Source organism: Pinus tabuliformis, chromosome 7 (genome assembly GCF_031772625.1).
Source record: "Pinus tabuliformis cultivar Carrire ecotype Pingquan chromosome 7, CPIR1, whole genome shotgun sequence".
Lineage (NCBI taxonomy): Eukaryota > Viridiplantae > Streptophyta > Pinopsida > Pinales > Pinaceae > Pinus > Pinus tabuliformis.
Window position 1 is genome coordinate 1,471,402,099 of NC_142293.1, and position 72,089 is coordinate 1,471,474,187.

The window sequence follows — 72,089 nt, forward strand, 5'->3', positions numbered from 1 at the left end:
CAACATAAAGGACTTTTAGTTTTGGACTGAATTGGTGCATACGTTTGAGAGTTGATAGACCTTTAGTGAATGCAAGAGGTGATTTTGTACTTCCACTTATGGATGTCATGGAATTTTCATGTGATAATGTTATGAGTATTTCAACTTTTGATGCTCCTTGAGCCTAATTGTACAAGCCTTTCATGTGTTATCAATTATTGTAGCATTTCTCTTGCGATAATTGTATGGTACATGTTGAGCTTATTTTATGCTTATGTTAGTGAACTGTTTCATTGATTTGAGCATATGTTATGTGTGGGATTGTGCACCTTTACATGCTTTTATGAGGTTGTTGGTTATGAACTTATTTATGATCAATGAACTAATCTCTATTGGATACATGGGTTTTTAATTTAAAGTTTTGCTAACATCACTTCCCTTAATATTCATGTTAATGTTACCTAGTTTTTGTTGTATGCATAACATTCCACATGTTTAATTTCCATAATTTTCTCATTTTCATTTTTTGAGGGTTTTATTTTATTCTTTGATGATTGTTGTGTGTTTCTTCCAAACCAAACTATAGGCAATATGATGGTTGTCGGGCCTACATACCGGATGGGACTCCTAACCCTACCGGTGTAGAGTTTAGTTGTGATCCTACACCAAGGAGATCCCATTTCTATTGGTGGTATATTCCGGCTCGTTGATGAGCACCAGTATTGCAGCAAGGATGCTGCAACTCCTGGGCTACCAACTTTACTTATCTACCCAGGGTTCATACAAACTTGGAGGTGACGGTTCTATATGCACAAGTAGAAGTGAAAGTCCTGCTTGTTGTCACTGTTCATCTGGTGAGAGACCCCAGGGGTTCCAAGGCAGAATTCTATAGAGTAAAAAGAAGCTTGATTCTTTGATGGAAGAAGAGAAAATCTACTCTAAGAAAGCTACTCTACTGCAGTAATGAAGACAACAACATGTAATGCTAAATCACACCATATCCTAATTAACCATTTAAACAGCTATGCTAAGCAAAATTGTTAAATCAACACTAACCTAATGTGGCTATCTAAGCTACAGAAGTAAAGAGCATCAAACCATACTAATGTGTAAGCAAGAAAACTTAAACTAAATCTGTTTTCACTTTTTTTGGTTTTTTGGCAAAATCAAGCATGCAAATTAATTGTTCTTGTGGATGTGACAGGTGGATGGAAGGTGATTGAGGATGGCTAAAAGGCTTATGGAGTGGTTGGATGGCGTGGAAGGGTCCTAGGAGGCTTTTTGTGACTTCCTAGAGGTTACCCACCAATTCGGCCTCAAAACAGGCCGTTTCAGGAAAACCTACAGGATGTACTAGAAACCTATATGATGGTCCTGTAGGAATTATAGGAAACCTACAGGATACAACCGAGAGTTGATTGTGAGGTATTGGAGGTGTTGGGAAGCTTGGAAAAGGTGTGTTTTGAGTGGGATGGGGTGTTATAAGGTCCAGGAACACTCAGGATTTAATATCCAAGAGAAGAGATGGCTAGATTCACTCAATGTATCTAGGGGAATTTCAATGAAAAATGACAAAAAAAACTAGTGAGGGTGATGATGGAACAAGAGATGGCTAAGGTGGATGAGGTGGAAGGTGGATGCTGGTGATGAAGTTTGGGTTGCCTCCTGAAGTACCTGTTGTGCTTGAAACATGTGTGTCTTCCAAGGACTATGCAACAAGATACATATTCATAAAATAGAAAATCATGAATCAATTGCCTATATTATGCATGAAGAAAGCACTAGAGGAAATGAAAGCATGAGTGAGATCTTATTGCAAAAATAGAGTAATGGAAAAATATGACAATGAAATAAACCAAATACCGAATCAAGACAACAAACTCCAAAGCTCATGCAAGAACTAGAAATCTGCTTTTTTGGGGTTGTTGAAGGGTCTCTTCCTCAAGTCATGATCCCAGAGGAAGTAAATGAGGTCGAGACACCTGCTGACAACCTTATGGTGATCCTTTTTCTCCTTTCTAACCTGCTAATTGAAAGAAGGCACAAATGGAAGCAAACTAACATACAACCAATCTAATCTACACTGCTGTAATGGAAATGCAGCTACTTAAGAAAATGAACAATTAAACTATGAATCTATGCTAGCATACATGTACAATAAAGAGGAGCCTTGGCTGCTAGGGTTGGGCCCTAACCCAAGAGCTTCAGCCCTCTGAGTTAACTTAGTGCTGGCTCAAAACAAAACTCATTCTTATTATCAAAACAAAGGATTACATAAAAAACTGCCACAAATCTTGTAGCTCGAAAATAGAGTAGAGTTTTACAATGAAAAATCTGAATCCGACTGAGGTCCTAGGCCTCTTTACTTATACATATGAAGTCTCCAACGACTTCCTTAAAATTAGGGAGGCTCGGCTCCCAAACTCAAGATAAACTAGTGCTTTGTCTTCACTTGCTCGATTGCCTTCTAGTCCTCATGATTTGGTTGTTTTCACTCCGAGCTGATGGAGGAATATTTGAATGGAGGGGTAGTAAATGAGGAGGATTTTCCTCCTATAATTCCTCTCCCTTGTCCCATTCGAGTTTTGACCAAGGTCTTTGCCAAAATTCCTTGCTTTTATCCTTTAATCCTGCATTAAATGCACATTAGACCACAAAGAAAAATATCTAACTCTAACTCTAACGCAATCTCATAAACAAAATATAATCAAAAGTATGCAATAATTTGTGAGAATAGTTGGTTTGAATAAGCTAGGAGGTGAATTAAGGCCCATATAATTACCCAATGATGAGGCTCATCATCACCCCCCTACTGAAAGTGTTGCTCATCCTCTGAGCAACTTAGTCAATATCCATGTCCTTCATGGCTTTGGTAGCCTCTCTGACATCCCATGCCTCTGCTGTGGTCTCTTCTTCTTGTTCATAGAAGCCTACTTTCTTTTCTACTTCTTCCCACTGCCTCTTTTCTTCTTCTTCTTTTATTCCTTCTAGCATCCCTACGAGTAGTGGTGGACTGAGTTTTAGGCCTATCCAATTGACCTTCAACCTTTGCATTGATTGCTTATACATAGGTGTTCTGTTGAGTGCCTCTCTCAACCTTTGAGGGGAGTGATATTCTATGATATTCAAGCTATGTGGCAGTGTGTTCCATCTCCTTAGGCAGGCATGTATACTATCATCTCCTAGCAGCCTAAAAATATCCTCAAAGTGGGTGCTGATTAGGGCCATGGGATTTGATTGTTTAGCTATGATAAAAAGAGGTTCATTTTGCTATCTGGCTAATATTCTTTTCATCTCTGCAGCCCTTGACTCCTCATGGTTCATCCATGATGCCAAAGCCATTAATTGTAGATCTCCTATCTTGGCAATAGGATCCCAAACATTCATGTTTGTGAGGGCCATGTTGTACAAATAAAACTCAGCCATTTTGGCCCTATCCTCTAGTGTACTTTGATCACAAAGATCAATAACTGCCTGTAGTCCTAAAATGGCATGGTGCCCTTTGTGCTAGTGTTTTAATATGAAACTGCAGCCATTTTTCTTTGAGGTAAAGAGCATAGGATTTAGCTGCCATCCTACGTTAGATGGCCTCCAAGGATAGGCTAGCCATACATGCTGGTTGGTTCTCCTTTTCCTGCAGTTGTCCCCTCAACCATGCATTTTCCCTCTCAAGTTGATTTTTCATTATTTCTTCTCTGTCCCTTAAGCCACTTAGCTCTTTTCCCATTTATTTGAGTTTCTCTTCCACGTTCTCAATGTCTTCCACCCCTTTTGACTTGGTGATTTGCATCCATCAGTGGGTTCTGGCCCTCTCCTTCTCAAGTTTGAAAAACAATGGGATGGAAAATTTTTGAGATATTACCCTGCCTCCTTCAATAAAACGGTAGTAGGAGTCCACTTTAGGTTGGGGTCTTGGTTCCTTTGTTTCTAGGTCTTCTTCTTTTGTTTCTTGCTGCTCCCCTACCTTGCTTTTCAATTTTTGTGCTTCCTGTAGTTTTAGCAGAGTATCCTGTAGGACTGTTTTTACTTCCTGTAGGTTTTGTTGTGGATCCTTTACGATGGCCTTACCCTTTGAGGAAGTTGATCTGGTACTAGGCCTCCTTACATAGGTGATTGGTGACTTACGGGAAGACATTTTGTCTCTTGGTGTAGGGGAATACTCAATCTCAATAGGAATTTTTGTTGATATTTGTGGCTTCCCTTGTTTGATTCTTGTGCTCTTTCTTGTTCTGAAATATAGTGGGGTTTTCCTCCTCCTTTTTCCTTTTTTCTTGACTAGGGTGCTAAGAGCAGTGAGGGAAACTACTGCCTCCCTCTCGGTGGCCTCTGGAGACACCATAGGTGACTCCTCCTTGTGTTCTTCCCTTTCTGTTTCAATGCCTTCTTCCTCTTTATTTTTCTTGTCTTCTTCCTCTTGTGGCTCTTCCTCATATCCATCAGTTTCTTCCTTAGTTTCCTCCTCTATTTCATCATCATCGTCCTTCTCTTCTCCCTCTTCTTCTTCTACTTCATCATGTTCCTCTGTGTCAGCTTCTTCTTCATCCATCTCATCCTTATCTAGCTCTGTATCTTCTTCTTCCTATTTTGCCTCCTCCTCACTGACAGAAGGACTAACATCATAAGTGAGGGTTTTGATGTCTTCCTCTGTTGGCAAGTCTCTGAAGACTGACCATGTTATAGGGATTTTGAGGTTTTGGAGGGCATCCTCAATGAGGATCCTAATCAACCCATGGTGAGCCAATTTTTTGGAATTCCCTTCCTTTACTTTGTTGCTGGAGTCTATGAGTGATTGCATCAAGAAATAGGGTATGCTGAGTCTTTGGTGAACTGGCGTTTCTACCCCACATCTTAATTCTTCAAGGATCCTAAAATGGTAGCCATAAACAACAATATACCTACCCTCAAATGAGATATATTTTATGAGTTGGTAGCCTACCTCACTCCATGGGTATTGCAGGCTGTCCCTCCTTACTCCATTTTTGTCCTCAGTAGGTTCTTCACCTTCTAAAAAGAATTTCCTTTTTGCCACTTGATTGTCTCCTTTGTCTTCTTTTCTCCATGGAATTCCTAAGGGAAGTGTGGTGACCCTACTGATGAGCTCTGGGGTGAGATCTATAGTGATGCCTCTAACTAAAACAGTGGCATGGATTCTGCTATGTCGAGTGAGGGAATGAGCAAATTCTTGAGCCACCCCATCATCATACCCTGTGAATTTTTTGAAAAACCCCATCCAGTTGTGTCTTGTAAAGATTTCAAGCACCAGGGGGTGTTGTTGTATCCTCACAGTGTTTGTGGGTTCTCTCCTATTAAACCCTCCTATCATATTGCTTGTGAAGCTTGAGGAGAAAATGAGAGGGTTGACACAATTTTTTTTTAAATGCAGGAGGAAAACAAAGTTGATTGTGTATGTAATTCACCTCTCATAGTTTCTAAATTCACTAGATTTTAGAGTATTTCTGGCTCATTTTCTTGTAAATGGGAATGGATTGATAGATCCTACCTCTTTAGAATGGTGGCAGTGGACAATTCCTGTGATATCCCCTCTTGAACTCTTCTCTGCCTATCGTGTAGACTGCTTCTGTGTATATTGTACACTGATCCTGTAGACTGTATCCTGTAGGAATTCATGTGCATTATCCTGTAGGAATTCCTGTGTAGAACGATGGCTCATTGCTTCCGGTGGGTGGCCAGAGTTATGAGAGCGACTTGAGTGAGGGAGTTTCGAGGAGGTGGAATGCACGAATGCATGTGAACGATGTTTTATTTCCCTTTATGGTGTTTCGTGGTGAGGTGGTGTACTGGCAGCAAATGTACGTTTCCATTTTTGGACTGTTAGTCCCCACTACCACCTCATCATTTCCCACTCCTCGTAATTAGCTCCCACCTTGTAGATCTGCAATTAACCACTTCTTGTCCTACTCCTCCTTTGTCTTTGAGTTGACTTCAGCCATGTGTGAGAGGACACCTGGTTGTGCATGGGCTGACTGAACGAAGGTGGCCAAGTTAACTAGCCACCTTTTCACCTATAAACCAATTATCTCGTAATCCTTACAACTTTTTATTAAATGATGCATATGAGTGAGTGAGCGGGATACTTACCTGTGGTTTCGATGCCATGCTGCAGTTGTCGAAGATCAGAGGTGCTGCGTTGTTTATTTGTTGCATGCCATTCTTCTTCCTCCTCTTGTTGTCTGCTAATGGTTTCTTGGCTTTTGTAGGTATCTGTGACTGAAGATCTGATGTTGCTGCTGTTGTGGAGCTCTTGGATCATCCTAGTGAAGACCTGTAGCTGGTGATTGGCATTCTGTGGGATAGGCTGCTACAGGATTTCCTGTAGTTGCTTCTCCCTCAGAATTATTTAATCATGTTGTTGGCTGGGGCTATGAGGATGGTGCAATGAATGGACAGAGGGAATAGGAGTGTGTGTAGAGCAAAGGACACTCAGCTAATGCTCTTATTCCCCTCTGTTTTTCTTTTATTTTTTCTTTTTTCCTATGACTGGCAGAAACTGATCTCTTTTTGTTTTGAATGGTGAGTGCAGGGATGATGATGGTGGACGAGGCGAGGTGTTAGATCATGCCTAGGATGAAGTTTAGGGACCTAACAAACCTACCATGTGCCCTAGAATTGCTTCCTATAGGTTTTCTGGGCCACTGTAGTTCTTGCAGGATCATCTTGTAGGTTTTCAGGGGATCCTATAGAAAACACAGTCTTCGCATAAATCGAAGCAATGGAGTGGAGAAACGATAGAAATGATGGAGGGATGCATGGTAAGGAGTGGAGGAGATGAATATGTGTGAGGCAGGGTTCCCTTTGGATCCTCTTTTTTCTCCTTTACTGTCTTTCTCGCCCACCTACAAATAACAATTATATATTTTTCTCTCCTTTTTTTTATTTATATTTTGAAAAACACCTAGGCTGCCTCAGAGAGGTTTTCACCCTAGTTGCTTGCCCTGGGCACCTCAAGGAAGGTTTTCACCCAGGGATTTTCTTATTCTTCTTTCTATTTTTCTCATCATTGGGCTGCCTCACGAGGTTTTCAACCCAAATATGGGACTTAGGCGCCTGATGGAGGTTTTCACCTAAGTCCTTATTTTTTATTTTTATTTATTTATTTTCAGTGACTTGATGAGGGAGGATATGAAACTTGCTCCACCATCACCACTGTTTTATTGATATTGTCAATGAACTCTTGTTTTGATAAAGGTCTCTTGTACATTTTCAATCGGTGCCCATTAACAAGCAACGAAATGGCTTCTTCATCTATAGTTTTGATTTGCACTGAACCATTATCATGGCATATTTCCACAACATAAGGTCTGAACCATCTTGTCCTTAGCTTGCCCTTGAAGTCTTTATACCTAGAATCATATAACAATGCCCAATCGCCCTCCTAAAATTTCTTTTCTTTAATATTTTTATCATGCCATATCTTCCTCTAAAGCTAAACTTTCTCTGTATGTAGGAGGGCCTGCATTTTGAATTCATCCAAGCCATTCAATTTGAACAATCTCTCTTTCTGTGCATGATTGAGATCCAAATCTAGTTGGGCTGCCATCCTCATGTGTTATATTCAAACTCAATGGAAAACAAGGCCTTTTTCCCATAGACCAGCTCATAGGGTGTACATCTAGTGGTGGTTTTCCATGTGGTATTATAGGCTCAGGTGGCCTCAACTAGTCTCTATTCCCAATCCTTCCTGCTACTGCTCACTACCTTGGTTAAGATTCCCTCTAGTGCCCTATTGGTCACCTCCACTTTCCCGTTAGCTTGTGGATGATAGGGAGTGGAGGTCCTATGCTTGATTTTGTGATGGCTGAGCAGTTCTTCAATCATTTTGGAGGTAAAATAGTTGCCTTGGTCTCTAACTAGCTCTCTAGGGCACCCAAATATGTAGAGTACATTTTCCCTTAGGAACTTGGCCACCTTCTCTTCTATTGCTGCTTTAATTGCCTTGGTTTCAACCCACTTAGTCAAATAATAAGTGCACACAATAGTGTATTTTTTTTGCTTTGAAGGAGGGTTGATAAGCCCAATGAAGTCCATGCCCCACTTGTCAGATGGCTCGAAACTAACTTGAGGATGTAGGGGCATTTCATCTCTTGGAGTAGGATTTCCCATCCTCTAGCACCGATCACACTGACTAGTGTACTTTTTTACATCCTGATGAAGAGTGGGCCAATAATAGCCTGCTTGTAACACTTTGAATGATGTTCTCTTTGCTGCGAAGTGACCTCCACAAGGGCCATCATGACTGGTCAGAAGGATGTCAAAAACTTCCTCTTCTCTTACACACCTTCTCAAGATTTGATCTGGGCCAAGTTTGAAAAGATTGTCCCCAATCCAGGTGAAGGGGGCACTTTTCCTATCTATCTTGCTCTTTTCCTTGGAGGGCAAGTTTGGTGGGAACTGTGTTGATACCAAATAGTTTGCTATATCAGTAAACCATGGAGAGAGAATTGAAATAGCAAACAAGTGCTCGTCCGGTAATTGGTCATCTACCATTCCTTCTTCACCTGCACGCAGATTCACCCAAGATAAAAAGTCTACAACAACATTTTCCTTACCAAGCTTATCAACAATGGTTAGATCAAAATGCTATAATAAAAGCAACCACTTATAATTCAAGCATTCACATCTGGTTTCTTCATTAAATATTTGATTGCAGCATGGTCAATATGCACAAATGTTTGATAGCCTGTAAAGCAATGCCTATTTTTTTTTAATGAATGCACAACAACCAGGAGTTCCTTTTTGGTCACAGTATAATTTAGCTCAACCTTTGACAAGTTCTCACTGATAAAATAGATGGCATAGGGCAGTTTCTCCTCTACCTGTCCTAGGGCTACTCCTATGGATTTGTGTGAGGCATCAACATGATTATGAAAGGGGAGGGCCCAGTTTGTGCCTTGCAGAATTGGTGCAGTGGTTAACTTACCCTTTAGAATGTCTAAGGCCTCTTGACAACTTTTTGACCAGATAAACATAGAATCTTTGGCTAGCAACCCAAATAAAGAAGAGGCCAACTTGTTGAAGTCCTTTATGAACCTTCGGTAGTATCCAACTAACCCCAAGAAACTCATGACATCTCTTTGCTTTTGCGGAGGTGGGACCCTTTGGATGATTGCTCTTTTGTTCGGGTCCACCTGTAGTCCTTGTTAGGATATTGAATGACCTAGCACGATCCCTTCAGTCATTAAGAATTCACATCTTTCAGTGCTGAGAGATAGGTTCGTTTTAATGAATTTGTGCAGTACTTTGCCTAGGTTAGCCAGGGCTTCTTGAAAACCACAGCCATAAGGTGTAAAATCATCCATATAAATTTCCACCGCATCATGTACTAATTTGGCAAAAATACTCAAGACTGCTCTCTGGAAAGTGGCAAGAGCATTGCATAGGAAAAAAGGAAGGATCCCACAGGAAAAAGTACCCCAAGGACAGGTGAATGTGGTCTTATCCTGGTCTTCTGGGCAGATTTGGATTTGGTTGTACCCACTGAATCCATCTAGGAAAGAAAAAAAATTCTTCCCTGCCAGGCTGTCTAGTACTTGGTCAATGAAGGGTAGGGGAAAATGATCCTTCTTTGTGGCTTTGTTCAACTCCCTGTAATCGACACAAATCCTCCACTTACCCATTTTCTTGGGAACTAACACTAAAGGGGAGACCCATTCACTATCAGAGATAGGGTAAATGAATCCCGCATCTAGCAGTTTTTGTAGTTCTTCTTTGACTATATCTTTAAGAGCTAGATTCATCGTCCTTTGTGGTTTCCAGACAGGCTTTCAGCCTTCTTTGATGTATATGTGGTGAGTACACACTGAGGGGTGTACTCCCTTCATTTCCTTGTAACTCCAAGTGAAGGCCTCTAGGTTTTCTTTTAACATGTTGCATAGCTTTTCCTCTTCGAGAGCAAAAAGGGATGGATTAATTTTCAAGTTTTTCTCTAGGAAAAATTCTATGGTTTTGACATGGAGTGGGTTGGAATCGGCCAAGCATAAGTCAATTGGATGATTGTTCTGAGTTTCCCTTACTTCTTCTTCTAATGGTAATGAACCAGGAGTTGGACTTTGGAGCAGGTGTTCAATCAAGTCATCCTCATCTTGTTGTCCTCCTCCTATGGTTGCTTCTAAAGAATAAAGTTGGGCAGAATAAACCTCATCTTCTTCCTCATCCTCCAACCATAAAGGTAAATCATGCTCTGGAGAAGGTTGAGCAGGAGGGTATAGGACTAACTGCTTGGACATATGCCCGTTCTTAATGGTCATATTCTCAGCTCTGCAACTAATGTAAGCATCGGCTGTGGCCAATCATGGCCTTTCAAGGATGAGAGGGTAACCAGTAAGCTTAGCCTTTGGCTTGAGAACTAGAAAATCTGTAGGGTACTCCCAGGTGTCAATGGAAACCATCACATCCTCCACAATTCTCTCAGGGGTGACTTTGGAATGGCCTGCAAGTTGCAAAAATATTGTGGTCTTCCTAAATGACCCTTGAAGGTTGAGATTGAGCATGGTGTCCTTGGTCATCACATTAATGGCAACCCTAAGATTGATCAGAGTGTGTGGGACAATGGTGCCATTATGGTGCACATCTACTATAGGGCTTCCAGGCTCGGAATATTTTAGACATATTACCTGCCCCAACATTAAGTCGGACATCTGCCCAATGAGATTAATGGTAGGGGCATCCCTTTTTCTTCTTCCTGGATGCTTGAAGCATTTCTCTTTAATCAACTTATTGTAAATGGGAACATCTTTTATTTCCTGGAGAAGGGGGATCTTTACACATATATTTTTCAATTCTCCCAAAAGTTTAGTTTCTTCTGGGGTAGGCTGGAGTGGTTGGGCTAGTCTCTCAGGAAAGGGTGGATTTACTTTAATGTTGCTTTCCTCTCTTTCTTCCTCAACCTACCTATGTGGAGGGGTAGTTTGGTTATCTGGGAGGACTCTCCCAGATCTTAGGTTGATCTCCTAGATTTCTATAACATAAGCTAGATATGATGTCTTTTCACTGTATACTTGTTGAGCCTGCCTATTGTTTGGGTTCGGATTTGGCTGGGTAGGCATCCGGGGTTGCTTGGGTGGAGCAGAGTGTAGGAGTTGTGGTTGGGTAGGTGGTGGAGGCAATAGAGCTGGAACATTGTTGTATTGGGGCCTCCACCCCTGGAGTGGTGTATTCCATTGAGGTTGTGGCGGAGCGTAAGGTTGAAATGACTGACTGGTTGGTTGGGAATCATACTAAGATGCATAGGACCAAGGAGGGGGTGTAGACCAGGAAGGATGAGCAGGGGGTCCCCAAGAATGTATAGCTATGGTTTGGTTGGGGTTGTAATATGCATGGGATGACCCTTGCATGCCATGCTAGTATGGTCTAGGCCCAGGAGGTCTCCTTTGGTTGAATCTATAGCAAAGTTTCTCAGTGACCCCTTCAGCTCCTTGATATAGAGCTTTGAGTCCGGGTAAAGAAGGGCACTTGTCTGTGGAGTGGTTTTCTTCATAGATCGAGCAAATTTCAATACAGTTCAATGGACATTTGTTCCTAGGATGCCTCCTGGTGCATCTAGGAAAAAATATGGCCAAGTCTCTCTCTGCTTCGCATTGCTTCCTTTTGATGTTAATGGTGTCCAATTGTAAGGAAAGGGTTTGTAGCGTCTCACTTTTGAAATATTCCAGCATATTTCCAATTTCACCCTTGATGGATGAGTTGGAAGATGATGTACTGGCCATAGGTTGACTACCCCTATCTTTTTTCCTGGCTACCCTAGAATGGTTTCTAAAGACAATCTTGATATCCTCATAGGGTAATTGGTAGATATCTCCTCCTACTAACAAATGTAAGGTATCCAGAAGATCTTCCCTTACTCCTCTAAGCAGGACCAGCTTTAGTGACTCGGGGTCAAGTGTGCACCTGGCCCTTTTGTAACTGAGCTGGAATCTTTCTTCGTATTCTTCTAAGGATTCATCCTGACCTATGGTCATCCTGAAAATTTCTTCTTTAGCATCCTTTGACCTACAGTAGTCCCGATATTTGTTGTTAAAAGCCTGCTGCATATGAGCCCAAGTTGTGTTGCTATCTCTAGGTAAACCCATGAACCAACACAATGCTACATCCTTGAGGGTAGATGGAAATAATTTTAACTTTTTCTCATCATCTGTATAGTCATAGGTTCAGCATATAACAACAAACTCAAATAGGAAAGTGTCGGGGTCCTCTGTGGTCAGGACATGGAAATGAGGTAGGGCAGAGGGGCTTATATTCTTCATCTTAGTGTCCCCGTTGGTTTCCCTGATGGGCAAGGCACCCGCAACTCTCTCTCTATTCCATCTGTGATTTTGGTTTTCAGCCATTGGTTCAGTAGGAATGGGTTCCTATAGTTCACAACCACCAAATAAGAGAGAAGGTTGGTTGTTGGATGAAGTGGGGGTCTTTGGCAAAAATTTCCCTAAATTGTCCCTATTCCTTCGAGGCATGAAAGGAAATGTTTTTGGGTTGGTTTTTGTAATTTTTTTTAAGCTGAAAAGTACTTTGTAGAAATGAAATTGTTGATTGAATGAAAATCACTGACAGAATGAAAAAGCTACTTGCTGAATTGAAATTCTACTTGCAGAATGGAAAGGAAAGCAGATAATGAAAAATGAAAGAAAGGAATCTACTCGATTACTTTTGCAGAAATAAACAAATGGAAGAAAATTGAAGACAAGAAGTAGAAGAAAATAAAGCAGTAATCAAATTCTACTTAGACACCTCCCCGAAAATGGCGCCAAAAAGTGATGAGCGCCATTATTGCAGCAAGGATGCTGCAACTCTTGGGCTACCAAATTTACTTATCAACCTGGGGTTCGTACAAACTCAGAGGTGACAGTGCTATATGCACAAGTAAAAGTGAAGGTATTGCATGTTGTCACTGTTCATCTAACGAGAGACCCCAGGGGTTCCAAGCCAGACTTCTATAGAGTCAGAAGAAGCTTGATTCTTTGATGGAAGAAGAACAAATCTACTCTAAGAGAGCTACTCTACTATAGTAATGAAGACAACAACATGTAATGCTAAATCACACCATATCCTAATTAACCATTTAAACAACTATGCTAAGTAGAATTGTTAAATAAACACTAACCTAATGCGGTTATATAAGCTACATAAAACTAAGTGTAAGCAAGAAACCTTAAACTAAATTTGTTTTCATTTTTTTTGGTTTTTTGGAAAAATCAAGCATGCAAAATAATTGTTCTTGTGGATGTGACAGGTGGATGGAAGGTGATTTAGGATGGATAAAAGGCTTATGGAGTGGTTGGATGGTGTGGAAGGGTCCTAGGAGGCTTTTTGTGACTTCCTAGAGGTTCCCCATCAATTCGGCCTCAAAACAGGCTGTTTCAGGAAAACCTACAGGATGTACTAGAAACCTACAGGATGATCCTGTAGGAATTATAGGAAACCTACAGGATACAACCGAGAGATAATTGTGAGGTGTTTGGAAGCTTGGAAAAGGTGTGTGATGAGTGGGATGGGGTGTTAGAAGGTCTAGGAACACTCAGGAGTCAATATCCAAGAGAAGAGATGGCTAGATTCGCTCAATGTATCTAGGGGAATTTCAATGAAAAATGACAAAAAAACTAGTGAGGGTGATGGTGGAACAAGAGATGGCTAAGGTGGATGAGGTGGAAGGTGGCTGCTGGTGATGAAGTCTGGGTCTCCTCCTGAAGTACCTACTGTGCTTAAAACATGTGTGTCTTCCAATAACTATGCAACAAGATACATCTTCATAAACTAGAAAAGCATGAATCAATTGCCTATATTATGCATGAAGAAAGTGCTGGAGGAAATGAAAGCATGAGTGAGATCTTATTGCAAAAATAGAGTAATGGAAAAATATGACAATGAAATGAACCAAATACTGAATCAAGACAACAAACTCCAAAGCTCATGCAAGAACTAGAAATTTGTGTTTTTGGGGTTGCTGAAGGGTCTCTTCCTCAAGTCATGATCCCAAAGGGAGGAAGTGAGGTCGAGACACCTGCTGACAACCTTATGGTGATGCTTTTTCTCCTTGCTAACCTGCTAATTGAAATAAGACACAAATGGAAGCAAACTAACATACAACCAATCTAATCTACACTGCTGTAATGGAAATGCAGCTACTTAAGCAAATGAACAATTAAACTATGAATCTATGCTAGCATACATGTACAATCAAGAGGAGCCTTGGCTGCTAGGGTTGGTCCCTAACCCAATAACTTCATCCCTCTGAGTTAACTCAGTGCTGGCTCAAAACAAAACTCATTCTTATTATCAAAACAATGGATTACATCAAAAACTGCCACAAATCTTGTAGCTCGAAAATAGAGTAGAGTTTTACAATAAAAAGTTCGAATCCTATTGAGGTCCTAGGCCTCTCTACTTATACATCTGAAGTCTCCAACGACTTCCTTAAAATTAGGGAGGCTCGGCTCCCAAACTCAAGATAAACTGGTGCTTTGTCTTCACTTGCTTGATTGCCTTCTAGTCCTCATGATTTGGCTGTTTGCACTCTGAGTTGATGGAGGAATATTTGAATGGAGGGGTAGTAAATGAGGAGGATTTTCCTCCTATAATTCCTCTCCCTTGTCCCATTCGTGTTTTGACCAAGGTCTTTGCCAAAATTCCTTTCTTTTATCTTTTAATCCCGCATTAAATGCACATTAGACCACAAAGAAAAATATCCAACTCTAACTCATCTCATAAACAAAATATAATCAAAAGTATGTAATAAGTTGTGAGAATAGTTGGTTTGACTAAGCTAGGAGGTGAGTTAAGGCCCATATAATTACCCAATGATGAGGCTCATCACTCACCAACAATATCATACTTGGGCACGTCGAACTCAAATACTAGTTGAAATTAGAAGGTTTGAGTGAAGCCATACAAAAGAAACACAAACTTTCAATGCCCAAACCTTCTTCATTTCGTAAAAGGCATGCTTGTTTAAGCTTTATATGTATCTTCAAGAAACTAGATACTTGATTTAGGTGTTTCATACCATGTGACTCATTTTCGCAAATTACTTCCTTGCACATGTGATTGTAGCATTTTATAGATTGCAATTAGACACTCGATACAAATTGATGTTTTAGGATCAATCACTCTATACTTAGATGATGGCTGCATTAATGACATTGTACTTGGTCCCAACATCTCTACAAATCTGCTCTCTATTTGTTATATTTTGTATTGTGGTGATGGGAATACAATAGAGTTTTCTCTTAATGTTGTAGTCATATGAGAACTATAGAATCCAAATATTATTTTTGCTTCTGAAGGAGTTGATCATAGTTCTTGATTGTACAAATTTTCTTGTTTTTATCCTTCCTTCAATTCTTATTTTTGTGCACATGTTGATTCTTTGAGTAGATTTTAACATTAAAAATTTAGCCATCTAAACTACAAGTATTTTTAGTACTTGAGTACACATATTTGGTTCTTGGTCTACCTAAATTTTCTTGGACTAATGGATCTTGTCTAGTCTATGTTCTTGGAAAATGACATTACTTTTTTTCCCTAAAGGTAAGGCCATGCATGCTACTACACCTCTTGAGTTGGTACATAATGATCTCATGTGAGTTTTGATTTCCTCATTTTTAGGGCTAAGTATGCACTCACTTTTATTAATTACTTCTCATGCCACTCTTTGGTCTACTTTCTAAGTACAAGAGTGAGGTCTTTGCTACCTTGAAACCTTCAAGGCTTTTGTTGAGAAGCATTCCTCTCTTTCTATCAAGAATTGCACATATAGTTTGGGGGGGTGGGGAGTATGCCAATTAGGCATAACATGGCATTCAACATTAGAATTTTATTCCCAACGCCCCTTGGTAAAATTACATCATTGAAAGAAATAAATGGACACTAAAAGAGATGAAAAATTGCACTACCAAGCCTAAGAAACAATCAATTATGCCAATTACGTTCAAAATCAAATGTCTCATAGGAAATCACTACATATGACTCGAGAGGAAAATTTGAAACATGTTAAGATCGATGTTTCTAATATCGAGGTATTTGGTAGCCTAGGGTAGGCCTTAACTCTAGATGAAAAGTGTGAAGCTATGGAGAAGAGTCAACCATTGATATTTGTTGGTCAATGTGAGGATATAAAATATAGGTTATTATATCTATTTCTAAATTTGTTTTGTTTCAAAGGGTTGTCCATTTTGATGATAACTTTAAACCTACATCATCACCTACCATGGATTGTCATGTTGATCACGACATAGATCATGTTGATAATTTTGTATTTGTAGAACAAGAAGATGATGAACATTTTGAAGGTGAAAATTAACTAGAATAAAATCTTCCATTAGCATCAAAAGAACATTAGTTGCTTGACTAGGAACAACTTGATCAAAAACAATAATCAAGAAGGATATTTTGTGAGAAAAAGAGGCTTGATAGGTATGTCTACAAGTCAATCAATTTAATTTGTTTTTCCTCTGATCCTCCCCATGCTTAGTCTCAAACAACTAGTGTCTCTTTCTTGAGTCATGCCATTTTAGATGATCGACGACTATTTTTTGAAATTGGAGGGATACTTGAATGGGATGTTACCATGACATCATAGTAGTAATTCTTGTTGAAGAATCACATATGGAATCTTGTTATTCTTTGTAAGGGATGAAAGCTATTTCATTGCAAATAAGTCTACAACAGCAAATATATAGCATATTTATTTATTGGGAAGCATAAGGTGCATCCTATGTCCAAGGGATTTTCATACGTTGAAGGGATTGATTATTCTAAGACCTTTGGCCTATTCCGTATTCATTTTTCTTGTTTTTTGCTACCTCCCAATGATGCTCAGTGCATTAGATGCATGTGAAAAAACAATTTGCTATATGATGATTTACATGAGGAAATATACATGGAACAACCTCATGGTTTTATATTGGATTCTTCACTTGTTTGTAGGATTCAACATTTAATCTATGGTCTATAACAAACTCCATGAGCTTGGCATGAGAAGACAAATAGTTTTGAAGTTGGGTTTATCTCTAAATTCTCATGAGAGTCACTTGAAGGCTATGAAGTGCATTACGAGGTACATTTAGGGTACTACCATTTTTGGCATTCAGTACAACTTTGACACTTCTTAACTTAAGGGATTTGTTGAGTCTAACTAGAATGGTTTAGTTGATGATTAAAAGTCCACATATGGCTTTTCTTATCACCTTGGCTACGCTCCTATTGCCAGTCTTGTAAGAAGTAACCAACAAGTGCATTATCTTGTACATAAGTTGATAATAATGTTGTAGTTCTTGCTAGTTCAGAAGTTCTCTAGCTTTAACAACTAATGACAGAGTTTGGCATTCAATAGGATCATCCTACCACTCTTTGGTGTGATAATTAGAGTGCCATACACATTTGGAAACTCCACGGGGGCTTCAAAAGGGTAGCAATACCATACCACATGCGTTCATATTGGAGGATATATATTGAGGGGAAAATGACATATATATTAAACACATAATAGGGGGTAAAGGGTTTTTACATTGGCAGGTATAAAAAATCAAGCTCAAAGTTAATGAAAAAATATAAAGGGATATAAAAAATGTTAATGAAAAAATGGATACCTACAATATCTAGTGAAAATAGGGGTTTTTTAAATTTGTATTGGGTTCATATTGGTAGGGGGTTAAATAAGGTGATTTTTAGTGGTATTTTCCAATATGTAGTCAAATTAAGGGCATTGTTTAGTATGCCACAAACACATGTGATATGCCAGAGTTTCATTGAGTGAAGCCCTTGAGGGAAACTCAATGGAGCATCAAATTATAAAACATATTAAGAATTGCATGCACTTCATTCATCGATGCATCCAGGATGGTGTTCTTAGCTTGGAGTATTTTCCTATTGGAAAACAAGTTATAGACATCTTATCTAAAACTCTAGCATCACCTATATTTCTTCAGTTAAGATTGATACTTGGGGTGAATGAAGTTGTTCTTGAGGGGTCACCTTGAGTCCTCCTACCTTCACTTTTTATTGTTTTCTCTTTTTTGGGAGGAGTTTTTTCCCTTTCATTTTTTTCTCCTTTTCTTTGCTTATGAGAGTTTTTACTTGAGTACTTTAGTAGACTTAGTTGTTGGGACCTATTTTTTGTCTTCTTTGATTACTCCCTATGTTTCTTGTTATTTATTTAATATGGTTAGTTATAATGTTATGTACGTATATATGATTACCTAGATATTCATCTTTTGATAACATAGAACTACTTCCATTGTTAAATATAGCTCACATTTTCTTATATTGACACAATAAATCTAATAAATCATTGCACAATATCTTGTAAAATGTGTTTTTTAGTTTTGAAATTTTTTTAATTCCTGGATATTATTTTAAATATCTTCAATTTATTTTAATTAATTTAGAAAATACTCAAGATTTTATAAATGGTCAATCTTCCCACATTGTCAAGTAAGAATTCACACACTATCAGGTAAGACTTCACTTCAATGGAGTTTATAATGCTAAAATAAAGATCTTTGTAACATCACATTCTATTGATGACATGACTTAACTGCATTGGATTTTATAATGCTGAAAGTAACTTTTTCAGAACTCCACATTCTATTGATGATAAATAGCCCCGAATAATTCTACTTCTTGTAGAATTCCTACCGAAACTCCGATAGATCTAGAATTCTAGTTAAATTAAATGCAAGTAATTTGTTGATATTCAAGAGAGGAGAGAAAGAATTTTCTCCATCAAAATCAATGTATTAAATTAATGAACAATAGTAATACATGATCAACCAAACCTTTAATCCCAAAGGGAGGTGGTTATATAGAAATTGCCGAATCTAGAAAACTAGGAAAAAGCTAGTAAAAAACTAGAAAAGGCTAAGAAAAGTTAAAGTGGGGCCTAAAATAGCAACAATGACTCAAGACAACCTATGCCAACTATTAGCCATGAGTAAAGCATGAGGAGGGCTGCATTTCCCAAGGAAGGCAACTTTAAAACATGCTAAAATGGTATGGGGGACCAAATCCCTTGATTTAAGGGGGACTCTTCATGTGGGGCGCCAATCCTCAAATAACTCAAGTGGATGAGGTGTGAAAATGCACTTAGATGTCTAAATGGTTTAGGAAAGTGGTTGGACCAATACTTCCATAATATTAAGCCTTTAAAGGAAAAAAAACAAGGGAAAATTGGTCCACCGAGCTAGTTTACCAAAAACCAAGTGTGAACATGATTTTTAGTGCATGTGGCTAAGTCAAGGATACTTAGGCTAAAAAATAAATGTAGATGTTAGGATTATATTCCAACACTTCCAGCCTTGCATTTAACAGACTCGCAACAAAATACTAAAAAAGCCACACATTCTTTTATTTTTCTAGATGAAATTAGAACCATCTGATATATAACATTTTGATTGTTTATAAAAGGTAAACTTCCAAGAATTTAGTTGACATAAATTTTTCATTTAAAACTATGGATGGAGACTATGTTAATAGAATTTTAATATTATCACGTGGTGTTCATGTTGCAACTATTTTTTTTTACTGGTACAGGTAGAAGCTTGGACAACTTGGTGTTTCCCTCATTCAAAAAATATTGAACTACAAGGGATTAAAAAAGAGGCGTAGTTCTTGAGCATTGACTCCTTTCATTGAAATTTCTACTAATTCTTACATGAACTATAATTGAAATTTCTTCTATTCTTACATGAACTATGATAGTTCCTACATGTTTCAAATGTATATGGTGTAGTTTAATCATCTATAGGTGAAGGGAAACATTGACTTCCTAGAATGAATTTTATATCGCATTTTGGTGAGTGTTCTCTAGCTTGTATTGTGGGTCAATATTGTCCTTTTCATTCTCATGGGATTTTTTGACTTAGATTTTCCCTCATGCCATATTTTAACATTTAATCTCTGATTGATAGGTATAAAGTAGAACAAAAAATGAAATATTAGGACCATACCAGAGATAAAGTTCATGTTATAGATACAGGACTTATGGACAAATTAGAGTTCCCCACTAGTATCAAATCATATTTTCCTTGTTAAGAGGGTAGACTAACATAAAGGATATTAGGGATAAGATTTCAATGCCAAGGTCTACAAGAGGCTACCTCTTGGAGTGACCACCACAATTTCACATAACCATGGACTTGAGATTTCAATACCAAGGCAAGGAAATATAGGGAAGAGGAGCCCTTCTAGGTTTTTAGCATATTCAAAGAGGCATAAGGGAAGCTCTTCACAACATCAAAAGTTTGGAAAGAACATGTAAAGAACAAGCCTGAAGTGAAAGTGTGAAAGCTAATGTAGTGCCATGAAGAATAGAAAACAAATGCAATGCTAGGCAAACAACAAGAAAATGCAATGCAGGGAAACAATAATGCTAAGTATAAAATGAATGCATGATGCAATGCAGTAAACAAAGCTACATGAAATAAAGGACAACAATGTGTGGATATGAAGAAAATACAAGAGGACCATGTAATAATATACAAACAATTCTTAAATTTAATGCAGTAAAGAGAAAGGAATGAAAATGAATGCAAAATAAATGCATAATGTCACAAAGTGGACTAAAACTACCTGTATTTAAAAGAGAAATCAATGTTGGAAAGTCAGTAAGAAAATACAACATAAAGCATAATGCATAGAACGAAACTAGCTATGAAAGGAAAGTGTATGCACGGCTATTCTAATGAGTGAACCATAACTACTCTAAACATAAACCCTAGTTTAACTAAAAGGATTTCAGGTCATGTGAAGTCAAACTTCCAATGCAATCATTACAACTGTTCCAAATCTGCACAAATAAAGATGTAAACGATTAAATCTAGTAGAAAGTATTGTGCAAAAAAAATATACTTAGCTCTAAATCATGCACAAGAGAAAGAAGGTTACACCTGCTAGCAGGAAAGCATTCCAGAAAACATTGTTCTAACCACGACATAACTCTATCTTGATAAATATAATGGTAAAATTGAAAAACTTGAACATCTCTCCACGATATGCATTCATTCATGTTTATCCCTAAATAAATCACAAGAGAGATGAGAAGACACTTGCTTGCAGAGGAATTCACCAGATAAGACTCTTCTAGCCAGTTAGAAATCCTATCATGATACTCAAAATGGCAAACTTGAAAATCTTGAAAATATTTCAAAGATGGGCATCCATTTGGTGCAACTGTGGTATAGGAAGAATCTATCGAAGAAACCCTAACCTGATCTTGTTTAGGGATTTTGTTAAGAATGTGAGGGCCTAACATAACCATTAATGAGAGTTGAAGTGCCTCACCATCTTGAAAAACCTATAAACCTCCAAATTGGTAGATTATCAAATTTCGAAGGCTTCGTAAGATCAATAGATGAATACATACTATCATCATTAGATATGCCATCAAAATCATTATTGACTATATTGTTTGTTTGATAAGATGTTCTAATATTGATAGATTAGTTGTTCAATAGATAAGATTCTCTTGGTTTCCAAGATGGATATGAATCAACCAGATGAGTCTCATGAAAGAGATGGGTCGTGTGATTTCTTCCCTCACATAAGGATTTCCAACTGGAAGAAAGATGGGCACAATTTGAACCAACAAGACGATAACGTGAAGGACTTAAAATAATTGCTAGTGTATTTGATTCAACAAACAAATTAGAGAACAAGGAGTAGTGCATAGTGGCTGCTAGAAGATTAAAATATTCTCTAGAAGAAACATCACTCAAATCAAAATCTTTCAAAACTGAGATTTCATCTAGTGAAATAGTGCTGCAAAGAGAATCTCATGAGGAAACCCTAATCTAACCTAGTTCATGGATCTCATCAGGATCGTCAGAACCTAACATAACCATCAACGAAAGCTGAAGTTCCTCAACTTCTTGACAAGTCCCTAAACTTTCAAAAGGTGGATCATCAAATTTTGGTCGTTTAGTGAGATCAATAAGTGAATATGAACAACTATCATTAGATGTATTAGTGAATACACTAATGGGATGACAACTGTTAAACCCACCAATTTGATCAGATTTGACATCTAACACATGAGACTCTTCAAGGATTAAGAACGAGGATGAATCGATCAGAGGATTTTCTTGAACCTTTAGATATGTAGAATCTTCCTCTCCACTTGTTAAAGATCACAAAATAAAATGATCATGAATAAGGAATTCAATCTTTTCATCTTTCGATTATGAGACAACACCATCATGTACTTGATTACAATTAAAACTGATAGAATAATGATATAAAGGGTTTAGAGAAATATTTGGTGTAGTAGACTCATCGAATAAATTAGGGTGTAGTGTGTAGTGTGTTAAGGATGAAGGAATATGAAATGAGTTAGGCGAAGAAACATCGATTCCAACTAAATATGATCCAAAACTCAAATCCTGCACATTAGTATAAGATTGAGGTATCAAGGGATCACCATGCATGTTATGCACTAGGGAATCAGTTGAACAACTGCTGTCTCCCAATACAAAGCCTTGGTCACAACAGGGAGGCGAAGGTAAGAGCATATAATATAAGGATGAAAGAAAAGTATAATTAGTTTGAGATTCATCAACCTAACTATCAAAGGATATTTCACCAACGTGGTTATCAGATTGAGCTTGCTCCACTTAAAAAAATTTTATTTGAGATTCTGAATCAAGACCACTCTGCTCCTTTTTAGGAAAAAATTCCTCATTAACTGCTTCATCAAAAATACATATTTTCATATTAGGAAAAGAATCAATTTCAATTGATCATGAAGACGAGGGAGGATAAGGGAAATTAGGGGGAACCATTTTCTCCTCTGCAATCTGAGGTTTCTTTTTACTTCCACCTAAAGCAAATGTTAGCATAATGAAATTAGGGTGCATAATACTAGAATATTCTAATGATTGATTTTTAATGTTCAATTCATATTGAGATTCCTTCTCAACAAGGCTAACTAGATGATTAAACTCTCTCATTAGATGATACCAATCCCTATCTTTCATAGAAGTTTTATAGGAAATGTTGAAAAATCTATCGAAAAAATCTTCCATGGATTCACTCAACCTCATTATGAGTTCATCAATTTCTTTAAATAAAGCCTCAGAAGTAGACACTTGAAAAGCATACATAAACTCATATATGAATTGTTCAAAAGAATGAATAGAAGCATATAGCAAGGTTTTACACCATTACTTGACACAACCTTGAAAGGTGAAGAAGAAAAGTCTGCATAGGACATTGCCATGATGAACATCGTTAGCAACACAAATATAAAAAAATCGAACGATATGCTCAGATGCAAAGATTTTTTCCTTCACCATCAAAATTAGTCTTTGATAAGAGATTGAATAACTCCTTAGGGACTGAAAGATTTACCTTCTTATAAAATAAACCCTAGATAATGATATGGGAAGGAGCCATTTCAAGATCAATGATTTAAAATCAGACACCACAGTGTCAGCTAGTCATATGCCCTCCTCCTAGTGCCAAAATATGTTGACAGGGAAAATTGTCCTGCCAACAGTTAGGGGGTCTCCTCATTGTGAAGTTCCAATCATACCTCACATTGTTTGGGATAGGATCCCCATATGGTATGTGGGCCTAACTGCCACCATGAGTGATTTCACTCTTGGCTGTCAAAATGCAGAGATGTTAGCGTGAGGACAAGAATGAAATGCCACAAAAGTGGGAATGAAATCATCCCACGATTGATAACCTATAGAAAATAATATAAAAATATAATAGCATAATAATTAGTATATCTCAAGAAGGAGTTATTAAGCTAAAATCATCTCTGATATACACAAATGAGAATGTACTATAAGTTTATTTCAAATTAGTTTTGAATAAATTACTAATATAGTGTGGAATGAGAAAGAAAATATTCAAAGAAAACGTACAAGACATAAGCCACAAAGTAGTTCATAAACATGTACCCAATATGTAAGCACACATGCACCCATAGTACAAGTATAATATAGCCATTACAAATACTGTGAAGATACGTGGGAACCAATGCCAAAATTGAAGAAGTTCTCATTAATCATGATGTAAATTATGTACATGTCTAGTAAACCCATCAAGGCCCAGTAATGGAATGTAAGTTGCTCACTCCATATCTAAGGAAAAACATTAGTCTCATCACAACTCACCCTGTATCTTCTAAGAGCATAGTGCTTCTAGCTCCAAAGCACAAAATAAATCTCTAATTACTAGCCAAGGTCAATTGCTAAAATTCCCCAATAAATGAGGCATGAGGGTATATTTATATAAATGGGGAGGTGATTATTCACCTTCATTGTGACCTTTCATATTCCTTGTGACCTTTCATATTCCTAGTAGTTGTAGTCACTCTTTCTAGTCAAAATCACACTTGTAGTCGTAATCACAATTTATATTCAAAGTAACCCTTTTAATCATAATCACAATTTCTAGTGACATTGACCCTTTCTAGTTGCAGTCACAATTTCTAGTCACAGTCACCCATTTAGTCGTAATCTCAATTTCTAGTGATAGTGACATCTTACAGTGGCACCTTGTAGTCGCAATCACAATTTCTAGCCACGATCACCATTTTGGTTGCAATCACAATTTCTAGTGACAATAACCCTTTTAGTCGTAGTCACAATTTCTAGTCATAGTCACCCTTTGTAGTCACAGTCACAATTTCTAGTGATAGTCACCATTTAAAAGTGCGACTTGGATTTGTCACATGTGATGAGGAAAGTCTTAGTCACAAGTCACATTTTTAGAGGATAGTGAGCAAGTCACAAATCACATCAATAGAGTCTAGTCGCAAATCACACAAGAAGAGGCTAATATATGCTAGTCGTAAATCACATTAGCAAAGGCTAGATAGGCTAGTCATAAATCACATCAGTAGAGGCTAGTCATAATTCACATCAGTAGAGGCTAGTCACAAACTGTATCAGCAGAGGCTAATCACAACTCGCAACAACAAAGGCTACTCACAAATCACATCAGCAAAGTCTAGATAGTCTATTCATAAATCACATTAGTAGAGGTTAATCGCAGATCAAGTTGCGACTACAACTTGTGATAAAGGTAGAAAATACAAGTCCTTTAAATTTTAAGGAAAATCTCATTATCACCCAAGGACTCAAGTATGGATGAGTCAGATTAATCCTTGCAACAATATGCTTATGTTGAACCACAGATGAATCCTAATGCATCTTATTACCATGTCGACATAATAGTATCTGCTACTAGTAGTAGTAAGCCTCCTATTCTAACTGTAGCCACATCCAAAAACCTGACATACAATAGGCACACATAAGTATAGCTTTGACACCTTCTTAAAAAATAATTTCCTTTAACTTGCATAAATTGAGAGGTAATGTTGAAACATCCTTTGCAAGATGAATGAATGAAAAATTCCATAAACCCTAATGATGAGGATAAATTAAGATAGGTAATCCTATGAGATGTGCCTCATGGAAATACAAACACTTGTAACCTTGATGATAACTAGGTTATTAAATGGTTGTGACCATTGTGATTGAAGGGAAATTCACTGAGACCCTGAAAAGCATAGGGGGCCCAAAATTTATATACACAAGGCAAAAATTTTGGGTGGTATTGTAGTGGCTACAACACGTACCTTGGTGTTTTGTAATGAGACAGAAGAATGCTTCATAACATCTGAAATAAAATGATACTGTGTATGTCTCAGTTTTCCTCGATTTACAAACAACACCTGGTTAAGATGATAAGTTAAAAAGATATCCGGTTATTGCCAAGACAATAAATTTCATTAAAAAGTCATCTCCTAATTTTTCCTGACAAGTGTTTGTAAGAGGTTATAAAACTATGTCAAGTCTCCATATTTTCCCCAACAAACAATTGTAAGCCATTATAAAATATCTCGTATCAAGTTATCACAATTTATCTGCAATGTATTATTTTACATGGTGGCGACCACCATGTTGTCTTATATTTGTTTGACGGGCACAATTTTCCTGTGGAAAGTCTTGGGATTGGTCCTTGAAAGTTTGATAATTACCTTCATTTACATGTTGATGGATGCTTCAATTAACATTCTCTTAAGGGTTAGCAAAGTCAGGGAAACGACTTCCTATGACAACGAAATGGGAGACAATTTTGGGAAAATTGGGAAGACGTTGTTGCATATATTTGTTATTAATAATAATTTGGGCATTCTTATTATCTATTTGATTATCGTAGGTGATTTTCTATTTGGAGCATCATTAAATGAGCTACATCATGTTGGTATACTTGAAGAATTGTTTGGATTACATTGGTGGAATGGATGTGTTCCTATCCTAGTGCTCATCATAGTTCTTATTTTGGCCCCGTTGGTGTCTTTCTAGAGAATTAATTCTTTGAAACTCAATTTTGCATTACCATTTTCACTCATTGTTGTATTTTTTGTAATCATGACTAGTATTGCGATTGTAAAATTGTTTAGTGGCACCATCCAAATGCCAAAATTGTTACCAAATATTTGGGTCATACTTCATTCCTGAAGCTTTTCATCGTGGTACCAATTATTGTGATTACTTGTCTATCATTACAACGTTTATTCCGTATATAACTTAAGAACCCTTCAAAAACACAACCCATTCCTCACACATCATTGGAATTATGCTCAATTGTATACATAACTACAAGCTATTTTGGTTTTCTTCTATGTAACAACCCTGGTAAAAAATCCATGTAATAAAGTTAATAAAAGCAAAAATAAGACTAGGGTCATGGGACACGTATTCTAAGATGAATGTTGGGAAAAACATCCTAGTGTGGGTGTTCATTTGGTTTATTATGGCTAAGGAAATTGGAAAAGACAATGTCAAAAGATTTGGAAAGGAAAAATGACATTATTGGAATTTTATTTATGAAAATATTGGAATTTAGGAGAAAAAGAAGGTGAAAGGTCACAAGTTGCATGTGAGGAGCAAAATAAAGAAAAATAATGGAAAATTGAATAAAATAGAGGCCTCATTCATAAAGAGGCTTCTGAGGATCAGTTGATACTTTTTTGCCAGTTCAGTTTTGGAGCTCTCTCTCTATTCTCTCTCTCACACACCCTTGGACACTTAGGGCGTTCTTGGAGCATTCTAGCATTGGATCAAGGAAAGCAAAGGAAGGACAGAGAAGGAAAAGGGAAGCAATGATCAAGCAATGAAGAGAAGGATCAAGCAACTACAATGGGATTACTTGCAGGTATCAATTTGCATGGGTGATTTCCTTACCAGATTTGGCATGCATGGTACATGCATGTGAGTATTTGGTTCTCTTACTATCAATGGCATAGGTTTTTCCAGGTGTGACAATGATTTTCAACGTTTCCTTTCCATTTCTAGATAGCCACAGTGTGATGGGTTCTCTTTTATTTGGTTAAGATGGATTGTCAGATGGTTTTGAAACTGAGTGAGGTGGTCTCTGAAGAAGAACACAAGGCTTAGGAATCAATGGACTAGAGAAGTTTGGATTACAGTAAAGCTAGATTTTGTGTACCTCGGTGGACCCAGGAATTCTCGACCCCTGAATAACAAGATATATGGTAAATCCTAGAGGTGTGTGCCCTCGATCAGGCCTAGGAATCCTCGACTGGTGAATGGTAGAATATACGATAAATCCTGGAGGGTGGAGTCTCGATTAGGCCTATGAATCCTTGACCAGTGAATGGTGGGATATCCAGTAAAGCTTAAAGACTAGGAGGCAAACAAATTCCTCACAGTGTAGGTGGAGAAATCTAGTGGCATCCATGCTTGTTTAGGGCTTAGTGATCCGGTGGCGATTGTGGTAAAATCTGAGGAAACCTGGATTGGTTTTGTTGTGAGTCCCAAATTCATGCTTTAAATATGGCATGGGTGTGATTGGTTGAAGGAAATATTTGGTTCAGCCAATCTATGGTCGGTTGGTTCATGGAAGTCTCATACTTAGTTGGCTTATGCATTCATTAATAAGAGATCATTCTCCTTAGTATTTCATGTGTAAATATACTGGTTCATATGTGATTCTTATGGCTGTTATATCCTTGTTATTTTTGTTGGTTATATGTTGGTTATGAGTATGTTTTATGACAAACTTGATGTATGGATCTCATCATGTTTTGATTTGCAAATGAATGTACAATGAATATATGACCTAATAGATGATAAAGCAACTATTGTGATAGAAAAAAATTATTCTTTACAAATCTCAAATAAGTATGAGACCCCTATACTCAAATATGTTGTTATAACCTGTAGATTACATATTTGTGACATGTTTAATGAAATTCCTGTCATGGCTAGTAGGGGTCAGATCAAGTACTTGTACCAATGATTGCATACTAGCCTTATTCCATTGTTATTTATCAATTCTGAAAGTTTCATGAAGTCTTGGGAAGTGGCTTGAGTCCTGGCCCTAAAAATTTGGCTCAGAATCTGGGGTCATTGGCTTAGAACTAACATAAAAATTCCATAGTTTCTAGCATGCCTTGTTTTGGGAGAATTTGGAAGGCCTCAGTCACATGCATGTCTTGTCATGGGAGTGACTGAGGGTCCAGATTAGTGAAATGCCATATTGTCTCAGGGGTTGGTCACTTTGAAGGGTTGGTTGGCTCCTAAAGGTTCTGTAGCATGTGTGGAAGGTCATAATGGTTTTTCTATGTCGGTTCCATTTCCTTAATTGTACATGGGGTTTTGAATCACATCATGGTAGCCTCTCATCACATGTTTACCCCAGCATACCGGTTAACTTGGGTAAACATAAGAGGAGGGTGCTACATTCTATTTGGAGACCAAACTATGGATCATGTCCCAACCAATTTTGACACCAAATTGAGAGTTCCTTACAGTGTTGTGCTAAATGAAATTTTTCGTGTGACCTATGTTATACATATGATGCTGGTCTTTCCTCTCATTCCCCCCACCCCCCCTACCCCCTAAATGTTGTACAAACTAAACATTCGTATTTTGGTCTCATACTAGCCTCAAGAGCATAAAAAATAGGAGTGGACAAAGTTTCAACTTCTATGGCTGAGATGGCTTACCTAGAAAAGGAGTTCCATTTAAGCATGGAAAAAGCACATGGATTTCTTGATAGATTTATTGCAATGGGTCCTGTGAGAATCTACAAAGATAAGCCACCAGATAAACCACCATATTTCTACCGGGCATACCAACAAGCGATCTATATCAAGTTCCACGGTATCTCTATCCTTGGTCCTTCGTTCATCATGGTTATGGGTTGTTAGGATTCCAAGAAAATATCCTAGGTTGTAGCTTGGAGATGCCTGGTAACATATAAATTAAACTATTGTTGCAAGGTTTAATGGAAGGAATGATGGTTTGGTTCAAGCTAGATAACCACTTCTACCCTGTTTCACTCCAGACATGCATGAAAACCCTCAGACTACAAGGCTTTAAACCACCAATGCTCACAGTTTAGATATTAGGTGAATATGGAGAATAGTAACCACACCAACAGATACACAAGACCATGTGATGGCTGGCTGCAACTAGTACAGAAACCTGCAAATATAATCTATTAATGCAAAGACAGGATGACAACTCTCCTACACTAGATAGAAAGAAACCTGAGTAACCTATTCAATGATGCATTCAACATTCTAACACAGAGATAAGATGATAGTTATCTAGTGTTAAACATTAAGAGATCAAGAACACCGCACATCAGGCACAAGCTTAGAACAGAAGAAAATGGACAGTGAGCAATTAACAACAAAAGAAGCTTGTATTGTTGAAAATGAAGATGAGATGCTGCAAGCGACAAAGTGTCTACAGTCTCCAGAAGTTGAACCTTACATCCAATGCCAACCCTGATTACATATTTCTTCTGGATATTTATAAGTTTACATTACAATGGCACCTGGCCGTTTAGGTATGGAGGGGTCTTAATTGACCACCAACTGCATTTAACTGCCTGATGGAGTCTCTGAACGAGGTTGCTTGCTTCACTGTGTAAATATGATCTGTACAACTACTGTGCTGTCCTTTAGGCGGTTGGAATGCTCGCAGCAGTGAAGTCCATGACTGATAAATTCTGTTACAGAGCCGTGCCATGTCCTTTTCTCCTTTTGGCCATGCTTTCTGTTTAATGTGGTTGTTGGGGATCCGACTGTTATCAGTCAAGCAGAGCTGGTCATCTCCTTCCTTGGGCAACAGAATGGACGTAGGACGTAGGGTGCATGGGTAGGTGGACAGTTGGGATGAGTGAGAGAGATGACCGTTGGATTGGGGAGATGAATGGCGGAGATGGCTCGGTGAAGGCTATCGACCGAAGTGGGAGTAGGGTGCATCAGGGCTGTTGGATCTTCAGTGGACAGATTGGATGATCATTGGGTGATGGAGTTGCACGGGCGTTAATGGGTGAGGGTGGTTTACTTGGGCGGTAACGGTTTTCATCGCACCGCTTTCGGGTGCTAAGTGGTAATTGCTTGGGGCAGCACGATTCCACACAACGAATGACACATAGCAGTGGATGAGAGAGAAAAACCGCCCTCATCGCGTGCTATTGTTCGATCTAGTTGTCCACGTGATATGTGCGAAGGTCGTTAGATCTCAGTGGAGATGATCTGACGGTGGAAAGTGGTCGAGTGGGTCACCTTTATCGGACGTGATGTGAGTCGTTGGATTGGCAGGGGTTGATCAACGATGGGGATGCGGCGCGATGGGTTACGAGTGTGCAAGGCATATGGATAAGGTTTTATGGTTAGTTTAGCTTTGTGCTTAGGGCTGAGGCCAAAGGGAATTTTGTTGGATTTGGAAGGTTCATTTAGGAAATGGGGAAGGTTAAAGGTAAGAGGGGTGAGGGAAGAAAGGGAAAAGTGACCAATGTAAGCCCCTTTTGGGACACAACCAAACAGACCAAGCTTCTCTCTGTCATTAGAAAGTCAGCGCTGCATAGCAGAGCTAACACTGGCTCCTTCTGGGGATGAAATCCTCCCTGTGAGGTTTCAAGAACCATAGACCACTGCCTTTCATATAGAAACAAGATCAACAAGATTTCCTAGTATTCCATTGGGCATGGAGTCTAATTAAGCCTACACCTAAAAACTGTAAAAGACATATTTTACAATGTTGGGGCCTAAAGGTCTTAAACAACATAAACCTTCAAAAAACACCCATTAACTAGGCCATCAAAAACTGTTTCTCCTTCCATACTTTGCAACATGAAAGTGTTGTTCCCCTGGACCTGAGCAATGACAAAAGGTCCAGTCCACAGAGCATCGAATTTTCCATGATTGCCTTTCTTTTCTTTCAATGCATCCCATTTAAGAACCAAGTCTCCAATTTGAAAATTTTCCATCTTTGCCTTTTTGTCAAAGGCTTCCTTGATTCTCTTTTGATGTGCTACAGACTTTTCAATCAATTGATCTCTAATTTGATGCACTTCAGCCAAGTCACTAATCCTCTTTGCCATGTCATTTTCCTCATTCTGTTCTTCCTGCAAGAACTTGGCCACAGGGAGGGTCAACTGGATTGGGAATACAGCCTCAGTGCCATATACCAGCTTGAACGGAGAATTCCCTGTGGATTTCTTGGTGGTCACCCTGTCAGCCCACAATGCAAACTTCAGTTTGGAATCCCAGTTCCTTTTGTTGTCTTCCAGCAGCTTTTTGATTATCCTTATCAGGCTCTTATTAGATGATTCTGCTAGACCATTGCCTTGAGGGTAATATGAGGTGGAATGCACTAGCTTAATGCCCATTGAGTCACACATGTCCACCAACTCTTTTGCCTTGAAGACTGCTGCATTGTCTGTAACCAATTTGTGTGGACAGCCAAACCTGGTGAAAAAGTTTTCTATCAAGAACTTCATGACAACATGGTGATCAATTTTCCTAGTAGGTATGGCCTCAATCCATTTATTGAAGTAATGAGTGGCTACTAAGATCCATCTATGCTGGCCACTAAAATGTGGATTAATTTCCCCTATGAAATCCAAGCCCCACTGCTGGAAAGGGCCACTGGCATGTATTGGCTTCAAGGGTAAGGATTTCAATTGTTGTTTTCCTTCAAAACTCTGGCACCTGTCACAAGATTTTACAAATGAAAAGACATCAGAAAACAGAGTGGGCCAATAATACCTAGCTATGAGGATCTTGTGGGCTGTGGTTTTCCAATAGTGATGTCCTCCATAGATGCTGGAATGAAACTGATGCATGACCTCCCCAGATTGTTCTTTGTCCAGACATCTTAAGAGGATTCTTGATGGGTCCCTCCAATAAATCAAGCTTTCATGAATACAATACTTGGCTGCTTTTAGCTTAACGGTCCTGGCTTGGCTCGAGCTAAGACCTGGAGGGACTTCTAGTTTCAACAGAAACTGAGCTATTTTATCATATCGTTCACAAGAGGCCATATTTTCAACTAAAGATTGGTTATGCCCTCGTTCAACTATTTCTCCCCCTATCTATCTGTCATTTGAGTTTGTGCTTATCCAATTCATGTCCAACATCCTGCAATTTTCTTCAACCATTAGCTTGGCAAGGCCCTGACCCTTAATAAGTGTGGTGGGCTTCAGTTCTATGTTGAATTCAATAAGATTTGCAATCCATTTAGCCCTTCTTCCGTCAACATCTGGTTATGTTAGGATATCCTTTACTGAAGTAGAGGGCACATATGAAATTACCTTGGAGTGTAGAATGTAGATTCAGAAAGCTTTTAAATATTTGATAAGAGCATAAGCTTTCTTTTCGATAATATGATACCTTAATTTAGCATCCCTTAAGGTTTTGATGAAAAATGCCACTAGATGCTCTGAATCCTCATCATCTTTCTGCAATAAGACTGCTGCAAGGGTGTCAAAGGAAGCAAAGGAGAAGATATGAAACTCCTTGCTATAGTCTGGGCTGATCAAAGTGGGAGCTTCCATAATAGCTCTTTTGATGCCTTCAAAAGATCTTCTTGCTGCATCAGTCCATTTGATCTATGATCCCTTTTTTAGCATAGAGGTAATGTGTTTTACCAATTCTGCAAAATTAGGAATAAACCTCCTTACAAAATTTGTTTTTCCCAGAAAGGATTGGATGTCCTTTTTTGATCTTGGGACAGACAAGGTCTGTATTGCTTTCACTCTCTTTGGGTCAATCTTAACACCTACAACAGAAACAATGTGTCCTAGAAGCTTGCCCTCTTCTAAAGAAAATTGTGACTTCTTAGGATTCACTGATATCCCAAACCTTCTGCACTTCAGAAACACTTTCTTCGAATGCTGCAAATGATCTTGATGGCTTCTGGAGTATACTGTTATATCATCCAGGTAGACAAGGACAAACTTATCCTTCTCTCCTATAAATGTTATATCCATGGCTCTCTGAAGGGTAGCCCCAGCATTCATTAGTCCAAAAGGCATCTTGGAGTACATAAAAGTGCCCCAAGGAGTGGTGAAAGTAGTCTTTTATTGGTCATCTGGATGTACAACAACTTGGTTATACCTTGAAAATCCATCCAAGAATGATGTAACTTTATCTCCTGAGACTTTCTGTAGCAAATGTTCCATCTTGGGCAGGGGATAGTTGTCTTTATTAGAGCATTTGTTCAGGTTCCTGAAATCAACACACAACCTAATTTCTCCACTTTTCTTCCTCACCACTACCAAATTGGCTACCCACTTTGAATATCTTAGAGGAACTATGATTTTGGCAGCCAACAACTTCTTGATTTCTTTTTCAATCAGAGGGAGGAGCAAAGGATTTATGGGTCTCAGCTTCTGCTTGAAAGGAATGGTGTCTTTCTCCAATGGAATCTTATGTTGAATGATATTTTTGTCATAAGTTTTAAGGTCACTGTATTCCCAGGCAAAGACATCAACAAATTGCTTCATTAAGGTGCAATACTCAAAACTTTGGGCAACAGACAAATGGGTGGACAGATTTATATACTTTGGATGATCTGGACTCCCTATGTTATGCCTATGGACTGCAGACTGATTTTCTTTTTGGGAAATCTTATGAGGCACATCATTATGGTCAAACAACTTCTCTAGAGGCACTAGCCCTTTAGGTATATGATTGCTAGGCAACTGTACAATACTGTCTTGGCCAATTCTGTTCCTTAGCTGGGGCTGGGGACATTCCTCCAAGGTTTCATTCTCTTGATCAATTTGCATTTCAGAGAATTCATCAATGACTTGCAGAAACCTATTTACTTCATCATCATCCTCAAAGACTTTCTAGTGCTGGACATTATCAGGCAAGGATGGTCTATATTTTATCTGGACTTCATAAGCCAATTTAGGGGGCATGGGAGGGATGAACATGCTAGCAGACACAACAAGGGAATTAGCAAGCTGATTTTTTACTCTAGGAATATATGAGATACAAAAGCTATCAAAAGAGTCTTTGAGTCTCCATACCTCATCTCTGTACACTTTCAGCCTTGGGTGCCTTACTTGGAACGTTTTGTTCACTTGTTGAATGATGAGATCAACATCTCCAAACACCTTTATGTCTCTGATTCCCATGTCTTTGGCAGCGTTTAAGCCCAATATCAGAGCCTCGTACTTTTCTGTATTGTTGGTGACCTGAAAAGTCAGCTTAAAAGACAGATGTGTGCTTTCTTGTTTTGGAGACACCAACACCACTCCTGCTCCTGCAGTTTCCTTTGAACAAGCTCCATCAAAGAACATATCCCAAGCCTATGTCCCTTCCTCTTCCATGGCCTGGCATACTGGTTTCTTGAGCTGCACCGAGGCCCTCTGGGATTCTTCAATTTTGAGAATACATGCTCCAAAATCAGTGTCCACATCGTAAATGGGAAGATTAGTGGGATTCTTCTCATCATTGATGATATAGGACAGCTGGGCTTCCCTATATAGTCTTCTGCTTTCTCCTCCAAAAACTGGGACGGTGGCATAAGACAAGTCATTTTGCAATGTCCCACCCAACCTCTTAATCCACCCTTTGGAAAGTAGCATACCAAACTTAGGGGGAACATCTGCTACCACAATATCCATCATCATGATTTTCATGGGCAGCTGAGTTAGGGTGATGGCTAAGTCTTTGATTAACCCCAGACATTTCACCTTCCTCGAATCAAAGGAGAACAAGTCATGATAAGGTCTGGTAATATCAAGGCCTAACTCTTCCATGACAACTTTGGGCATCAAATTATGGTTGGCACCTATGTCCAGCAGATAGTTGTGGAGGATTTTGTCATGAATGGTCAAGGAGACATAAAATGATGGGGAGCTATTATCAAAGGGTTCAGTCATTGGGCTAAGCACAACTACAGGTTTGTCATCTTGTAAATTCACATAGTCATTGGAGGCTCGTGTGGCTTTCAGCTCAAGGGCATCAAGGATGGGCTTCTTAAAGACCTCACTCTTTACAAGTTCTATCAGAGGCACAAATATTTTTAACTTCTGGACTTTTGATTCAAAACTGAAAGGGGAAGGGGACTTGTCAGGGCCTCTTACCTCTTGAGCTGGTGTTTTGAGGATGATGGGATCAGCTGCTGGTCGCTTCTGCTTGCTGATCTGCTGCTCTGTGGGGACAACAACTCTTTGGGCAGGATTCTCTTTGACATTACTTGTTCTTGACCTCAAGTTATATCTCTGCTGGTCTTTAGTTTGCAGATTAACTTCTCTATCCCACTCTTGACTGGTCTAGTCCCTAAGTAATGACTCCTCATAGGTAGCTAATGTCAAAAAGGCGGCACTGCCCTTGTCTTCCATGCAGTGAATCTCATCCTCTTCATCAAACTACTCCTCCTCCATGACTACGTTCTAGAAAGGAGTCTTAACCCTTTGTTCTTCACTGGCCTCTTTGCCCCTTTGAATGATCTACAATTGTTCATTTGCTCTTCTGTATGGATTTGGATTTCTAGGAGCAAATGTATTAGGAAGCCTTGCTTTCCGAGAACTCTGCTTAACCTTTAGCTTGGAGATTTCAGCAGCCAGTGACTCTATCATTTTAGTCATTTTGTCTATTTTGGGTTCTGAAGATTAAGAAGAAGAGGAAGACTCACCTCTCTGCCTCCTTCTATCAGCATGTCCTTTGAGTTTCTTTGCAGCCATGATATTGGATTCCACTTCCAAGGCTGCATCCTGCATTTCAACTAGAGAAGCACATCTTCTCCCTATTAATAGTAGGCAGAAACCAGAATCAAAGGCATTGGAATAGGTGAGTTTGGCAGAGATGGGGGTAGGCTTCACTTTAGTTGGTATCTTGCTATACATACGATTGAATCTTTTATTAAAATCAGACAATGACTCCCCATTTTCCCTTTTCAGGTTTCCAAACTCAGTATGGTAGTACAACAGGTCTTTCTTATCTCCCCATTGCTTTAAAAACACATCATCTAGTGCTTCAATGTATGCTATAGACCTAAGGGTCAGCTCTCTAAACCACTTTATAGCCCCTCCATCAAGGCTTTGGACAAATACTCTCATCCACACACCATCTTCACTGATATCTAGGTTATCAAAATAGCTATAAAAAAACTCAAGGTGTTCTTCAGTTGTTACTCCTTCTGTCCCAGTGAACTTAGGCATGTATTTCTGATATTCTCCTATAGGCATGGCATTCAAAGGAATAGGCAGGACCAGGGGTCCATACCTAGCAGCTATGATTCTTTCCATTTTGGTGGGCACTTGTGGACCTGCCATGGCTGGGGTGGATGGAAGGGTGCTAGCAGTTTGAATGATAGAAAGTTGAGAAATGAATGACAGGGTTGAAGGAAACTGATGGACTGGAAGGGAGGTTTCCTTTGGGCTGAGATCCAAAGGAGGACCTAAAGAAATGGGAGCTTTATGATTCTCTGAAAATATTTCTTCACTGCTAGTACTAGAGGCTATATTTTCAACATGTAGATGCTCTGTTACAAGCCTTTCTGGCAGAGATACATAAGATTGTTTAGGCTTGTCTGATCCTAATGCTCCCTTTTGTGATGTCTTTCTCTGCTTGACAATCTTCTCAGGGTCAGGTACTGATTCAAATAGTGATTTCTGAGGATTTCTCTGAGTATGCCTCACAAACTGAGCCAGAACTGTGTTGTTGAGTTGCCAAGAGGTTCGGACTCCAGTAAAGTCACCAAATAGATGATTACAACCAAAAATGTGTCCAGACTTTGTCTATCATCAAATCTGGATCTGTGTCATTTTCCCAGGGAAGTTGAGCTTCAATCTCCTCTCCTCGGCAACGGTGCCAATTATGTTAGGATTCCAAGAAACTCTCCTAGATTGTAGCTCGGAGATTCCTAGTAACATATAAATCCCACTATTGTTACGAGGTTTAATGGAAGGAATGATGGTTTGGTTCAAGCTAGATAACCACTTCTACCCTGTTTCACTCTAGACATGCATGAACACCCTCAAACTACAAGGCTTTAGACCACCAATGCTCACAGTTTAGATATTAGGGGAATATGGAGAATACTAACCACACCAGTAGATACACAAGACCATGTGATGGCTTGATGCAACTAGTACAGAAACCTACAAATCTAATCTATTAATGCAAATACAGGGTGGCAACTCTCCTGCATTAGATGGAAAGAAACCTGAGTAACATATTCAATGATGCATTCAACATTCTAACACAGAGATAAGATGACAGTTATCTAGTGTTAAACATGAAGAGGTCAAGAACACCACACATCAAGCACAAGCTTAGAATAGAAGAAAATGGATAGTAAGCAATTAACAACAAAATAAGCTTGTAATGTTGAAAATTAAGATGAGATGCTGCAACCGGCAAAGTGTCTACAGTCTCCAAAAGTTGAACCTTACATCCAATGCCAACCTGATTACGTCTTTCTTCTCGATATTTATAAGTTTACATTACAATGGAGCCTGGCCGTTTAGGTATTGAGGGGTCTTAATTGACCACCAACTGCATTTACTGCCTGATGGAGTCTCTGAAAGAGGTTGCTTACTTCACTGTGTAAATCCGATTTGTACAACTGCTATGCTGTCCTTTAGGTGGTTAGAATGCTCACGGTAGTGAAGTCCATGACTGATAAATTCTATTACAGAGTCGTGCCATGTCCTTTTCTCCTTTTGGCCATGTTTTCTGTTTAATGTGGTTGTTGGGGATCCGACTGTTATCAGTCAAGCAGAGTTGGTCATCTCCTTCCTTGGGCAATAGAATGGACGTAGGATGTAGGGTGCATGGGTAGGTGGACAGTTGGGATGAGCGAGAGAGATGACCGTCAGATCGGGGAGATGAATGGCGGGGATGGCTCGATGAAGGCTATCGGCCGAAGTGGGAGCGGGGTGCGTTAGGGCTGTTGGATCTTCAGTGGACAGATCGGACGATCATCGGGTGATGGAGCTGCATGGGTGTTAACGGGTGAGGGTGGTTTACTTGGGTGGTAATGGTTTTCATTACACCACTTTCGGGCACTAAGTGGTAATTTCTCGGGGTAGCGCGATTCCACACAATGAACGACACGTAGCAGCGGATGAGAGAGAAAAAACGCCCTCATCGCGTGCTATCATTCGATCTAGTTGTCCGCGTGATATGTGTGAAGGCCGTCAGATCTCGGTGGAGATGATCTGACAATGGAAAGTGGTCGAGCGAATCGCCTTTTTCGAACGCGATGTGAGTAGTTGGATTGGCAGGGGTTGATCAACGGTGGGGATGCGGCGTGATGGGTTACGAGCGTGCAAAGGCATATGGATAAGGTTTTATGGTTGGTTTAGCTTTGTGCTTAGGGTTGAGGCCAAAGGGAATTTTGTCAGATTTTGAAGGTTCATTTAGGAAATGGGGAAGGTTAAGGGTAAGAGGGGTGAGGGAAGAAAGGGAAAAGTGACCAATATAAGCCCCTTTTGGGACACAACCAAACATACCAAGCTTCTCTCTGTCATTAGAAATTCAGCGCTGCATAACAGAGCTAACATGGGTTACCCACAAACCCATGGCTATGGGTCAACCACATAAAACCATTGTCATCAAAGTCCATTTGCTAGGCCATACACTGTCAATATCATAATTTTCCCACGAGCATTACATGGTATCTCTATCCTCAAATCTTCATTCATCATGGTTATGGGTCATCCACAAACCCATGATTATGAGTTAACCACACAAAACCCTTGGCATCGAAGTCCATTTGATATGCCACACATTTTCATGATCGCAGTTGGATCACAAGAATTATAGGGTATCTGTATCCTCAGATATTTGTTCATCATAGTCATGGGTCATCCATGCAAAACCCTTGTCTTCAATAACACTTAGTTTTGGGTCATCCATAAACCCACAATTATGGTTCAATGATAGAAAATATTTCTCTTCATTCGCTCATATTCAGCAAAGGCTTCTCAGGAGGGAACTTCAAGTAATGGGGACCATTTCTTCCTAAGGGGGGAGAATTGATCCAAATGGACAGTGGTATCTGCCAATGGAATTTATCCATGGTATTATAACTCAAAAAGGCTATAAATAATGGGCTTCAATTTGTAAAAGGATAGAGGAGTTCACTGAAATGTAGCTGTAATGGTTAAAATGTTTCTTTGTATGTTTTCTATGTTTTCTTCTTCTCTCTTAGCGTTCTCAGATCTTGGCCCCCAAGATCCATATCAACATCTCATCCATAACTTGGAGCATTTTTGGAGGGCTTCATGATCCTGTAATTTCATCTCATGAACGAAAAGGATTAACGACCTTTCTTTGCTATTCAAAATTTTTACTTTCCTCATTCTTTTTCTTGAGCCTAATCCTCTATGCTTTCAGGAGAGGATTTTCATCATTTACTAGAATTTTTAGAGCCCCCTTGCATAGGGGCTGAGCCACTTGCTTTTTTAATAGTCTTAGGGATATTCTAAAATGCAGGCTCTGATGATATTTGATAGGATAACTCTTTATATTTTTTAGAATGCTCAATCTACACAACCGTGTTGATCCTTCACCCTATTTTTCTATGGGTTATTTCATGAACCCTTTCCTTTCCCCTTTGGATCTTTCGTTTGTAGAAAAGAGAGTCCTTGAGGATTTTTGGGTTTTTAGGGGAGTGAAAAACTTCTTCATATTCTCATACTTCTTCCACCTCAATCCTTTCCATTCTAGGAACATCTTCCAATGGTGGCATGTCAACATTTTGACCTTCGATACTCACTCAAGAAGGATCTTCTACAGGATTTTCTTGGGATTGTTGTTCGTGGATTTCACCTTCCTCATCCAGCTAATCTAAGACTTCATACTTGTTATCTTAGGATTTTGATCCTTTATTTTTTCTATAGGAAGAGTCATCTGCCAAATTTTCCATGTTCTTTGGTGAAGAAGGAATTTTTTGTCTAAATCCTTAATCTTCTAGGGGTTTTCCACCTACAATTTGACATGCAAAGCCCTTCCTACATTTTGATAGTTTCCATTGATCCCCCTCATTGACTTGCTTTTGGGTTTCTTTCAATTTTTTGTAGATTTTACAAAAGTGTCCATATTCATGGTAGAATTTGCACTTAAATGGAAGTTGATCATAGTCAACTTCTTGGATATGGTTCCAATTATGCAACTGCATATTGATGGATGTCGGTAAACCCTTATCCATATCTACTTCAACACAAGTTCTACCACAACGTAACATACCCTCTTGCGGTTCAACTCAATCAATATATCAACCCAGAGCATTGCTAATATTTATAAAGGTCTCTTCATTTTAACAATGCAAGGGAAAATAGGTCAATTTCATCCATATTTGGACTATAGAAGGAACACCATTTTCTACGATGAAAACATGGCACCAACAAACCAAATAGATAGATTGGGTGCCCATGAAACAAGACCCATTACAAAAGATTAAATCCCGTTTGATTTATCCTAAGAAAAAAGTAAAGAAACCTTGGCCATAGAAGGAGAACGAGAGTTGACAGTCAATGTAGGTCTCAAGTTTTTTGTGTTCAATCTATAGGTTCAAATTATAGTTAATTCCTAAAAATTTCCTGATTAAACCTTGATTTGTGAGTCGAAGGTCCATTAGAATGGACTACAATCTTTGCTATTTCATCTAGTTTTTTGATAAATCTAGTGGGTTTGAAACATTGAAATCGAGGGCCACCAACAACCAACACATTGAAAGCAACAATATTAGGGGCCCGAGGAGGAGGCAGAGGGCGAGACCCTCCAAAGTCTAAAGCCATTGGAAGGCATAGGTGCAACTAGAGTTTTGTCGAGTAAACCCAGAGCTCGAACTTGAGTGACATAATGTTACTAATATTAGTCTAATTTTAAATAGTTGAATACTTCCATCTGAATAAATTTAATATTTTAAATTTTAAATTCTAATTAACTAAACAAACTATTAATTTAATAAAAAAAAATTGAATAAAAGATACATATCCTCATGTAAAGTTTATTTATTTAATTTTTAAATAATAAATTATATTTTTATCTAAAATTAAAATGTTTCATCATATTAGACATGTCAACATCAAAACAATTATCCCATTAAATGAGATTAATAATAATTATATACAAAGTAAAAAAGTGACATTATATGTTATTATCACATCTTATCTTCTAGAGTCGCAATCAGGGAAGATTAATTGAATAAATATATGTATATGAGGAAGTGATTAATTTGATTAATAATAATTATATATAATGTAAAAAGATGACATTATATGTTGTTATCAAATCTTATTTTCTAGAGTAATAATTGCTGAAAATTAATGGAATAAAAATATAAATATGAAGAAATAATTAATGTTACACTTACCATTTTATGTTTCAATGCATTCTTATTATAAATTTCTTTTTCTATTTTTTAAAACATTTTTCTAACTTATTATTTAAAGATTAATTTTAAGTATAAAACCATTAACTAAATATTTAAATTAATACACAAAATGTAAATGTATAACATTCACTCAAAACAACCTAAAAACACCTGTTGAATTAATTTGATACACATCCCACTTTGAAATTGCATATGTATATTGATATGGTTTAATTACATGTTGATCACTGTATTAAAAAAATATCCAATGTAGTGCAAATAACCACATAACAAGTTAATACCAAAGCATCTAAGTAAAACTTAGAACTCATTTTTATTTTTTTATCTTTCCTTTTATATCCAGTAACTGTCGAAATAACACAGTTAAGAATCTTAGCATCTCAATCACTATCTTTTTTTAGAAAGCAGCAGCCAGAGAGCTGCAGCATCTCAACCACACTCTTATTTTAGAAAGTAGCAGCCAGAGATCTACAAACTGTTGCTTATTTTCTTTGCTGTCGTTGCAGACTTTACAGACTGGTGGCACATTGTCTCGCTACTTGTCGCCCACTCATCCAGAGAATATGTAATTAGCATGCACCTGCAAAACTTCTTTCTGCTCCATCGTTTCTATATCCCATTGTATTAAGTTTTCCGAGAACCGAAAGCTATTGCAAAGGTTGCAGTGGAAATCTGAAGAGACCCATTGACAAGAATGGTTGAGCTAAGCAGAGCATTTATTCTTCTGGTTCTTGTTGCGAGTCTGGTTGCGAGTCTGGTTGAATTGAGGGGTCATGCGAAGGGTCAGCCGTCCGTTAATTTCTACTTAAAAACATGCCCCCATATGGAATCTATCATTCGGAGAGTTATGCAGAGGAAGGTTAAGGAATCGCCACTGACCACTGCTCCCGGTGTTCTGAGACTCTTCTTCCATGATTGTTTTGTTGAGGTAAACGTTAAAGCCCAATATTCACCTTGCGTGGATTCACTTCCTGGTAAGATCCTTGAACTAGCAGAGGTCTATTTGATTTCATTTGTCTTATAGGTTATTTTTAGCCTCGTATTTTTCCTTTTCTTTGATGTTCAAGGGATGTGGCTCCCTGGTGTAGTGTAGAAAGTTTCCCATGTTTTTTTTTGGGTCTTTCTTTTGAGGAGATGTTGGGAAACATTTCTCCAGTGTCCACTTTTCAAAAAAGAATACATTTCTCTCAAAATGGGAGGCTATCAATATTTCTGGAACTATAGTTCTATAAATATATTGGGCATATAAATATCTTTGTATATGTCCGTGTATCAATGGAGCTATACTTTCAGAAATATTGATCTGCAAAAGAAATGCCCACAAATATTATTTTTGAGTTTCAGTTATATCAATTTACTATTCTAATTTTCAAACTTTAATATCTATTATAGTTTATTTTATTAAAGTCTATTAAAATTTTAAATCAATTTACTAGAATAATATATAATAAATTTAAATTTTAGATCAATTTAATTTCAAAAATGAATAGTGAATTTATTTTTTAAATCAATATATATTTTAGAATTATATATCTTATATATGTCCCCTGTATCAATGGAGCTATATTTCTAGAAATATTGGCCGACAAAAGAAATGCTCACAAATATTATTTTTGAGTTTCAGTTATATCAATTTACTATTCTAATTTTCAAACTTTAATATCTATTATAGTTTATTTTATTAAAGTCTATTAAAATTTTAAATCAATTTACTAGAATAATATATAATAAATTTAAATTTTAGATCAATTTAATTTCAAAAATGAATAGTGAATTTATTTTTTAAATCAATATATATTTTAGAATTATAAATAATGAATAAAAAATATGTATTTTTTATTTAATTTAATTATATATAAATCAATATATTTATATTTCCATTATTAAATATATATATACACATCTAAAAAATCTTCTTGTTCTCTACATTTTCTAAAATTTAAAAATACTCCTACAAATCCGTCTGTGAGTCCAATCCCCGAGTGTTAGTGGAACATTGAAAATTTCAATAAATCTCGAGACTTCTAATGTGTATTCATATTTATGCATTGGGTTCCTATCTAATGTATAGCTGAGATTCCGAGTCATATCCAAATTTTCAAGGGATGGAGCTGGGCTGTTATTTTAAAAATGTCTACAAAGGTTGCTGAGATTCCGAGTCATATCCAAATTTTCAAGGGATGGAGCTGGGCTGTTGTTTTAAAAATGTCTAAAATTGTTTGATTAGTAATTTTTAATAATAGTAATAATTTAAAAAAATTTAAATATATAAACAGTTTAATAAATTTTAATATATGTGTTTTTATAAATTTTAATGATTAAATTGTTTTATAAAAATAGTTTTTAAAATATTAATAAAAAATAGTTTTTAAAATTTTAAATTTTTTATATACTAATTAGTACTGAGTTTGATTATAATTTTAAAATTAAATTATAATTATTATTTTTTAAAATTTTTATTTTATAAATGTGTGACCTAATAATAATATTGAATAATATATTTAATTTATTTTGACCTAATAGTAATAATAAATAATATATTTAATTTATTTGGATATTATTATTATTATTATTATTATATATATATATATATATATATATATATATATATATTTTGGGTAAATTCACATTTTTTTTCCAAATACTTATAACATATTAATTTTATTTTTAATAATTTAAATTTTTTAATAAAAAATAAAGCTCTTCTCATAAAAAATATTTTAATTAATATAATATAATGATGTTGAGTATGGAAATTTCAAATTTATTTAAATTAATTTGAAATTTTATTTTTGATAATTTATTTTTTTAATAAAAAATAGTTTTTTTATGATTTAAAAACATTTTAATTAATATACGATCTCTTTGCGGTAATAATTTAGGGTGATTGTATTTACGATCTCTACGAAACTCGTGGGTTGTTACCTTTGGATATGCGGTCAATCCAATCTCGGGCAAGTGCGATCTGCTCGTGGGTTTTTACCTTTGGATATACGGTCAATCCAATCCGGGGCAAGTGCGATCTGCAGTCAAGTTTGCTAATATCAGGTGCATACATTCTTTATCTTTTTCTAATACATATTTGCTCATATATTTTCAAGTATGAATATTTCACCACAACTACCAAAGATTACCAAAGACAGACCTAGCACAGTTACTCTACAAGGCCTTTATGAGTATATAGAGTCTTTAGAGAAACGTAGAGAAGAAAGAGAAGTCAAGTTACAAAAAGAGTTAGAAGCCATGCTGGAAAATAAACTTGCATCTCTTGAAGACACGATGCAAAAACAAATAGAAAATAAAATAGAACTATTGGATAATAAAATGGTGACAATGGAGACTAGGTTGCAGATTATAGAAAAACAAAACCAAGATACTAACCACACATCCCAGCAAGGAGATGCTAATACTTTAGAGAGTTTTAAAATGAAGGACATCATTAAAGAACTAGAAGAAAATGTTAATAGCCGCCTCACCCTAAATAATGTGGTAGATAAATTAAATATCAAACCAATTAAAGATGAAATGAAAAAATTAATAGAATTAGACCATGAGCGTAACAAAAGGGCCTTGAACCTTATAATCTTTAGTTTAAAAGAGGAGGTAGATGAGGATACTTTAGCCATAGCTCAGACAGAATTACATAATAGATTACAAATTGAAACAATGTGTCTCATAGAAGAAACAAGGTTGGGGAAATTAACTTAGAATAAAGAAAGACTAGTTTGAATAAAGGCGAGCTCTATTGATCATAAGCATGACATACTTAGTAAAACCTCAAGTCTAAAAGGAACAAGAATATTTATAAATGAAGATCTCATTCCAGAAGATCAAGTAGAATTAAGAAAGGAGGTTCAAAAGGTAAAAGAAGCTAGGAAGGAAGGAAGATGGGTAACAATCAGAAATAGAAAAGCCTTTATCCGAGATAGAAACCGAAAAAATAGTAATAATTAGCAATTCAACATGCTCCAGATTCTTTCTTGGAACTGTCGAGGTTTTCCATGGAACAAAGGCCCCAAGCTAAGTTGGATCTCAAATGATGTTGATGTTATTTTGCTTGTTGAAATTTGGGAGCACGAAGAATCTAAGGTCCCTAACATAGATGGCTTTACGCTATGGTCTACATGGAACAAGCGATCCCCCCGTAGAGGCATTGGGGGAATAGCTTGTTACATTAAGAAGAACATCTCTCCCCCATGCTAGGATTTATAAAAATGACGCGTACAACCAATATAGTTGGATAGAGATCACTGACATTAATAATAAAAAGACCTACATAGCAATATGTTATTTCCCCCATCAATTCTAACTTCTATAAGAAGAAGAATCTAGATAAAAATAGTCCCTACAATGGTTTAGAGAATGATATTTCTAGCCTAAGGAATGAAGGTAATATCCTTTTAATAGGTGACTTTAATGCTCGAACTTCAAGCAACCAAGCTATTATTCTAAGCAATCATTCCAACCCTAATCCTCTTTGGTTAGACAAAGACCCTACTCTGGCTAGTAGGTACAAAAGGAGCTCTGAAGACCTCGGGGAGAATTTGTTTGGGTCAGAGCTAGTCAGGCTCTGTAGTCCTCAGATCTCATAATTTGCAATGGTTTAAAGAAGTGGCCCAATTCTAGCCAGATGACCTGCATCCATGGGCTTGGTAGCAGTGTGGTAGACTATGTTATTTCCGATCTCCCTTTATACAACAAAATAATAATTTTTGACATCTTAAACAACCACGAGCCTAACTCTGATCATAGGCCTTTACTTATAACTCTCAATTTTGTCATGCATAGAGATCCCATAGAAAATAATCCTTATAGTCAAAAGAACCTAATATTTGATAAAAATAAAAACGATCTCTTTCTAAATGAATTAAAAACTAATTTACTTCCTTTATCTAGTATAGACAACATAGAAGACCTCTATCATAATTTTACTACAACCCTCTCATATTCTATTAACAAGTTCTCAATTGAAGTTTCAAATAATAAAAGAAATAGCAAAACCAACCCATTGTATGACAAAGATTGTAAAAGTGCGAGGAGAGCAATTAAGGAAGTTGTTGATGAATCTCTTAAAATGGGTAAGTTAAAAATATACAAAGCCCTAACTAAAAAGAAAAAGAGGCAGTACAGTAGTAAAAGACAAGAGAATCTCTTACACCTCTCTAAGGTAGCTCCTAAGAAATTTTGGAGGTAGATTCTGACTAGGAAAACTAAGGATAATAATAAAATTGCTTTACACGATTGGAATTCCTATGTTAAAAAGCTTTATGGATCTCCAAATGTCATGGATAACTTTGAAACCCTGCTCACAACAAAAGAAGTTTTCTCATTAGAAGACATTGATTTTGGGGTTAAACACCTATCAAATGGGAAAGCTAAGGACAACGAAGCTTACTAGGCAGAAATCTTAAAAATTGGAGGTCTTGTCCTCATCCCCCACATCCACAAGCTTTTCAATCAAGAAGTCAGGCAAGGGTTCCCTAAACCATGGACTGAGAGCCTCATTATCCCTATTTTTAAAAGTGGGGATACAAATAACCCCTCTAATTATCAGACCATTATGATTAGCCCTCTCTTAGCCAAACTATATGGTATTATTTTGGAAAAGAAGTTGAGCATATGGCTTGAAAGTGAAGGTAAGCGGGCTAAAGGCCAAGTGGGTTTTAGAAGGCATCACTCAACAACAAACCACCTCGTTACGCTTAGGATCATTATGGAGGAATGTCGTAATGATAAATCCAATCTCTTTTGTTGCTTTGTGGACTTTAGAAAGGCTTTCGATACGGTTCCTAGAAACAACCTTTGGAATAGATTAGAAGAGCTAAAGGTTCCTTTCGAGTTGAGAGCTGTCGCTATAAGATTATACGAGAATGTAATTGCCAAGCTAAAAAGCAATGAGGGGTGGTCGAAAGATATTAAATGTAATATTGGAGTTAAACAAGGTTGCCCCCTCTCCCCTACCCTATTTGGCATTTACATCGACAAGCTTGAAGGTTATTTAGAGGAAGCAGGTTGTGCTGGCACGATCTTAGCTGGGATAGTCATCATCCTTCTTCTCTATGCTGATGATATTGTTCTTCTCACAAGGTGCCCATCTGATCTTGATAAGAAACTTAGGCTTCTTAAGGATTTCTGCTCTACCATGGGTATGACTGTTAACACTGACAAAACAAAAGTTATGATTATCAAATCCAAGAAGGACACTTACGCTAATTTTATGTATGATAATAATAACTTAGAGGAAGTGTATTCTTACAAGTACCTATGAATTGATATTCATCACAAGCTCAACTGGAACTGTAGCATTAAGAAAAGGATTAATGGGGGGTGGAAAGCTTATTTTGGTCTTGAAAATAATTGTAAAACAACAAACCTCGTAAGGTGGGATAAAAAGAAGTTCATCTTTGAAACTTTAGTCACTCCTGTTATCTTATATGGATGTGAGGTCTGGGGTTGCAGCATATCTAGAGAATCCTGGAGAAAGATTGAGCAAATCCAGAAGCATTTTATAACATATAACCTGAAAATTAAAAGCAATACACCCTATTCTATTCTCCTTATAGAAGTAGGCTTTTCCCCTATCGAGAACCTAGCTATGACTAGGCTTCTGTTGTACAAGCACAAACTCAATAACATAGGAGATCATAGACTTCCTAAGCTAACTTTAAATTCCAGCCAAAACCACCTAAGGCTCAAGCGGGGGTGGTATAAAGACACGAGGGCCTAGTTAAACCTTTGGGAGATCAACGAGAATGATGCATTGCAAAATCTTAATAACATTAAAAATATTGTTACTTCTAAGTTCAAAGAAAAAATGTGGTGTGAGAAAGATTTAGCAGCTAAAAGAAAATTAAGTTATTATAAGAAGGTCATCAACCCCACCCTAGAAGATAAAAAATATCTCTCTGTTTTAAATAGCTCAAAGAAGAAAATTAATATAGCAAAGGTTACGACGAACTCTCATGAGCTCCATAGTGAAACAGGTCGTTGAGGAGTTCCTAAAACACCATGGATGGAAAGGATCTGCCATCTCTGTGAGAATAGGAACATCGAGGATGAAAACCACTTCCTCTTAGAGTGCCCCGCGTACAACCACATTAGATCTCAGTTTCATAATCTTTGTCGCAATACTGACCTTTCTAGCATTTTACGATGTCAAAATTATAGTGAGCTCGGGAGGCTTCTCTCCAAACTTTTTGAGCATAGGAATAAAATCTTAAATCAAACTAAATAATTTGTTTCTTTAGGTCTGATAGACCAAACTTTGGTCTCAATGGACGTTAACCATCATCATCAATATAATGATGTTGAGTATGGAAATTTTAAATTTATTTAAATTAATTTGATATTTTTATATTTTCAAAGATACTCAATTTTCAAATAAATTTGGCAAAATTTTCATATATATATATGATTTATGTCCTAGGTTTTATATTCAATGGAAATGGACAACAAATTCAATATAAATTAGTTTCAAATTTTTTTATTCTATATAAAAAAATTAAAATTAATAATACTCTTTAGGTATGTAAATTAATTTTTTCTAATTAATTTTTTTATCTTTTAATTTATATATTATTATATTTAAATAAGCCTAAACTAATTTTCATATATGTAACAAGTTTGAGTTTGAATAGCTTTGAGATTATAATTTTCTATTTTATTTATTTATTTTTAAGTTTTACCAGTTTAATTATTAATAAATTTAATATATATATATATATATATATATATATATATATATATATATATATATATATATATATATAAATATAAATAAAAATAAAAGTTGATTCATTATTAACATTAAATTTAAATAAATTATAAAAATACAAAATACAAATTTTAATATTAAATTTAGTCTACTTATGAAAATGGCAAAGATGAACAAAACTTAACATTAATTTTAGCCCAAAGTGAACTAATTTCCATATTGGGAAATAGTGAGTTTAGACAGTTTTGAACCAATACTCATTTTCGAGAGGGGTTTAAAAAGATATTGAGGATCCATGTTATATGGACATAATTGGTAAATGTATCAACTCTAATGTTATTTAAATTGGTAGATGTATAAATTCAATTTAACATTAAATTTAAATAAATTATAAAAATATAAAACACAAATTTTAATATTAAATTTAGTTTATTTATGAAAATAGTAAAGCTAATCAATATTAATTTTAGCCAAATATAGACTAATTTCTATATTTAAAAATAGTGAATTTAGACAATTTTGTACTACTACTCATTTTCTATAAAAGTTCATTTTCCATAAAAGTTTTCTATAAAAGTTCATTTTCCATAAAAGTTTAAAAGTTTAGAAAAATATTGAAGATCAATGATATATAAACATAATTGATAAACGTATCAACTCTAATATTATTTGAATTGGTAAACTCTATAAACTCTAGTATTATTTAAATATATTATTTTCATGAATGAGTAGGTATATAATTTGAATATATTATTTTCATAAACATACACCTAAAATGTATCTAAATATATTATTTTCATACACATACACCTAAAATGTATCTAAATATATTATTTTCATAAATATACATGGAAAATGTATGATTTTTTTTTAATATTTAATTATTACTTTTTAAAATTAAAATAAATTTATATATAATTAGTTATTATAAATATTTAATATTTTTTTATTTTTATTGTTAGAATTCAGATTCAAAATCAAGAATAATTTATTATTATTCATTATTAGATACCTAGATCTGCATTCAATATATTTTGATGCGAAAACATGATGGGAAACATTATACAAATATCTTCACATGCACATTGTTACTGAGAAAACAGACTAAATTGGTGTCATATATTATGCAGGGCTGCGATGGGTCTATATTAATTTCATCCACCAGAGGCAATCGGGCCGAGAGAGAAGCAATCCCTAATCTCTCATTGGCCAGAGATGGGTTTGATGTGGTTGTCCGGACTAAGAAGGCATTGGAAAAAGCATGCCCAGGGATTGTCTCCTGTGCTGATATTCTGGCTATTTTGGCTAGAGATGCAACTGTTCTGGTACATATACTCAATCACTGGATTTTTATTTTTATTCGATGTTGAATTTCATAAATTTGTTATTAATGCCATAAATGTATTATTGGTTATTAATGCAATGGTAGATTTTAGAATATTTAGAAAATTTGATGAACATATAGAAGTATTCAGCAAAATCAATTGTCTGATTTGATATTTTCAGAAAGAAAAAACTAATTGGTCCAGTGACATATATTCTGTGCATAAACCTTAATAAGTCAACTAACTGGGAATATCTTCTTCAGACATGGTAGATAAAATTCTAACTTGTAGTCATCAGAAGTCAGAAAAAAAACTCTAGACATTTTCAAAAACTATAGCTTAATATGTCTACAAAAACTTCCGAGCAACTTCAGAAGAAATAGCATTTATATATAGAAAATCATAATTCAAAAAACCCCATCAGCTAATGAATGAAGATTTGTCCTTTTTCCTGCCTGTTGCCTTCAGTGATGGAGCAGTAGAACATTGAGCCTTCTGAGTCATGCAGTCTCTTTTTAAAGGGACCATCTCTAATTTTATTAGACTCCCTGTAAATATGTGTCATGCTATAGCTTTCAATTTGATTCCATCCCTCAATCCAATCCTGGTAGATCTGGAGGGTAAAAGCTGGAAGTACCGGTGAAGTTCTTGATGATGGTTTTTGAATCTCCAAAAATATGAATATTTTTATCTTTTTTTCTCTAACAAATCACAGCGAGCCCCAGAAAGCAATCATCTCAATCCTGGTGTTTGTTAAATTTCCAACTCTCCAATGCAGTTACTATAACAAGTTTGCTCCTCCAAAAGAAACCACACCCACACCCACAACCACATTTGCCCATTTCCAGCTCTCCAATGCAGTTACTGTAACAAGTTTGCTCATCCAAAAAAACCACACCCACACCCACACTCACATCCACAACCACAACCACATTTGCCCCACAACCACAACCACAACCACATTTGCCAGTTTCCAGCTCTCCAATGCAGTTACTGTAACAAATTTGTTCATCCAAAAGAAACCCCCACAACCCCACCCACAACCACATTTGTGGTGCTGAGCCCCACTATCAAAATATCCCAACTGGCAAAATAATACTAAGGAATAGGGATGTAAAAGAGAGAGCCTTACATGTGATTTAACGATGATATAATTTTATATACTTTACTTATATCTATTATATTTTTAAAATATTCCAAAATCTACCATCAAAATTACAAAATAACCAAACCAAAATTAATGAATTCTCATTGTTTTGAAGATGCACGGACCATCCTGGCATGTACTGAAAGGCCGCAAAGATGGGCGTGTCTCTCTGGAAGCAAATATTCTTAACAACTTGCCAAGAGGCGATTCTGATGTCAATCAGCTACGCAAAAGCTTTGAATCTAAAGGTCTCTCTTTGCTGGATATGATTGCACTTTCAGGTAAGTGTAACTTTTTATATGATATTTGCAATATTAATAATTATATATAAATTAGTAATTTAAATGTTATTGAGTATCAATTTTATTTAGAATATAGATGTTGAAATATTTAGATGGAGTTAAATAATTTATTATTAATTTTTGAAATATGATAAGGTAGAATTAAATAAAAATAAATAAATAATTTAATTTATTTTTATAAATTTCTAAAATTAAATTATATTCAAATTCAAATTAAGTGTATCATATTTCATTTTATATTAATATCTAAAAATTTTATAATTTTTTTTTTAAATTTATAAAAAAAAAACTAAATTTAGACTAAACTGACCAACCCTCTGGCCTAATTCCGCAGAGACCAACTCCCCGGTCACTGAGATCAATTCCAATGTACATGAGTGAGATTACTTGCTAAGACCAACTCCAATGTACACCGGTGAGACTATTTGCAAATCGATTCCAAACACCAAAACTTCAATTCAGCTGAGACCAACTCCAATGTACATGTGAGATTATTTGCTTACCAACTCCAATGTACACCAGTGAGACTATTTGCAAATGGATTCCAAACACCAAAACTCCCAACATAAATGCTATTCAGTATCAATTTTATTTGGATTATAAATTTTGAAATATTTTAAATGGAGTTAAATAATTTATTATTAATTTTTGAAATATGATAATCCAAAATTAAATAAAAACAATTAATTAATTTAATTTATCTCTATAAATTTCTAAAATTAAATTATATTCAAATTCAAATTAAGTGTATCATATTTCATTTTATATTAATATTTTAAAAAATTTATAATTTTTTTTTTTATATTAATATTTTAAAAGATTTATAATTTTTTTTTTTTAAATTATAAAAAAACTTAAATTGAGACTAAACTGAGGCCAACCCCTGGCCAATTCTGGGGAGACCAACTCCTCGGCCAATTCTTGGGAGACCAACTCCTCGGCCGATTCGGCTGAGACCAACTCCAATGTACAGCAGTGAGATTACTTGTTAAGACCAACTCTAATGTAAAGGGGTGAGACTATTTGCAAATAGATTCTAAACACTAAAATTCCAATTCCGCTGAGACTAACTCCAATGAATAAGTGAGATTACTTGCTGAGATCAACTCCAATGTACAAGAATGAGACTACTTGCAAATCGATTCCAAACATCAAAACACCCAATATCCAAATTAGTGATACAACTTACATTCATATTACTGTGCATGGTTTTTTTCCTGTTGATGGTTTTGTCCTGGCCTGGCCACTGGGTAAATAAAAAGTCCTCTATAAAGTGATTTCTATTTAGTAAATAGTGTCTTTCATCAACAAATTTTTTTTGCTCTTGCACATTATATAGAGCAATCTGATAAAATCTATTTCTCAATATATGTTTACATACTTCCTCAGCTCTGTTTTTTACATGAGGAATTGTAATGATCAATATATGTTTACATACTTCCTCAGCTCTGTTTTTTACATGAGGAATTGTAATGATCCTCTCTTGTAGAGCATAATTTTAACTGTCACTTATTTGGATGGAACAAGTTTTATGTATGCTATATGTATTTGGTAATATATGCTCTTTTTTTTTTTTTTTTTTTTCACTGAAGAAAAAAAAACTTTACATAATAGCCTTACCGTTTACCGTGAATTACAGGTGGTCACACAATCGGCAGATCTCACTGCAGCGCATTCACAAACAGATTATACACATTCAGTCACTTCAACTCTACCGACCCTTCCATGGACAAGGCTTATGCAGGCCTTCTCAAACGAGCGTGCCCTGCCACTGGACGTGGTACTCCAAACAGGTTCGTGCCAATGGATCGTTTGAGTCCTTTGAGGTTCGATAATTTGTATTACGTGAGTCTTGTGAAGCGACAGGGCTTGCTTGGATCAGACCAGGTACTCTTCTCCAGCAGCCCGACTCGAAAGGCTGTCCTGCAGTTTGCAAACAACCAGACAAACTTCTTCTCAGCTTTTGCAGTTGCCATGCTCAAAATGGGAAATATTGGTATCAAGAGCGGTCACCAAGGAGAAATTCGAAGGGACTGCACCAGAATCAACTAAAGGCTTTTGCCATAGCTAATCGTGAACTGATATTTACGAAAATACAACTAATCGTGAACTAATATTTACGAAAATACAATAATGGAGCCTTTTTCAATCGAATATATTCAACCGCCCTAAGGGCATTTTTCCATCCCTTTTGTATCCATGTTTCTTACTTATTTTTTAATTTGTTTCCCTTTTTATCCAGGTTTGTATCTTTGTTATCATTAAAGCAAAAGATACAAACATTTTTGGTTTTTAAAAATATAGTACATATATTTTCAAGATACAATTAGTCACTGTACTATTCAAATATACATAATATAGAGGTGAGTCCTGAAGTACTCTATCAAAACAATATTTGATTTACAAATGTGCATATAATAAGAGCATTGGTTTTTTGGATAGCATATTAGCCACATTGTTAGATTCTTTGTAAATATGTTGGTCATATTGTTTTTGTAATGCCTTTATTTTCTTATCCTAACACTCAAAATGAAACACTCAAAATGAAGTCTAGGCATAGTAGTTTTCCCTTTAATCCAGTTAATAGTGTTTTTGGAATCCTTAGAAGCTAAACACCTTAAATTTTTTTTATCATCAAATAGAAATCTTAAGAAGGACCCAACAAGCCAATAACTCAACCTTAGCAACGCGGCCAATTTCTAATTTTATTTAGAAAGACCCAACAAGCCAATAACTCAACCTTAGCAACATGGCCAATTTCTAATTTTATTTAGATACTATAATAAGAGTTAATATCAATTACCATACCACCTCCACAATTTCCATTGGCATAGGTCCATAAAAAAGCCTCTCACGTAGACATCCATATTAATAATCACTTTTTTCAATTTCAGGTTAGCTAAAATATGATTGGGAACTTATTCATTAAAAACATACTTAATGTTGAAGGCGGTCATAAAGGGATTAATTTGGGAGTTTTCAAAAGGATCCTTATTCTGATGATCCGATATCCCCCATAAAACATAGGCCGGCAAGTAATGGAATCTTTAACAAGAACGAGTAATCGAACCTTCAATAAGAATGGTTTTTAATCAAGTTCCACAAACAAGCTTCTAAATACAAACAAAATCAATTTGATTTTAATTAAAAATAATTAATCATTGTATTCATAATTGCTAATTAGATTGTAAAATATAAATAATAGTCCACTATTAAATAATTTAAATTATTGGTAGGTGTTGAACATTAATACACTTACACTTATGCCATAATCTGTATATGAATTTTGTTACAATACCATGACTTATCAATACCACATGCCTAAAAAATCATTTACAATTAAAATATTTTATCTATTTTAGAACAAGGTTTTTATAATTTTAATTTACATATCAATTATTATTAGGCGGATGGTAGGGATGTAACCTTCATGAAATGTTCAAAAAATGTCATAAGAACAAGTGTCATATGAAGGAGTTATGCTTTTTTGGGTATGTAGCATTGAGAAGCCATGGTATTGGCCCACGGTATTGTAACAAATCATATTTATAGATAAATAATTTTTATGGTAAAGTGGTGGTAAACCTCCATGGTTAGGAATCTTGTTGCATGTTGTTTTAAATTTATATATATTTAACTTATATATTAATTATTTGTATAACTAGGACAATCATATAAATTAAATTCTTGAAAAATACTAAAAGACATCAATTTATAATAAATGTTAGAACACTTCATCACACCTCTCAAGCTTCTAAAAAATCATAAAAATGAACTAAATTATAACTTTATTTAAAATGATTATTATTGTCATTAATGTAAAAAAAAATTAATATATAAGTTTTTAGTTTTTTATTTTTTATTAAGAGTAAACAAAAATTACCTTATGTAGACACCCTAAGTGTATATGCAAATTTAAGCAAATACATCTATGATACAAAGAGCAAAAACACATTCTGACACAAATCCAACAACGTCACACAAATATAGAAAAATAGAGCATGAAACCCTCACCACATTAGATGACCAACAATAAGGTAGAAAGCCTAACAAAAAAAACAAAAGATATTAGGCCACAAATTTCCCTACTAGCTTCAAAATGAAGCATGGAACCTGGCAGCAAATAACCAAAAAAGGGCATTGAAACCCAAAGAAAAAACACAACGACATCCATGAAGATAATTGCAAAGACGATCTTTGAAGATGGAAGGAAGTGCGGTGAGGAAAGGTAGAGACACAACACCCCCACATGCATAGGTAAATCCGGTCCAAAGAAGACAACATTGCCGACGGAATCTAAAAAGCCACAATATTAATAGATCGCTAGAAGAGAAACCAAGACTCTCCGCAAATAGTCCGCAATCAAATGTTGACTGAAACCCTGGTAGCATGAAGAAAAGGCATGAAACTAGAGGGTTGAACAACAAAAGAAGCCGACCAACCCTTTACCCCCTCAACTCCTCCCAAAAAGTGTCATAAACAAAACAAATGTCATGCCAAAAATTAAGTCGGGACAACATAACCATGGAACAACCTAGCACAACTCTGAAAGAGCACCACGAGCAAGAAGAAACACATTGTGACGAAGAAGAGGAAGGAGGCACGAGCACAACTTTGAAAGAGCACCACGAGAAAGAAGAAACATTTGCAAGGAGAAATATATTGCAATGAAGAAGAGGAAGGAGGCATGAAACATGGTTGGAGCAGACAGGGATAATAATAATAATAATTATTAATGATAAAAATAAATAATATATAAGTTAAACATATATAAAATTAAAAAAAACATGTAACAAGATTCTTAACCATGGAGATTCACCTTGAATTTATCATGGAGACTCTTAATTTGTAAATAGGTTTTGTTAAAATGTAATGGGCCAATACCATGACTTATCATACCACATGCCCAAAAAACATAACTACTTTGTAAACAAATCTGAGCCTTTGATTTGTGTATTCTAATAAGAATATTCTAGAGTATTCTATAGAAGTTAAATCCTTACCATCCACCTAATAATGATTGCTAATTAAATTAAAATTCTGGAAGCCTTATTCCTAAACAGACATGCCTATCGACATAAAAAAATTCCATGTATATTCTAGATAAGTTGACAGTAGGGATTTAACCTCCATGGAATATGCTAGAGTATTCTTAGTAGAAGTCATAAATCAAAGACAAATGTATCTCAAAAGTAGTTATACCCCTTCTTCTCTTATAATTAAATTGATTAATTAATTAGAAAAATTTCATATGAACATGAATTATGATCCTTTTGACATGTGGTATTGGTAAGCATTGGCCCATAGTAGGGGTGATTCTCCATAGTTAAAAATCTTGTTACAATTTTATTGAAATGTATGCATGTTTAAGTCATATATTAATTTTTTTCCCCGTGGAAAAAGTCATAATTTTATTCATAAGACAAAATTACATTTTGTAGATGCTAAAAAGCATATGCATAAATACTCTTCTGGTTTTCATAGAAACCAAAAATAAAAATAAAAAATGAAAATATAAAAAACTATTCTTTTCTCCCTTTCTTTTTCTCCACCTTTCGCCATCCCCCAGAGTTGGGGGTAGTAGTTACAATGGAGAGCTGATTTTCTGTTATAGTTATGGGAGAGTCCTTGTCTGACTCAGATCCTTCTGATCCATGAGTTCTCTTGTTGCCAGTTATTTCCTTTCCTGTTGTCTGGGGATCGTGTTGCTGCAATGGATTACTGGGGGCTTCCTCTTGCTTTTGCGTGTTGTGCTGGACTTTTTGTTCATCCTTTTCTGCTTTGTATTCTGTAGTGTCTGTTGTGTCTTCTTCTTCATCCAATGGCTTTGTATTTTTCCATCCTTTAGGCTTCCTCTGTTGCTGCTTGTTCCGATTGGGGATGTTTCTTGCCTGTGGACAAGCACTGTGAAGGTGGCCTGTTTGTAGGCATCCTCGGCATCAGAATGCTGTATTTTCATAATCCAAGGATTGTATCCACTGAGTGTTATTAAAGTTCAGTATTATACTTTCTGGTAGTCCCTGGCTGAGATCTACTTCAACACATATTCTGGCGAAGGTAAATATTCCCTTTGTGAGTCTGTCTTCATCAATCTTTAGAAATTTCCCCAAGGTATTCCCTATAGTGATTAAAACCTTGTGGTGCCAGAAGTGTAGTGGAAGGTTGTGCAGCCTAACCCAGACTGGCATCTTTGATACCACCATTGTATTGGCGTCAAAATATGGAAACCATGGGGTGATGAAGAGCCCTGCGTTGCCCCAGAACCATGGCCCCTTATTAAGGATGTATTCCTTTTCCTGTTCTATGTTGAATCTTACAATAAAAAAATTTTGGGCATAAGTAAATTTCGCAGTTTGGTGTCTAGGTAGTGTGGATCCAGTGGTGCAGGTCGCCAGATCTGGGCCAATACCCGTTGAATCTACAAATAACTGAGTGGGAATATAGATCTGAGTACAGAGCATTTACCTCAGGCATTGCAATGGTGAGAGCAGGATTCTCAATTTTTTGTTCAACAATGTAGGGCCCGAGAAGTACAGGGGTTGTTGCAGGATTGGCTTGTGCTTTCCCTTTACCCTTGATAGCGTCCTTGAAGGAGCCTGTGTTCTTGGAGCTTGTGTTCTTTGAGCTGGTTCTAGAACATCCACCTCTTAGACGGAGGTTGATGATGATGGTCGAATCTGTGGTTATGTTGTAGTCCTGAAGGGTGTAGTTGTCCTGTAGGCTGCGTCCCATGTAGAACAAATTTTGCCCCTGTTCTGGTATGCCAAGTAGGTTCTGTATTTTATTCCGTAGATCCTGGATGCTGCTGCCCTTCCATAACCTCAAGCAGTAATGCCTGCCTTCCAGTGCTTTAATGAAGAGTTGTATGAGATCCGCCTCTCTAGGGTTTGAGTTCGACTGAGTTTACCCCCAATCTGTTTCCCAGTTCGTCCAGATCCAAAACCCTAGATCATCGCCGTTTTGTTTGCCTAACTGGTGTTCCTCTGCGATTTTGGCCCGGGAATCAAGGCATAGGGGTATCTTGACGGTTGTCTGCCCCCAGATCTGGATTTTGTGAAGGCTGCTTGACCATTCCAGAAGACATATTGTTGTATAGTTCCCTGATTGAGGGGAGTTTATCCATTTCAGAGTCCATGTAGTTGCAATGCGCACCAGATCTAGAGTGCGATTACAAATCCTCCAAAAATTGATCAGATCCGGCTTCCCCTGGATGTTTGCATGTTCCATAAGATAGTTTGCAAGAAAAGTCTTGACATCTTTGTCAATCAGATTCTTGATGATGATAACGACATCCCTGAAGCATAGATCCACTGTAATGTGCCCATTTCCATCTTGGGGAGCCTTCAAATCGGCCCAGACGATCCCCTTATCCTTGAGATCAGGTTTCTTCAAACCCTCATCCCTCTTTTTGGCCTTGGAGTCGCTCTCTCGGCAGCCCCTACCCTTGATGGCGCCGCCAGTCTGCGTTATAATAGCCGAGACAGGGTTGTCCTCGGGGACGAATAGGTTTTATGCGGCTACAAGTCTAAATCTAGGCTTATTCTCTAGCAGAGGCAAACTAACACAGGTCCAGAGCCAACAGGGAGGGTAGGCATACCACACTCCGGAATCGGTTGTGAGACGGACTGCAGGAGAAAGGGTGGGCATCGATGGCGCAACTTGCCGATTGGGTGTCAAGGCGTTTCGACCGAGCGCTGTGAAGTCTACGTGTGCTGGAGCCATTGCATCGATGTTAAGTCATATATTAATTATTATTACTATTTAAAATAAAGTTATAATATAGTTAGTTTTTAAACTTTTATTAATCTGGACAACGTGAGATGTATCATGAAGTAAGTATTTTAATGCATTTCCATGTTTATCAATCATCTTATTTATATAATCGTGCTAGTTGATAAAATAAACACGTCTATGGGTGTAATTAGATTGTACCACTGTAATTTCATTTTTCTTGGAATTAAAAATTTGCAATATCATCATAGGAAAACAATTTTTTTGTTTCTATCTTGTTTCTAAAACTGTTGGTGTCATAGCATCTTCTTCTTATCAACAATTTGGAAAATGTTAAGAAATCACTTCCATTCTAAACCATTTTGATCCTGGATCAGTTTCTTAGTCTCAGCATGTGACCAAAATCAACGTTATCCATCCATCCTTGATAGCTATTTAAATCCTATACTTCTCACCATATGGGTTGTTGATATATTTTCTTTCTTTGAGGCTTGTTAGGTTTGGCTGATTTGGTTATAAGTGTTTGATATCTTGTCATCAATCCCCATCCCCAATTTCTTTCTTAAAGTTGTCTTGCTCTTTACCCTGTCACTCTGGATCTTGAGTTGTTCTTTTAAATTGTCGATCATTATCCTTGGCCATGAGATCAACATGCATTTTTTTCAACTTCACATCAGATAACTGTGTGATATTGATTCCCACTAATCTGAGGGCTAAAAGATGTGCATCATCAACATCAAAAATGTATTCTTCAGTCACTTGTATTTATGACTTCATCTTTGCACCTTGCCTTTTTTTTGCATGAAGTCAAATTTCAATGTATTGAATTGGCATTTTGTTCCCATGTCCCGCTAAATATTCTGTGTTAATGAGCTAGGGTGTTGACCCAATTGTTTGGCTTACTAGGCTTGGTTGTGTGGGGTGCCAAAGAGATCCCTGAATTCAATGGTTGTGTGGGGTGCCAAAGGTCTGTTAGGAGGTGTTTTTTTTTTTCATTAAATATAGAACTTGTATAGATTTCTTAAATGGGAAGATAAAATTGAAGTGAGGAAGCAGGGTGCCCACTTAGAAATAATTAGGTCTTTCCTTTGGCCATTTTGGGTTAAGATTTTTTTTCTTTCTATCTTCCTTCTAAAACTATTGGTATCATAACCTCTTCTTCTTATAAAAAATTTGGAAAATGTTAAGAAATCACTTCCATTCTAAACCATTTTGATCCTGGATCAGTTGCTTAGTCTCAACATGTGACCAAAATAGGCCAATTAGCCCTTTTTTACATTAAAACAACAAAGAATTTTGAAACAAAATGTATTAGGAGAGTTGTCTCTGATTTTGTCCTTTAGTGAATCATTTGTCTTTTATCTTCCATGCTGCCTTTGCTGATGTCTTTTATATTGTCTATTGTCTCTTTGAGATCCCTGCTACCTTGTAGTAGGCTGCTGAGGTCTTGGTTGTATCTGAAATTGTTGCTTAAGCTATGCTTGTTGCTATGGATATAGTTGTTGTAACAATTTTGGTGCAAGTTGTGACTGATGAGAGGGCTGAGAAGGTTGAGCAGGTTGTTGAGAGACTACTTGAGAAGATGATGATGCTTGAGGCTACTACATCCATTGAGCCTGGTGGACCTGTTGCTGACTGGATGACAGGTACTTTTCTAAGGCGATGTAGTTGGAAATATGCCTCCACTGTGGGCCCATGGGATAGTGATGATTTCTCATTTCCGTTAGTGCCAACTCTAATCCAGTGACATAGGTGTAGGTGACAGGGGGTAGATACTTGAAATTTTTCCTCAGGTGCCATAGTAGCTTGAATTCCTTTGATGTCTTGGACACGATAGTGCTACCTCTGGTAGGTCCTTCAATATATGTTAAGAACTATCATCATCTCTGGCTCTATACAACATCTCCTTATAGTATTCTAAGTTATATATGTCGTCATGTCTGTCCCAAGGGCCAAGGAGTTTATAAGCCCCCTGAAACCATTCTTCCATGCATTCATGTGGGCAATGGCTTCTTGTCTTTTTGTTTGCACTCTATTGGGTGCCAAATGTTTGTTAGGAGGTTTTTTTTGGCATTATGACACAGATTTGACACTATGTCACAGGTGTTGTCCTTGATGGCAACTCACTCAGATGACAGATCACAGTTCAGGCTCCTAGAATGAAGAAAAAGGGGTATACACACGTTCCCCATTGGTCAAACCGCATATACACGTAAGTTCGCAGACCAAAAGGCGCATATGTGTATACATGCACTTTCACGAAAGGAAAGGCACATACATTTTGGAAAACTTGGTTTTGGTCCATGGTATTTTGACCCATGGTATTGGTCCAAGGTATCTTGACCGAAGTGTTGACCCCAGGTATTTGGTACAAGGTATTGATTCTAAGTGGTTTTGGACCATGGTATTGAGTAAGGCCTAAGACTATAAAAGGAGGAGAAGATCATTAGGCAAATGACCTCAAGTATTGAATATCTAATGAAGAATAAGATTTAGAATACCAGTCATTGGGTTATGGTGCATATCTGGATCTGAATCGAGGATGAACCTGAGCGCTTGATGAAGGATAAGTTCTATTGATGGGTCAAGATCTTAAGACTTGAAGAGAAGTATCTTTGTGTGGTTTTGATCTTTTATCTGAATAATTGGCGCATGTCATAATCTATAAATCTGATGATCTGGGTATAACTGATGTCTGAATAGTTGTAAAGGTTAAATCATCTTTTACAGATCTATACGCAGGTTCATTATAGCAAAGGCGCGTATACATGCTGGTTCGACATTTCAAAATAGCGTATACGCAGGTTTTCCTTGGGAAGAATGCGTATGCACGCAAGTTCGTCACATTGAAGTAGTGTACACCTCATAAAATATGCTTTAGCTACTTCTGATTGTTTTTGCAGTGTTCTAGGTTCTGGCTTGGGTTCTGGTTACTGTTATTGTATTCTAGTTACAACTTTCAGAGAAGTGATTGTTTGATTCAGTTTTGGTTGGTGCAAAGGAGATTGGTTGATGTAGATGTTTGATTGATGTTATTGATGGATCCAGTCTAAAAATTTATGAAACGTGGTCCCTGGAAGAAAAAGAGAAGGTTGTAGCCTTCAGTAGGTCAACACTACGTACTAGTAAACACATCAGCTAGTACAAGAGCTAAGGGGGTTGAAGCTCCCTTCCAGGAGAAGCTGGAGAATGAGAGAAGGTTGTAGCCTTCTACAGGTAGAAGCCTGCGTACTGGTATAAGACTGCACCAGTACAAAAATATTGTAAAAAGAAGTTTCTTATTAAAAGAATATAGAGACGAATTACAACAGGTGGCTTTCACCCACATTAGGTTTCCACCTTATATCTTGTGTTCTTGTGTGTGATTGTTTGCTCTGTTTTTACTGTACCTGGTTACTGTTTATATGGTTCTGATGCATAGATTAAAGATCAACATCTGATGAATTAACTAAATTATAAGTTTGCAGGGTATACATTAGTTTCCTTAACAACAGTTGTGTATATACGCAAGTTTCATTAACTAAAGTAGTGTATACAAATCTGATTGTGAAATGAAATATTATTGACTTGCTAATATTGATTCAGCCCCCTCTCAGTATTATTTCCAACAGTGTTTTGTTTTTTTGTTTTTAATTATTAAATATAGAACCTGTATAGATTTCTTAAATGGAAAAATAAAATTAAAGTGAGGAAGTAGGGTGCCCACCTAGAAATAATTAGGTCTTTCCTTTGGCCATTTTGGGTTAAGATTTTTTTGTTTCTATCTTCCTTAAAAAACTACTGGTGTCATAGCCTCTTCTTCTTATCAACAATTTGTAAAATGTTAAGAAATCATTTCCTTTCTGAACCATTTCCATTTGTTTGTCTGAGCATTCCTCATATTTTTTATAATAAAAAAATTCCCAGGCAGATGTTATGAAATAGCAAATGAAGGTGATTAGTGTTGTAAGCTTCCATGTGTATCATAGTTTACAGACAAGGCAGGAATTAGAAATTACTATTAATCATAAGTACCATTTTGGTGAAGCATCTTTCACACGATGCCCTTGGTGGGATTTTTTCTTTAATGTTTTGTTTTGTACAGGTAGGGCCATGCCTTTCTTTAAGAAACATAAAAGTGGACTATTGGGTTGTAGCATGTCACTGTTTTCTTGCTCTTAGAGTAGGCACATTTATATAGTTGTTATCATTACCAATATTTCTTAAAAATTAGAACCAAACTTGATGGCTATTATTTTAAGAATAGTGATCTATTTTAATTTGTTCTTGCTTTTCTGTGCACCTGCAGAACTGTCATCTTTGAAGATTACAGTTTGAGAAAAGATATACAATTTTCAAATTGACATATATCATATAGTAAAAAACACTTGCAAGTTGCAACCATTTCACCTCCATGCTTCACTGCAGTAGTATGACTGCTTTATGTGAATACCAGGTGTCTAAAATGAGTAGGTCAAGGAAGTGGATATGTTTTCTATTACTTAGCTAGTGCCAAGAAGGGGTAAGACTATTAGAGAGATCACATGGAAATTTTAATTTTTTGCAACTAAAACATGAGATTCAAATGAAAAAATATAATTCCTCAACCTGTAAAAGCGGAGAATATGTTGAGGCATATTATTGTTCTCCTTCCGTGGCTCACAACACATTCACATGCATTTTTCAATTCAATAAGCACTTGATATGACACTTCCTATAATTCACATATAATTTGTGTGTGCACGTGTGTGTTTAGTTTCTGTGGAGATTATGATATTGTCTAAGCTAGAGTATCTACAGACATTAAGTGGCATATGTACAGATGGATACATGGCCCACATAATGGATATATATATATATATATATATATATATATATATATATATATATATATCGGTGAGGCCATCATCAGAAATTTGCTATCCTGTTTATGCCATATCTAATAGCTCTCTTGTGCTAATAAAATAACACTTCTGTGCATTTATAGGTGGTTAAGGTATTTATTGAATTTCAGCTTTACCTTTACTTTAAGAGACCTCTTGGTGGCAAGCTCTTAATGTTCAAATTGTTGAAGTTATTTTTGTACTTTATAAACGTCTAGGTTGCATTTTCCCGAATATTTGCTTGAAAAAACATGGGATTGATACTCAAATTAAATTATGTTATTTTTTGGTGGTGGATTTGTCATTGCTCAACTCTGAAAAATTTAGTGGTGCAGAAGGATAGGCAGGTAGCAATGAAAAGCAATCAGAGATGCATTGAATCTTGCACAAGGCTCAAACACATTAACACTTCTTGGGAGTTGAATGTAGTATATATCTAAACTTCATGATGTAATTGTATTCCTAGGCTGGAAGGGATGATGGAAGTGGGGTTGTCTTTCAATGGGTACATAACAAAGGAAATTAAATAGAACTAGACATTCTTACTTCCAAAATTGCATCTAGGCCTCTTCATTTGTAGGCTTCGTAAGTTTATAACCAATTCAACATGTCAACTACTGCAAGCTTCTACTTGTAACAATTATGAAATAAGGCAGGAGTCAGGACTTGCTTTGAATTGTATGCATGGTCTATCTTGCACACCATTCACCTCAAGGAATTTCTTCCATTAATAATGCATGTTGTCTGAGACGTATGTGTAGAGTTCAGTAGATCTCATGGAAAATGCATAGCTTCTTGTATTTCACAAAAGTCATCATTAGGTTTTTGCAATACGAGTGGAACTTCTGAGCATATATTGAAGATTTTTTGTGGTAGATGAGAGGAAATTGAATGATGATTTTTTTTTTGGTAGGTAAATAAAATTTTATTAAAAAAATAAAATAATGTATGACAACATTGTATGCCAAGCATACATTTTTGTTGATTGGATACAATGTCTGATCTTGGTGTGGCCAAAATGTTGAATAAATCAACCTGGTCATTACACTATTGATCTTCCACATTTGTACTCCAGTAATTAGGATTTATTTTGAGCGTATAAATCCCTGATCTACTTAGGATAAAGCTCTTGATATTGGGTACTAAACTGCTCTTAACTTATGATTATGAAAGGGAATTCCTTGCTTGTTTAATTGGAAGGCTTGATTTAGATCTCAACAAATAAAAACTATTAAAAAGAAGTACACTAATTTTTTAAAACAAATGTTGCATTTTTCATTCATATGATTTAGACATCTAGCACACGTTTATATATTTCAAAACTCGAGCACTAACAGAAAGGTGATTAATCTATAATCTATGTTTCCTATTTCTAAACAAATTTATCCTACTCTATTTGGACATAGATAAGCCTCAAATTATAATTTGGCTCAAAGTTGGCATGGACGCAGGTTTTGATTTAGCAAATGACTAAGCTGAATAAAAAATACTTTAAATACTCAAAATTAAATTAAAAATATATAGTAATGGACATCAATGTAAATACAAACAACTAGTGACCATATGTGTAAGTTTGTTGATTTATATTCCATGTATGGGTGCAAAGAGAGAAAATTACATTGAGATGAACCGTAAGTTATGATATAACCAATTTAGAGTTCTAAGACACATTTAATATACATTTGACTCTTTGAGGCTCTAAATATTGGCGATGTGATGAGTCATCTGTCATGGTTGATCATTATCAGATGGTGAATCCTCAGGAATTCCCTTTGGATCAATCTCGACATTTATTGTACTCTGGTACTGAGGGGCTGTCCCTGATGGTCCAACCTGACTCATCCACCTCTGATGTGTTAAGAAGTTCCAAGGTCATCCAACTGAAAACTTCCTTTGGGTTTTCAGTGTTTATTGTTCCTTCCAGTCTGATAAACAATGGATAGACTGAAGGTTATGGGTTTACAGGGGTCTACTTTGCATATATGTTGGAATCTGTTAAGCCTGTTTAAGCTGAAAATATGCTCATCTTCTACTCTCTCTGCATAAGATCCCATGGGTCTGATTGCTTCACCAAATCATCCGGGATGGGAGTTCCAACTTAAGCTTTTAATGCTAAAAATGAAGTTGATGAAACTAAAATTCAATCTATATTGACTTTAAGAATTAAAATTAAAACTATACTCCACCTAGACTTCATTTCTTTTGTTTCTTTAACTGTTTTTCCATTTTCCTTTCTGGACTACACAGGTAATTGTCCATGTTATCAAGTGCTGACTCATCTGAGTCACTGGTTTTCTGCTGACTTAACTAAGTCATACTATGATGGATGTTGACTTGGCTTTGGGCTAAGTATTATGGCCTACAATGAATGCAATAACAAAGATGTGGTAATTGTGTCTGACCTCGTTGTTTTTATCGAAAGTTTTAAAGGAAGGGAAGGTTGGGGTAACTTGACATTTCCAAAGTTCTTTTTCTCCAGTGTTTTATCCAAAGTCTGAAAGGAAGAGAAGGTTTGGGTAACTTCGCATTTATAAAGTTCTTTTTATTCAAAGTTTCAAAGTTTGAAATGAAACTAATGCATAAGTTTGCCACTTATTTTTCTATCTGCCACCTGTTTGCTTGAAAAAATAGAAACCAAAACAAGGAAATTTGAAGTACACAACTTTCTTCTAGATATTACTTTAGTTTATTTTTCCACAAAATCATGATCAAAATTAGCTTACAATAGTATAAAATAGCCCTTTAAGAGATTGCTAGCATTTGTTATCTATAATTTTCACAACAAAATGTCTGAACATTCAGGTTGTCTATAAATTTCAGATATCAGCGAGAAGAAGCAAGAATTGAAGCTTGGATAAATCTGCAGACTTCCAAAGCTGAAGTTGAAACCAAAAATCTTGAGGTATAGGGAGTGTGCCTATAAATATTTGTACACATTTACGAATATTTCTAGAATTTTGGTTGTTTACAACATTTAGAAAAAGTGAATAGAGATGTTGATATTTAGGTCATTGACATTATGCACACTGTGAATGCTATTGTGGAGGTAAGTTTGCATATATTTGTAAGCATGATAAAATGCATCACTTGAAAAGGACACATCAATGCATCTTAACATTTTTCTGTTAAAATATTCAATGATGTTTAATTATTTTTAAAGGAGAGAAATTGAAGTATTTTTTTAAGCTTTATCTTTTGAACAAAATGTAACTTGTAGGTTCCACATTCTATGTTGTATCATATCTATAGCCTCTACAATCATCTTATAAGAATGTACTCTTAAAAATTTCTAATGAATTTCCACAATTAATTTATATATTTCAAATATTAATAATACTTCTACATAATTTTAATGAAATATACATTTTGCAGGTTCATTATTGCTTCTTTAAGTCTCGGATGTCTCCAACAAGTTTTGATGCAAATTTCAAATATGGAATGACAACATGACGTTGTTCACAATGTTGTACTTATTTTTTCACCTCTTCCATTACAATCTAATACTTGTATTTTTATTGAAACTTAAAAAGCATCTTTGAAGATCAAGAGGCAATCTCTGTTACAAACATTATACTATCTGTAAATTTCACTTAATGTAAATCATTTATCTTTATCTTCCACCTTTACATGCAATCTTGTTTATTAATTATTATTTTCAATAACCTTTCCCATGTCACCATTAATCCTCAATTGCCCCAGATGTCAAAAAGCAATGCCATAAATAGGTAGCATATGGAAAAATAGCATAAATGAAGAAAAATATCATATGTTATGCAATCTTGTGTCCCTCAAACTTGTTTAAAAATTAAAAACAATAAACCTTAAAATAATATACCATAACATGTTCACATAAACAATAGCAACTACATGGATAATGGATAACCTCTACATGAGACTATTGTTATTTACAAAATATCCATATTCGGAATACTCACAAGTAACTCAAGGATATCGCTGTAACTGTAACTCATTATCCTCCACCCTTGATTTCAACAATGCCCATTCACATGTCGCTATTCTTCCTCACTTTACGCCTTACAACGTTTCCTTTGCAACATCTGGTGCAAATGCTAGTTTATATAACTGTGCTAGTTGATAAAATAAAAACGTCTATGGGTGTAATTAGATTGTACAAATGTAATTTCATTTTTCTTTGAATTAAAAATTTGCAATTTCATCATAGGAATGATGGAGAGGTTTTCTTTGGGAGTTTTAAGTTAATACAAAATGTTAAAATTCTAAGTTGAATAATAAAGTGTGTGTTTGTGTGTTAGAGAGAGATATATATTTTCTATAAAATAGTGGTTTTGTTCCCTCTATTGATCATTTTGGAAATTATCAGTTAATTAATTTTTATAGCTATGCTTGCTGATAAATAAACATGCCTATGGGTGTAATTAGATTGTACAACTATGATTTCATTTTTCTTGGAATCAAAATTTTGTAATTTCATCATAATGATGATGGAGGGGTTTTTTTGGGGGGGTTTTAAGTCAATACAAAATGTTAAAATTCTAAGAAATCATTTTTCTTGGAATTAAAAGTTTTCAATTTCATCATAATGATGATGGAGAGGTTTTATTTGGGGGGGTTTAAGCCAATACAAAATGTTAAAATGCTAAGTTGAATAATCAAGTGTGCGTGAGATAAGGAGGAGGGGGAGGGATTTTTCTATAAAATAATGGTTTTGTTCCTTCTATTGATTATTTGAGAAATTATATCTTAGGTCATCTTAAAATCAATCCAAATTCTGACCAACACCATTTTAGAGTTATTGTCACTAACAATGTGATAGTAAAATTTGACTTTTTTACTAATAGTGTATATTATATTACTTATTAGAAATCAAATTGAATTCTTCATAATCCTTTAAGGGGTTCAAACCTATTATATAAGGGTAATTCAGAAACCATCTTAATAATATCTTAAAAGGAAAACAAATATCATAAAATATGAAATATGGGTTAGATTTTTTATCATAACCCATTAATAACCTCACTTAGAATTCTTGGTTGTTCAATTGACATTGTTCATCACACATACCTTTTTTTGGGTATGTAAAGACTAAAATCATTTATATTATATTTATCTCTTACCCATTCCCTAATATACTCTACTCTTCCATAGTGTAGCTCACCACAACATTAAATGCATCACATAAGTCACACCTAAATAAATATCTTACCAATGTATTGATGTATGCACCATTTTATGTGTCACTATTGGAAAAAACCCTTTGGGATTTTTGTCCTAAGATAAAATTGTAAATAAATAAAATTAGGAAGATGAAACAACCCTTGGGTAATGCAATGAAGGGTTAGTTCTTTATATAAATTTGATTGCTCATTAATGAAATACATTACATGCCAAGAGTTACTCATCTTGGCTTGACATGGTATCAAGCTAAGTTTATGAATTTATGCCCCTCCCTGTAACTCCTTTCTCTACCAGTTCTTTTCCATCCTTCTTTCTTAGGTTTTTGACCTTCCTATAATATAAAGAACACTAGAAACCTTTATTTCTCTACTCGTGTCCAAAAATTCTTGCAGGCTAATTGAAATTTGATTTTTCTCATTGTGATAACCCCTAGTTAATTCCCTTATTGTAAACATTATAAACATTTTTGTTATAATTAAAAGGGTTGAGAATTGGGATAGGAATTTGAGAGCTTAGGGAGGGAGATCACTTGGGAAATTGGAGAAGACCTAACCATTTTAATGCTAGTGATAGAGGTTGACTAGTGTGCCTTAAATTGGCTAATGTGCTTTAATTCCAGCTAAAGAAGAAAAGACGAGAACCATGCTCTCTTGGAAAATTTTACAAGTAAAAGAGGAAAAAAATTAATGAAGGGGGGATGCACTACCAGGAGCAGCGAGATTCCACACAAACCAGTATACAATTGTAATGACAATAGTGGAAAGTTACAGGGAGAAGACTTCTTGAGAAGGGAAATTAAAATGGGGATTCATTCTTTCTTGCTAGGGAAGAGGGCATGTAGACAATAAAAAATGAAGGGTGCCATAGAGTTGGCCTGAGGGCACTCTTGAGGGGAGAATTTAGCATGGAGAACGTGCAAAGGAGTGTGCATCAGTGGAATACATAGAGGCAAAAAGAAGGAAAAAGCATCAACTAAGAAAAAGGGTGGAGAAATAAAAAACTGATTTGGGGAAGAACACAACTTGAGAGAGAATTTCAGAAGGAGGAATGCAAAGAGAGAGAGAGAGAGTTCAAAGAGTGACTTGCCTAAGGATTAATGAACCCACAAAGAGTGGATTGATTTAGGACAGATGAACCCACTTGGGAAGCTTCTCGACTTATGAAACTACTGGTTTGACAATAGCTTGTCCAACTGATGAACCTTCCCATATTAAGCTCTCCTCTTGTGATTGAGTAGTGGCTTGCCTAAGGGATGATGAACCCACCAAGAGTGGCTTGCCTGAGGACTAATGAACCCACTAGGAATCTTGTGAACTAATGAAACTACTGGTTTGATAATAGCTTTTCCAGCTGATGAACCTTCCCATGTTAAGCTCTCCTCTTGTGAATGAGAAATAGCTTGCCTAAGGGCTTATTAACCCACCAAGAGTGGCTTGCGTTAGGATTGATGAACCCACCAGTAAGCTTGTGGATTGATGAAACTACTTGCATGGAAGTAGCTTGTCCAATTGATGTACCTTCTCGTGTTATTCTCTCCTCATGTGAATGAGTAGTGGATTGCTTAAGGGTTGGTGAACCCACTAAGAGAGGCTTGCCTTAAGAATAATGAACCCAAAGGGAATCTTGTGGATTAATGAAACTGTTGGTTTGATAGTAACTTTTATAGTTGATGAGAATTCCCATGTAAATATCTCCTCCTGTAATTGAACTTTGATTCATTGTGCTCTCTTGAATCCCATGTAACATTGTTGAATAAATGAAATGCCTCTATGGTGTGACAATTAGGATATGTCAAGAACATCTGAGAAAAAAATGGGTCTTGTTAATTGTATGTAAGTGATGGATTAAGAATTCCACATGAGAGGAACAAACATAGAAAATAAGATGCAAAGAAAGAGTGGGAAGCTTGTGGATTGATGAACCTATTAGCCTAACGACAACTTGTCCAACTGATAAACCTTCCCACATTAAGGCCTTCACCCATGATTGAATGGTGAATCTTTGTGCTTGCAAGGATCCCTCTGCATTGATGATGGTATAGTTAAAGGCCTTGTAGTGTAGCAATTGCTTAAATTCTTGATTAACTTATGTGTGGAGTTGATGTAGCCTTGGGAGACCTTGTTTTAGTTGGAAACACTGGTTTTATTCCTTTGAGCATTTCTCCTCAACCTCTGAAATCTCATTTGGGGGTGATTGAATGCAAGAAAGGTGGCAGTGCAGG

General features: G+C 36.3%; 1 protein-coding gene across 1 annotated transcript; it reads left to right on the top strand.

Annotated features, from left to right (window-relative positions):
• Positions 1-42,171: 42,171 nt before the first annotated feature.
• Positions 42,172-54,170, top strand: LOC149253357 (peroxidase 55-like). Its single transcript, XM_089454458.1, has 4 exons — positions 42,172-42,558; positions 50,475-50,669; positions 51,932-52,097; positions 53,758-54,170. Exons 1-4 carry the CDS (start codon positions 42,325-42,327, stop codon positions 54,168-54,170), a joined length of 1,008 nt encoding a protein of 335 aa, XP_089310584.1. The 5' UTR covers positions 42,172-42,324.
• Positions 54,171-72,089: the final 17,919 nt, after the last annotated feature.

Excerpts from the sequence above, each read along its gene's own strand:
- LOC149253357 (XM_089454458.1), top strand. The coding sequence starts at position 42,325 with ATGGTTGAGCTAAGCAGAGCATTTATTCTTCTGGTTCTTGTTGCGAGT. Across the intron at positions 42,559-50,474 it reads TCCATGATTGTTTTGTTGAG|GGCTGCGATGGGTCTATATT; the intron begins GTAAACGTTAAA and ends TATATTATGCAG. Across the intron at positions 52,098-53,757 it reads GGATATGATTGCACTTTCAG|GTGGTCACACAATCGGCAGA; the intron begins GTAAGTGTAACT and ends CGTGAATTACAG.